General features: G+C 46.4%; 3 protein-coding genes across 3 annotated transcripts; 1 reads left to right on the forward strand and 2 right to left on the reverse strand.

Annotated features, from left to right (window-relative positions):
- Positions 1 to 11,135: 11,135 nt before the first annotated feature.
- THNSL2 (threonine synthase like 2) lies at positions 11,136 to 19,595 on the reverse strand. The gene is given in 10 exon segments (XM_088162985.1): positions 11,136 to 11,455; positions 11,458 to 11,660; positions 11,779 to 11,918; positions 12,823 to 12,948; positions 15,614 to 15,762; positions 16,598 to 16,828; positions 17,544 to 17,696; positions 17,946 to 18,140; positions 18,795 to 19,022; positions 19,565 to 19,595. Coding segments are annotated over 9 exon segments (1,482 nt in total). The 5' UTR covers positions 19,018 to 19,022; positions 19,565 to 19,595; the 3' UTR covers positions 11,136 to 11,393.
- Positions 19,596 to 29,733: 10,138 nt separating this feature from the next.
- Positions 29,734 to 32,863, forward strand: FABP1 (fatty acid binding protein 1). Its single transcript, XM_014876251.2, has 4 exons — positions 29,734 to 29,901; positions 30,930 to 31,102; positions 32,117 to 32,209; positions 32,743 to 32,863. Exons 1-4 carry the CDS (start codon positions 29,835 to 29,837, stop codon positions 32,791 to 32,793), a joined length of 384 nt encoding a protein of 127 aa, XP_014731737.1. The 5' UTR covers positions 29,734 to 29,834; the 3' UTR covers positions 32,794 to 32,863.
- A 1,751-nt stretch (positions 32,864 to 34,614) lies between these two features.
- Positions 34,615 to 60,123, reverse strand: SMYD1 (SET and MYND domain containing 1). The gene is made up of 10 exons (XM_014876241.2): positions 59,932 to 60,123; positions 51,224 to 51,400; positions 50,403 to 50,616; positions 48,167 to 48,297; positions 46,373 to 46,411; positions 43,617 to 43,809; positions 39,393 to 39,485; positions 38,210 to 38,373; positions 36,530 to 36,698; positions 34,615 to 35,106 (listed from the first exon to the last, which is right to left on the reverse strand). The coding sequence occupies exons 1-10, from the start codon at positions 60,066 to 60,068 to the stop codon at positions 34,948 to 34,950; spliced, it is 1,476 nt and encodes a 491-aa protein (XP_014731727.1). The 5' UTR covers positions 60,069 to 60,123; the 3' UTR covers positions 34,615 to 34,947.
- Between the last annotated feature and the right edge of the window lie 825 nt (positions 60,124 to 60,948).

A 60,948-nucleotide genomic window follows, 5' to 3' on the forward strand; every position in this document is an offset into this window, starting at 1 on the left:
TCTGGTTACTGGGAATGCAGAGCCCAGGCACTGCGGGGAGAAGAGCTGGTCACTGCCACCCAGCAGGCTTTAATTAACCTCTTATTCCCTTCCCTGTAATGAATGAACAGAGTGATACCCCTCCAACAGGCTGCTCTTCAAGGGACATCTCCCTTCCCATGCAATTCCTTAGCGCAGCTTTTTCCACCCTAACCTGTGATCCTATCACCTCTGATCCTGTGGAATGCTGGAGTTACTGGGACTCCCAGAGGAATTACTGGAAAACAGCCCTTGACTGGTATGGTGACCACTCAGATTTATTTTTTTTCCTAAATGAACCCTCCCAGAATCATAAAAGCCTCAGCTCCCATACAAGTCCCTGGGAGGTAACTGCATTTAGTGTGATAGCCACTGCTTGAATTCCAGACCAGATATAAGGAAGAGATTTTTTTTACAAGGAGAGTGGTGAGGCACTGGCACAGGCTGCCCAGAGAGGTGGTGGATATCCCATCCATGTATATATTCAGGTCAGGCTGGGCAGAGATCTGAGCACCCTGGTCTAATTGAAGATGCCGGAGAATTGGGGCCAGATGACCTTGAAAGATCCCTTCCAACCTGGACTATTCTCTGGAGCTATAATATATTTATATATATTATATGGATCGGATCTATGTTACACCAGGACTGTGGCAGGAGATGCCACTGGTCTCAGGCACTGGCAATGCAAAGGTCACTGCTCATGTCCAAAACTGCTGGGAGAAACTCTTCCCTGGGAGCATCTTTTCCCACTCAACAAGACCCCCAGGTGGGAAGAACCCTGTGACAGGGAGATGGTCCCACCCTGCCACCTCCCCAGGGACACTGAGCTGCAGGGGACCAGGTTGGAATCAGAACCTGCTGGAGCTCGGCCTGGGAATGGCCTGTGGAAAGCAAAGCTGCTGATTTGCTGATTTTCCAGGCTGACCTACCAATAGCAAAACCATCAAAGCAAGAGACACATTCCTGAGGTCTGACCCAGCATGGCAAAGTCAAGGAAAGATTCCCACTGAACTCAACAGCCACTGGACTGCAGCCACAAAACTTACATATAGCCAAGACTTATTTATTATTCCCCCATGGTTTTAATCAAGACTTCATCCCACTGGGGCTCTGTCTCATCCTGCAACAAGGAAGTCAAATTTATCCTACAGAGTAATTTTAAGACAATAGATAACCAAATATATATAGTTAGACATATTGCCGTGTATGTATAAATATAAAAAACACATATATATTTTATATACATACAAATAACCTCTTAAACTAGAGGCCAGCATAAAAAACAGAGTAAACACTGTAATAATTTTAATTATGCAACATATTCTGCCTAACATATTTATTTTTAATGGCAGTCATTTTAATAGCTCTAAGGCCCTGAATTAGTCCAATGTGTTCTTAACTAGGTTCACTTTAAATACAAATGTTAATGGCTTTTCCAGAGGGTCCAGTGCCCTGGATGAGCTTGCTTCACAGGAGCATATTCTCCTTAACATGTTTACTTTTAATAACAGGTTTAATGATGCACTTGGGGCCTAATAACCACGTTTAGTCACAAAGAGAAAAACCAGCTACAAAATACTTTCTCTAAAAACTAGGCTACAGGGGATTGCCGCGCTGTTTCAAAGCCACACCAGCCATCCTTTAATGTGCCTCTATGTGTTTTGGCTCTGTCTGCATCCCGGCTGGGGAGCTTGGCCATGGAGGAGCAGCCCTGATCGATTTTTGGAGCTGGTTTTCAGGTGATTTGAGGACCCTGCGCAGCAGCTGAGCTGTTCAGGGTAAAGGACCACAGCCAAAGGTGGCCTCACCTCCTCCCACCCGCAGTGCTCAGTGGTGGGTTTGGGGAGACACAAGTTTCAAAGGAAGGTGTTACAGGGCTCCAGCAGAGGTATCCTGGGGCTCTCACCAACGCTACTGGCACAGACGTGCCAAAGGGAACGCGTTTGAAAAAATCACACCCACCACCCATTAAAAAAAACACAACAAAACACCAAAAAGCACCACCAACAACTACAAAACCCCACCTCCTACATTTAGCTTTATGAGAGCTAGAAATACCACCAAATTAAGAGGCAGGCAGGCGACAGCTGCTCTCTCCTTTCATGCCCAGATCAAGCCATTGCTGCGGGCCTGCAGCCCCACTCGTGTCAGCCCTCCTGGCTGGGGGCAGGTGGGACCCCTGGGGCACATCCAACCCAGCAGAGAACCAACTGCAGCTCCCCAGAAAAGATTCACCCAGTGGTGTGGCTGGCAGGGCTTCTCTCCCTGGCTGTGTCCAGACCTGTCTGAGCCCAGAGCCGTGTCCAGACCTGTGAAATCTCACATGCCTGGGGGATGCTCGGAGCTGCCCCCATGACCTGCGGGCATAGGACCAGCCCAACCCATTCCTTTCCATTCAGACTGAAGGGTCACCCCCTACAGGGTGTCACAGCAGGTCCTCTACAGCGTGTGCTGGCAGGGCTGGGGATACCCCAGGGGCAGCACGCTTCTCACTACATGCAGAAGCATTTTGGGGTGTGCATCTTGCACCAAAAAAACCTTTTGGTTTGTCCTAAATATAACCATGCAGACTTTGCCAGGCTTCAGCTCCACTTGCATGAAAAACACTTGCAAGGTTTGAACCAGCTCTGGTTTGTCTACCTTCTGCCCCAGGGGCCTGAGCAAAAAGGGAGGGTGGAATCCAATAGCATGTTGTGCATAAAAAGATTATGCCAAAGATAACCTTATTGCTAATAATAACCCTGGAATCTATCCTGTGAATAGGCCCCATTGAATGCTTGAACACAGGCATTCCTCGGTTAGGTTTTTCTGCCTACAAATATTCCACTTGAGTCTTTAAATACTAATCACAGAATTCAGACGAAGGGGTTTTTATCTTCAAAGTGCTGCAGAAAAAAAAAATTAAAATTAATTCATTAATCAAGTATAATTAAAGGGTACAAAATATGCCTTTTTCCAGAGCAGGGAGCCAACCAACGCAGCGTGAAGCCATCGTGGGGACTCCAAGCATCTTTCCCACCGCGAACGTGATTTTCCCGGAGCGGCGCCCGGGCAGTAGCTGTGCTTGTTCCCAGCAGCTCTGCTCAAGCTGTCTTCCTGACATGTGTTAGGCTGTATGTCTGCCACGCAGGAAATAGGGTTTGAAGCTCACAGCCAGGAGCAAAAGCTGAGATTGAGGCTTTAATGAAGCTGGGATTGAGTGGCTAGGGTGGTTCAGTGAAGCAGTAAATGCAAACACATTATCACCTGAGAACTTGCTCCAATTTCACACCAATTAACTAGGAATGAGAGAGGAGGGCTGGGGCTGGCTGCAGAGATGGCTGATAATCCTGTGAATGGGCAGAAATGGCTCGAACGCAGACGCGCTTGTGCCAAAACGAGTTTGTTAGATAACGCCAGTCCCGGTAATTTTGTCTTGGGGAGGGAGCATGTCATTACTGGAGCTGCTTTTATTAGCAAATATTAAAAACATTTGCCGAAATACAGTTGCCCGTGAGGGAAGCAGGGGTGGAAAAAGTAATAAAGCAATAGCTGATTATTTTATTCCTCTGCCAATGCGTCATATCACAGGGGAAGGGAAGGGAAAAGGCGAGAGGGAGAAGAGGGATGGGATGTGAAGGATTGTTGGGGCAAAGTCGGCAGCTCATGGCGGGGAATATCCCATCCTCGAGGAGTCCCTCAGGATGCTTAGTTCTGGATTTCAGGTGGGTTTCACTTCTAATCCACTGCCAGCAGATGTAGGTCTGAACAGGTCCCCAAAACTCACCTTGGCAGCAGTGATGGGGCCCATCCCCGTCCCCTCCACCCAGGAGCCAGTTCACCTTCAATTTTAATATTTGAGTTGATCCAAATTTTTTCCCTGCCATGATTATTTCCATTTCAGGAATTTGGGTGGAAGAAGGGCAGCACTTTAGGGGAAGTGCTATTAAATGGATTTCTATGGATTGAATGCTAAAACAAATCCCACCCTCGGTGCGCCAGGCCCCACATCACCCCTCCAGCAACTGCGAGTTTCAATGTCTGGGAGCAACCAGCCAGATCCTCCGGATCCACACCAGCCATGAGACATCCTGCATCCAGGAGGCTGGACTGGAGCAAACTCTTGGATGTAGATGAAATCTTGTTTTCATTTTTAAAAGCATCAGCGATAAAAAGGTTACTGCAAATGCAAAGAACCCCCTGTTGGGTTTCGTGATGACACAATGGGCTGGAGGAGAAATCCTACGCTGTGTGGTGAGCCCTGGGGAAGGTCTGTGCCCCAAAAAGGGTCCTCAGTGCTACCCCAGTTCTTCTGTGGTGAGACAGCAACCAGGAAATTGTGTTATTCCTGAGAGTTGCCTGCCCTGCTCTCCAACAGGGAGCTCCAACAAAATAATTACAAGAAAGGTGCAAACAGAGGAAAAGCAGTGACTGCAATCCTCTCACTCAATATTGAATTACTCCAGGCTATGGAAGGGACAGAGATATCTCACTTTAAAATCAGGATAGCGTTTTCTCCAGTGATGAAGTCTGGATAGCCAGCAAGGAACCAGGACAAACCATAATACACTAAAAAAGCCAAGTATGGTCCACCTCACTAAGAGCCAAGGAGTGTGCTGGAGCTGGCTGCTGCAGCTCATCTCTATGCAAGGTGGGCCCTAAATTCTCCCTGCCCCACTGTGAGCCTGATTTTCAACATCCTGCTCATTTCAGGTCCTCATTCCCTTCTGAACAGATGTGGAAAGGAGGGAAAAGCTGCAGTTTAAATGAGCAAGGGTATGTAACTGCTGAGCCAGGTGCTGGGGGATTCTTTCCCCAGGGCAGGTGGAGTGGGGGGCAGGGGAACACCTTGTTCCAGTTGTTCCAGCCATGGGAAGTGGGGATCTGTGGCCTTCCCCGCTTGTGGCATGCAAACCACTCTCCCAGGCAGGAAAAACACTTCCAAGTGGCAGATATCCCATTCCATACACAACGGTGCTCCCGAGCCCCGGTGCAAATCCACAGGGCTCTTCCTGTCCGTGCTCTCTAGCCTGTAATTATCTTAAAGGCAACAATTAAAACTATTGAAACACATGTGATGGGTTTAGGGAGCATAGCTTGGCTAATCCCCACAAGCATCCCGGAGGAGCGGAAGAGAGGAGTTCCCAGGGTGCTGCTGCTTTGCTGGGCAGGTAGGGACCGAGTGGAGCTGCAGGGCATCAAGCTCAGGGTGAGGAGGTGGCAGCAGCCTCGTCCCCAGGCAGTGTGGGACCCCAGGAGTCACTCAGGTGGCAGTGACCAGGCTGGGGGAGCTGCAGGAGGGTCCCCCTGCTCCTCACCTCCCCTCAACCCTTCCCAGGATCACACAGAAAGTCAGTGACTGAAAGACCCTATCCTCAAAACCTGTTGTTTAAGTTCTGATTGCAAACTTCAAGACGAAAATATTTCATCTTCTTTTTCCCATGTCAGTCCAGGATTTATCACAGTGAATCCTGCTCCATTCCCTATGTCAGATACCAAAATAAAGCCATGTTCAGACACAGCCCCTTCTCCCCCCCTGCTTCTTTTACTGCAGCATCACACTGTTGTTTCATTTCGTGGGCAAAAAGTTCTGCAAATACCTGTGATGCTCTCCTTCAGGAGTCCCAAGGCAAGAGCAACAAGATGAATAATGAGGAATTGCACTAAATACCACTGACTTGTGCTTATCACTTTTTAATTTATTTGTTGTCCGGGAATCATTAGTTTTGTTATTTTTCTAAAAGCATCACCTTCCTGGAGCCACATTATATGCGATTTTCTGCTCTGCTTTCTTTAAGAATTGTTTTCTAACCTGCCCTAAAAGTGCTGAACCAGCTTTGGGAGCCTGAAATGCAGGGAACTACAGAGCAAAAAAGAGAACACAAACTCTTTGTTCTCAGTATCTCGTGATCTTAAAGTGCTCGGGGTGATCTCAGGGGTGTCAGGGCAAGGACAGAGCCACACAGGGCAATTGCTGGCTGCTCTCTTTTCCAGCCCTCTTGTTCTGCTTTTCATCTCCCCCATAACACCTTGTTTGTGACATGGTGTTTTAAATATTCCTAGAATTTGCAAAATTTCTACATTTTCTTCTTTTTCCCAAAACTGGAATATAATTTTAACCATTTGGACTAAAAGTGAGTAATTTTGCCTTTAAAATACCTTTTTAAGGCTCTTTTTTTCTTTTTCGTTTCTGCTCAAAAGAAGCTCATGTTTGCCAAAAAGAAAAAATCTTTTGATTCAATTCAAACAAATTCAAACTCCTTTTTAATTATTTAATTTCTGCATGCTTACTTTCTCTTTTTTCCCCTGCTTTTTCCATCCCATTTCTCCCCCTTTCTCATTTCTGAAATGCAAATAATTGAGAAAAAATTCCCTTCTGAGCCACTTCTGTTGCTGCTGACACCAACAGCCCCAAAGATGCTCCCAGCCCTGTGCCCCCCTCACCAGGGAAGGAGCCTGCAGAGTGTCCCAGTGTCCCCCTTCTTGTGCTCCCAACTCCCTGTGGATCCCCATCCAGCAGCATCAAACTCACAACACAGACACAGCCATGGGGCTGAGGGAGACAGAAAAACCCACAGCAAATCCAGCCTTGGATTGATAGGACCCCAAAAGGGCTCTGGCTGTTTTATGAACTGTGTGAGGAGTTATCAAGGCACAGGAGCATCACCCTGGGTGACCAAAGTGCTGCACTGCCCCAAATCGAGGATCTCCTCACAGGCAATATATTCTCTGTGTATTTATTACACAAATTTTACACATCTCAGGTTATAAATTACTCAAATGCATAATTAAATATTTCCATTCAGAAAAAAATATGTATATGCAGTCGTTGAACACATAAACTTTTCTCTCATGGGCCATCTCTGACCGAGGCATCCTCTGAGTGAACTGCATCTTCCCCCACCACTCTCATAAGCTGTGCAGCAGCCAGCCATTGTCTTTCCATGTATTTATTGACTAACAGCAGCATTTTAGACAAGTGAAGCCCAGTTGCCTTTAAGGGCAGAAAAAATTTGTGCTTAAGTGTCATTCAGTGTTGTGAGAAAATGGGAAATTTTATTGGTGGTTGTTTTCCATCACGTGAGCATCTGACATTTTATTTGCATTTCTAGAGGGCTTTAGTCTATTTTAAGCTGGGAAAGGCAGAGGGTAGCAGGACTGGTGGGAGCTCCAATTTCCCTGAGCAGCACACTCTGAATTGGGAGATTAATACTGGCCAGGGGAGCAGCACAGGGATGGGGATTTACAGCAGTGCCTGGTTTTTCACAGCAAGAGTGAAAAAAACTTGGGAAAGCAAGAAAAAAGTGAGAGGGATGGAATCCTATTTCAAAATGTTCATAAGACAACAAGTTTCTTCTGGGCACGATGAATGCATCAGAGAGATGTTCAGCAGCCTGTGTAGCCCAGAGATCAAACAAAATGATCTCCTCTGCCTTTAAAATGTATGAAGCTGAAAGATCTTAAGGGCAAATAAACTTACTTTGATTGCAGGGCTGGGATCTTGTAAGTCACATTCCTTTAATTTCCTTGAGCTGGTTGCCTTTCCTATGAAGGACATGCAGAGGGTGGCGAGTTTTCAATGGAAACTGGTTTTGCCTCATTTTCCACTTCTCTCCTGTTACAAGGAAAGAAGTGCCGAGCTCCAGAGGCCTACCTGCCTCTTCCTATGCAGACAGAAAGGGCTGGGTGTCTGTTTTTAATTACAGCCTGAAAGAACTGCATTTAAAAGACAACAGAAAGCTATTTAATTAATACTTATCATTAGCACACATAGGAATGCCTAGCAGCAAATTGCAACAACAAAGCAATTCCTTTTTACTTTTTTTCCTTGCACTTTGGATAAATTCAAAAAAATAAGAGTAAACAAATTATTTGCACCACATTGAGATGACATTTTAGAGTGAGAGTAGTGGGATAGTAGGTATCACCCTGGGAGAGCAGAGATGTCTGAGAGCAGCCTTCTCCATCTCCAGTTTTTCAGTCTCCAGCTCTCTTGGCCAAGAAGCTTATCTTCATCCATCCATCTATCTATCTTTCTATCTCAGCATTTACACCGGGCTCATCCCCATGTCTGAGCGCCTACTTGTCTTCATACCTGTCCATAAATTACATGGGGCCCCCAGGGCATTATAAATAATAATTCAGCTCCCAAACCTTCAGAATACTGTTTTAAAGCATTGGCTTATAATTCCCCACGTTGTGGGCTCCTCCCAGCTCATAAATGGAGTAGAAGGACGTGACAGCCCAGTCAGTGGAGTAACTGCCCAAAGATCAATTCCTTGGGTGGCCACAAACTGGAAGATGGGGATGGACATTGTGACAAAGTACAGGGGAAGGCTGGACTGCTCTGCTCATGGGAAAGAGCATCCTCACCCAGAGATGTCCTTCAGGATTTTATATTCCTCACAATTTTATCTCAGCCAGAGCAGCAGTCAGCCAGACATCCCACGTCTCTCTTTAGCAAATAGATCTCTTAGTGGCACTATTAATGATTGGAGTGTTGAACCACAGCATGGCTCTGCTGGTGGATAAAGTCCCAATGGGGCACAGAGGCAGATGGATTAGAGGGTAGACCCACATGTAGTCCAACAGATCCCAAACCACATCAGGACAGGCACCCCAATCCCTTGTTGGACACACCACCTACAAGTGAGTTTGGCTCAGGACAGCAAGTTGCTTTGGTACATGTGAGTTATTGAGTAGAAATTCCAGATGAGCCTTGACCCTGTTCCTCTATTGCAACACATTGCATCTCCATCCCAAGACATTACTTTCTTCTTGAGGTAGCAGTTGGGAACATGTCTCAGCCCTGTCCCTCAGTGGGGGAATATAGTGTTCCCATGGAGTATAGTCACCAGTTTGTGGTCATCACTATCTCCTGGATCAGGTGTCAGACATGCTTGGGGTCAGGGACCTGAAACTGGAATTTTTGCTGGAGAAAAACAAGAGCAGTTGATGTATGAGATTAATTATTTGACAAGCCTGTCCTGGATTTGTGATCAGCTCTGGAAGGTGCAGGGCTAAAATATCATTAACCCCAGGAACATGTGAAGCTGCCAGAGCCTGCAGCCACCCATCAGTGCTGGGTGAGGAGGTGTCACTTTTTGTGTGACTTCTGTCCCTCCATCTTCTATCTTTCCATCAAACCAGGCTGAGACCAAATCAGCCAGAGACCCAAGGATGAGCGAGGAGAGCCACAAGTACCAGTTCTGGCACAGAGTGGGAACTCCCAGTGTGAGAGTGGCCATGGATGCCATGGTCCCTGCACAGGTGGTGGGACACAGCATGCCCATGGGACCAGGTTCATTCCCACATCCCAGGCACTGGGCTAACATGCATGGATGTGCATTGCCCTCTGTGGGAGCTTGTCTGTGCTCCCTCTGCCTTGGCTCCAGGCATGGAACAAGCTTTTCCTGCTGTTCTTCTGCTCCAGAGATCACAAAGAAAATTTCATGTCCTGCTCCAAAAAATGTCTGATATGGGCTGGGGGAGACATAGCATCTTCACACCATAAGGATATCCTCAGGGATGGCTGAGAATTAAACTCCTTTCCACCCTGCAATGAGGCTGGACCCTTTACTCATCCTACTACTTGAGGGCACTGGGATGGGAGCATGGAATGCATTTGTCACGTTTTCTGTTTGCAAAACACACCAGGATTTTGGCGGGCTGCAAGTCCAGCCCCACTCACCCCATCCTTCACAGTGCTCCCCAGTGACGGGTTGGGGTCTTGCCAGTCAGGTTTGCAACCTCTCACTTGGGTGCAGAACTGGGTGCAATTTTGGGCCTCTCTCCTCTCACAGGGTGTCTTAAGCTATGATTAAGGGCTAAATTGCAACGGGGCACCCATCCCTGGCTGAGAACTGCAAGATTTGGGGAGGCAGCTGTTAAGGGCAGTGGGGTCCAATGAACAAAACATCTGCATCAGTGAAAGGGGAAGCTGATCATGGGGGTCAAATGGGATCGGGAAGTGTCTTATTACCACCCCCAGAGATGTCCTGCACCACTCCCAGTGCAAAGGCATCCTTTAGGGAAGGGTTATTTGTGAGGATGAAGCTATTGCTTAATTAAGAGGTATTTTGCTGGTTTGGCTCTTAAAGAAGGGTGAATGATGGCCTCTTGAAATATCATTGCTGGACCCCACCTCCCAGCTGCTCAATCCATGTAAGTAGTGCTGTTTGCATCAAAAACATCCAAGTGCTGTGGTTTTTACATCATTCTCAGTTAAGCTGTTTCCCTCATCCTCGTTAATTGGGATGGGGCAGCCTCAGCCTCCACCCTGGAGGAGGCACAGGTCCCTCCTCTCCTGCAGGGTTTCGGTGGGATGGAAGGAGGTGGCTCAGGGCCAGCTGTGCTGGAGGGAGTCAAGGAAAAGGCTGCCTGGGTGCCAGCAAGGCAGCTTGAAGCCCAGGCCAAGCTCCCCACTCTTCCCACACCTTCTGCAACATCCCAAGCTGAATCACTTCACAGAATTTACTTTTACCCTGCTAAATGCCACTAAACCTTCAAATTAATCTTCGCATTACAGGACTTCCTTTGATGTCAAAGGGGGAATTTTTTTGATGGCAAAGGGGGATTTTTCCCCCTTGGTATAATTATTCCTATTTTTCTTCCCCCTTTTTTAGGCACAAGAGATTCCTGCCAGATGCATGACTTGTGGAGGCAGCGCCCACACAAGGTATTTATATATTTATATGTATATGATGAGAATGTGGTATTGAAAGACCTGAAGTTTCAGGCAGAAGATAAAGGGAATTTCCCATTTCCTACTTGTTACAGTGGAAGTTGCCTGGGAAGAGTCTGAAGCAGGGCTAGGACCAAAGCTGTGAAATACAGCACTGGAAAGTAGCTCTTTAAGATAAGCTTGTCCAGGGAAACATCAGCTATTTAACACTATCACAGAGCAAGTTTCAATGCCTGGGAATGATCCCTGGAATTGCTTAAACGACAGGAACGGGTAAAGTGGATCCTCTCCACTCTTGCATGTGTTTCCTATTGAGCATCTTGGGTGCTCTTGGGATTGCTGGGCTGAACATCCCAGCAGAGTCAGAATCACTGGATAATGCTCAAGAAGCAGGCAACTGTGGGTAGTGCTGAAGCAGCTTTCTGGAACAGCCAGTAATGATGGAACAGCCAGGTTTACTCAGTTTCAATCAGTTTTTATGATTTATTAGGAAAAAGGGAATACAATTGAAGTGCTCTTTACTGAAAAATGTTATGAAATTGTCCATGTAATTCAACTCTTTACTGAAAATGTTATGAGATAGTCCACGTAATTCAACAAGGAAGTGCATTCTTGCTAATAAATCATTGCATGGAGACTCCCAGCATAAGACAGGACTTTTCTGGGAGTAGAGAATGAGCCCTGGGAGGAATTGTCCAGTTGTGCCCAGTAGTCAGGTCTGTGTGACTACCTGCCCAGTGATCCCCTCCTGCCCTGGGGTGCAGACTGACCCAACTGTGCCTCCCAGTGCTGTGTCACAGCTTCAATCTGGCCCCGGAGCACCTGTGCCCAGTCCTGCCCCCGCTCCAGGGAAGTGGACCTGGTCTCCATTGCTGTCAGGGCAGTGATTTCAGGCGGGATCTGGGGAACCAGGCCAGCTCGGAGAAGGGCATCCTGAAATTTGGCTGCAGAGGCTGGAGCCAAGCAACACCGGGGGATGCTGGAAAGACAAGCAAAGAAAACTTATGGTGCAAGCAAGCCGGGAGCTGGAGATGCTGCAGGAGCAAGGGGACAGTGATGCTCCAGTCCCTTATGCTGCTGACCATGGCTCTCCCTACCTGTGTGGCTGTGAGTAGTGGTAGTGAGCAGCCACAGCAGAGTGGGGGCACAGCAGGTACTGGTTCTCCTCCCAGCAGCGCCTCATGGCTCCCACAATGTCCTGGTCAGAGGCTGAGCACGATCCCAGGGTCCCAGAGAGCTGTGAGGAAACAGGGAGCTTTGCACAGGGCACCGTCACCCAACATGTTCCCAGCTGGATTTGTGCCACAGGCACTCAGCAAAGCAGGTGGAAATAGGGAGGCTGGAGGATGGGCTGCTGCTGCAGCTAGGAGATGAGGCATTGCTGGAAAAAACCACAGAGATCGAGTGTGGGCAAGGGGTTTCCACCCACAGGTGCTGCGAGTGTGGGTGGGCAGGAGCCAGGACTCAGCTCCTCACCTCTGCACTGCTAATTCCACACTCTGAGGGAGTTTCTGAGGACTTGTAAAATCCACTCAGTGTAACAGCTCTTCTTACTTTTAATAATAAAATTGTTGAGTATTTATCTTTCTGCAGTACAAGCAGGAGTGGGCATTGGGCAAAGGCTGCTTTGTGGAGAGCACATCAGAAATTGGACAGGAAGAGGCAGTATTTTGCACCTGGCCCTCTCACTCAAATCTGGCTTTCTTTCGTATCTCTCTCTGCTTTGTGTTTGTGCTCCTCTTCACTGTAACAGCAAGACTGAATTGCACCAAACTCAGTAGACCCACTCCCAAACACCCAATTTGTGCCAGCATCCACTGTACAATGCCTCAGTGCATGGCCAAGGATAGGCCAATTTAATATGCTACCTAAATAACTGCAGGAAATTTTTAAATTACTTTCGTGAAGAAAAACGAACATTCTTAAAAAAAAAAAGGGGAGGCGGTTTTAGTATGTCCATGCACACACATCGATATAAAACATCTGTTATGGCCTCACGCTTAAATTTTTGGTTGCATATTCTCAACTACGATTTTTTTTTAATTCTGAAAATGAATTGGAAATCTCTGGTAGCGATAATCTCCTTACACATACACATACACACACACACAGGCACAGTGTTGTGTGGGTGAGGAACTGACCTTTCTGTGCAAATCCTCTGGCAGCTTCAGCCTTTTTGAGATGTTGAATTGCTCCATCAGAGTTTTTATCAGGTGGCTGTCAGAGCCCGAGAGCAGCCAGAGGATCCTCTCCACATTGTAAGGCTCCTGGGATAACAAGGCAATAGGTGAGGAAATTCAAACAGGGGGGCAAGCATCCCTGTGGATCCTCTGATGTCTCATTAGGGCTGAGGTCCTATCACTGGGTTTTTATTGGTGGAAGCCAGGATGGACTTTTAGTCTTCCCTTTGCTCACCTACATCCCAAGACAAGTCTTTGGGAACACAATGTCTTTTGAACTCTGACCTGTCAGAGCAGTCTGACAGTGACCATCAGATTAAAACAGAAAATGAAGGGATGACTGATGAATCAACAGTGACCACATCTGTACCATCACTGTGAAGAGCCCAGGCTAATAACACACTGTGTATTGGAGAACCAGAAATATCCAGCTGTTTACTCAGTGTTGCAGATGCTGCTGTGAGTCATCCACCTCCTTCGTGACTTAATGAGACACCCAGCTTGCTGCAGGGCTGGCTGATAATCTCCATGAACTTACAGGGCACATATAGGGCCTGACTGGCCTATATGGCTGTGTAGCAATCAGCATTGCAACACTGCAGTAGAGCTCTGTGCAAGACTATACAGGAGGGTCCCAAACCAATTTCTCTGCCCTGCCTCATTCTTGCACATTTATAAGCACAAGAAATATCTTTCCAGGTAGTTTGGCCAAGATACCTTGTAGGGACAGACAGGATAAGGGGAACCAACTTACACAGTCCCCTTCTCACCTCCTGAGCTCAAGTGCTGGGTTTGGATAAACTCTTCATAACTTTTAGTAGCTGACAACACCTGTGACCTTTTGCCACTCCATCCTGTCCTACCTTGTCAAGTCATCAGGACTTACTCAGCCTTTCGTGTCCTTATCTGGATGTCTTATGGCCCTAGTTCTGTTCTTCATCTTCCCACCATCATCTCCCAGAGCCTCCCAGCCTCTAATCCAGTCTAGTCTGGGTGTAGCCTGCCTTTTGCTCTAGGGTGTCCTCTGTTTTAGGCTGTCCTAAAAAGATACAGGTCAGCATGCCTGGACATCCATGACCTGCTCCTGGAGGTGCCTCCAACATTGTGCTCCTGACACTCTTTCTCCTGTCCTTCTTTCTGCTGTTCCCACATCCTTCTCAAATTTCCCCTTCACCCTCCATTCCCAGCAGCCTTCTGGTTTCCATTACAGAACACTATGTTGACACCAGGAAGTAGAACTGGGCCACGGCACTGGTGCAAGTACCAGCCTTTCCATCCAGGTAAGGCTTTTGTTTCTGTCTCATACCACCAGAGTTCTCCAGGAGAATGCTGAGGCCCAGTTTGGAGGCCAGGTCATGCTGGGGACAAAGTTTTGGAGTGTGGATGTGAACTATGTGGTTCTTCCTGACCTCAGGGACAAGAGAACAGCCCCTGCTTGGCTGCAAAGACACAGTGTCTGCTGGGATTGTCCTGGGATTGCTCCTTACAAGGCTCATCCACACAAGACTTTCTGTTTCATCTTCAACTCTTCAGGAAGCATCTACCAGGAATGTTTTCTGTTTTACCTCAGTTTGCAGAAGCAGCAACCTAAGGAGGCTGTGCACTCTCCATCTTTGAAGGTCTCCAACACCCAAATAGACAAGGTCCTGAGCAATCTCACCTTCTGACCTTAAGGCTGAACCTGCTTTAAACAAGTCCCAGAGACCTTCTGAATTCCCTTCCAGAACAAATGTTCTCTTTAGCTACAGAAATATTTGCACGGATGCTTCAGATGTGAATTGAACAAAGATGTCCTGTGCAGCCATGGAGAGGGATGTGCAGAGGGATTCACTCATCCAGCTCCTCAGGAATCTCAAGAAATCTCCTCACCTGACTCTCTGCCTCCAAGATCCCGAAGTCTGGCACTTGCTGACCAGTGCTACTGAAGGGAGATGGGCTGAGAGAGGACCCCAGTTACCCTTGGAGCTCTGAGAAGCCCCACAAGTTCCTAGCTCAGGAGGAAAGCCAAGCTGAAGAGCACAGCCTGGTGATAGAGGCATAAGGATTTAGTGACTGCAAAGCATGGCAGTCCCTCCAGACTCCCAGATCCTCCCAGTGTGTTTGAACAACTTTTGGAAAATCCAGGTAGCTTAAGGCCACAGAGATACAACACCAAGGATTTCCCACTTTGATCACTTGTTTGGAAGCAGATCTAGTCCCTGGGGATCCCAGGGTGGGAATGAAAGGGAGGTATGTGCTTCCAGGTGTTTGGTTTCTGTGCCTCCATGACTTTTATTTCTGAGGCCTTTCCCTGCCTGCTGGGACTTGTTTTGCTCTGAGCAAGCTGCAGGCGGCCATGAATGAGGCATTTATTCTAGACTTCTGTACCTCTTTCCTAGTCTCTTCTTGCTCTTTGTGGAGCTTTTCAGAAGCATCAACAAAATCCTTAGGACATGATGGCATTTTTAGTTCTCTGTTTGTCACATGTTGTGGAAGTGTCCCTGTCTTGCTAAGCTTGCACAGAGCAAATCCCTGGAAACCCAGCACTCAAAAACAAAGATCAGAAAGTCAAGCCCTGAAAAGTGCAAGAGAAGGTGTTTGATCTATCTCAGATAAGCAGTCTGTAGCAGAAATGGTCAATATGACTCACACCTCCTAATGCATCATCGAGTGGCAGAATTTTACAGGTAGAACAGAGTACAAGATTAAAAAAAAGAAAAAAAACCAACAGCAATATTTTCTGGTTTTGCATTTTGGCCAGTTCACTACATACCTGGATATCCATGGCTGATGCTAATGTAGCCTTCACACTCTCTGCCAGTGAGAAATCTCCATTTTGAACAGTCCTATGAATAATGTCATTGCTGTTCACCACTGTAACAAGTCGAATTGGAAGACCCATTTTCTGGGCAATACAGCCAGCTAGGGAAAAAAAGTGAAAAAAAATGCATGAATGCTAGATAAAGATAAATTTGAAGGAGATTTAGCAAAGAAGTCATTGTACAAATTGTTTGAGCATCTAGTTCAGAAGCAGATACAAATGATATTCCCTAGCGGACTCCGAGATGTCTGACTTCAGTGGTTTGGTGGAGCAGATTATAAAAGCCAGGGATACAACACTCCACCTGCCATTGAAAACAGACCCTTGCTCATTTCCACTTTTTCTGGTGGATAGGCAGGGGACCCAGAGTTCAGGCAAGCAGGAGAGATGAAGATTTGGAGCTTTTGCCTCTCTGATGGGCAGCCTGGAAGAGCAGTGAATATGTAAAATCCTTTATTGCTTTCATAAGACAGTTCTACACCTATTTTGGGACTGAGGCAATCAAGGACTCCCATTTAGAAGGCCAGATTATGCAATTAAGAGTGGTTCTCCTGACCATGCATTACTATGCAAACCAGAGAGGACCAGGCAGGACTCCACACCTCTGTTAATGTCTTACTTAAGAAATCAGAGCCACAGCATTTTCCCTCTTTTCTGCATCAAACGCATTCTGTCCTCTCCTAATGTGCCCATCCTCAAGATAGTTACAGCCATCATCAAAGGGTGGTTTGGGTTTTTCTGCACCTTGCAAATCATCAGGGACACCTAAATTGAGTAATAACCATATATGAGTAATAAAATATAAGTGGTTCTGAAGAAATCCTACCAGAGAGTGGGTGTTTTAATAAATAGCAATACCCAGTATCTGTAAAGTGCTTTTGGTCCATAGATCACAGCATTCTCTCTCTTATCTAACCCATCTTTTTTTCCCTTTACCCGTGATATTTCCTCCTCCTCCTGTTGGCACAACAATTTCCACCATTGGCAGCAGGCTGGTATTCAGGGATGGGGCACACTGAAAGTAAGCATAGAAGTAGTGAGCAATCTGCACCATAATCCTGGACCAATTGACAGAATTCAAACTCATCAGGTTGTATTTTCCAGCAAAATCGACATCAGCAAACAGTTCCTTGATCGGCTCATCGATTTCATCGCTGTTCCCATGAGCTGTCAAAAGGAGAAAGGGAAGATTAGATCTGCCAGCAGCAGTGCATCAGGCACGAGGTATTTCTGCTCAGAAATAGGGTTGGTCTCAAGCCCTGGGGTTTGTTGTGGCCAGGAGTGTCCCAAGTTGCCCGTCTGCCCTGGAACCTGTGTGAACCATGGCCTGAGTGGCACCCTGGGGATGTCAGGCGGTTCCTGCAGATACAGAACTCTGAGCTCTTGCTTCTACCAAATATAAACTTGCCAGGAAGGCAACTGCTACATCCCCTTGTGAGACACCAAGGTGAGACCTGGCTGAGCAAAGGTCCATGGGAACTCAAGCAGCTCAAGCACCCAGTGGTGATGCCCGTCCACAGGGATGACATGGTGGCAGGGGGTAGATCACCCACAAAGGAAAGAGGGCAGAGGGAAGGGGTGACTCTGAATCCTTTTAGTGACAAAAAATGGTGCTGAATTTAGTTCAGCCAAACACCAACCACTTGCATGGAGGCAACTCTGGTCTATGGTCAGGAGAAAAAGAAGCATTAAACTGCTTGGTTTTCAAACTGTGGGATGTTGTCTCCTGTTAGCCAGGTGTCTGGCCATGGTGACAGCAATGGCCCAGCTGGCTGCAGCTGCTAAAGCTTTGAATCCCACTGAGCAGCCCCCTCAGACTTTTAGGGTCAAGGTTTTGACACAGCAGGGCCATAAAGTGGACAGTCCAAACAGCAGTGCCAACCAGCAAAGACGTGGACGTTGTCTTCAATGACAGTGGTCATCTGAAGTTCCTGTGTCTGGGTGCAGAGCCCCTTGGGCAGCAGAACAAAGATGTCCATGTTCTTCTGCCCTCTCACACTCTCGATGGCCGAGCTCCCTGTGTCCCCTGAAGTCCCTGTCTCAGAGTGAGGAAGCACCAAGAAAAGCAAAAAGTTACTTTGTCAATCAAACCTACATCACCACACTTTAAGAAAAAGATGCAGAGATGCTCCATGAGATGTTTTTGGCCAGAGCAGCCACCTCGGCATTGCCTGGAGATTATGAGGCAATACCATCCTGGGGCATCTTTGGGGAGGGCTGTAGGATGATGGCTCTCAAGGTGGAGGCCTGCCCAAGAACCTTACCTCCAAGGAGTCATACTCACCCACCAGAATATTGACATGCTTCTGCTTTTTCTCCAAGAAATACTGTAAAAACTGTCCTGTGCAGGACAAGGACAGGTCCTTAAATGCATATGTAACACCATGCCAGAGCTCCAAAACGTTCAGCCCATCTTTCAGCCTGGACAGATGCACGACATTCTTGTGTCTGAATCTGCTGAAGGCCCTGTCGACCAGCTCTAGAGGGAAAATGGTTAAACGGCCTGTTAAATTAGAGGAGTGTTCTTCTGACCAATGATTTCCTGCATCTTTATGCTACTGGGTACCTTTCTACATAACCAAAGGCTATCAGTTGCTGAGACAGATCTCCAACAAGTTATTTGTGGTTATTAGGAATGAACCAGCCCAGCTTCATGGTGTTTGATAACTCTGTGCTAAGTAATCCCAGGGGACATGCCACACAATCAGAAAACTGTATTCAAACATAAAATACAGGAAACCTCAGGTTTGTATCAATGTACTCTTGAGACAGAGGTTGCAGCTGCCCTCTGGTGGAAAAGACAGCTCAGCTCATAAGTGTTAAAAACATTTTAAGAAAGATGTAAGGCAAGCGTGAAGCAGCAGAAAGCCCTGGAGGGAGCCCCAGCAGTGTGCACGACCACAGCATCAGCTTGTTGCTGTCACAGAACCACTATTTATACACAGGGGACACCTTTTCCACTAGTACCAGCAAGGTGACACAGGAGAACAGGCTACAGAAAGGAGCAGTCAATGGTGCAGCAGGCTCCTTCCTCTTGGGGGCTGTGAAGAGGATGAAGGAAAGGAAGGCAGGTGCATCGGAACCCCCCAAATCCTCGTGCACATCCCTGAGAGCAGCTCCCCGCTCAGCTCACCATTGAGCACGTTCCGTGGGACCAGCGTGGCTGGGACAAAGAGGGAGCACAGCTCCTTCACCAGCTCAGGGTAGGAGAGGCTGCTCCATCTTTGTAGGGTGTCCCTGTCCAGCGAGGGGATGCGCTGGGGCATGAAGAGGCCTCCGTCAGGTGCATAGCCAGAGAAAAGGGCTCCCTCGAAGTCCACGGCCCTGGTGCCTCCCCGTGTGCTGACGTACTCCATGGCTGCTGGGGAGGCACCAAAATCACTGCCAGCAACCCAAAGCACCCCCACACCAGAAACAGGCCCTCATCCCAAAACAGCTCCCTCCAAAACCTCCCCTGCGGGCAGACAGAACTCCCCAGGGAACAAACCACCTCCTCCCACAGGGAGCTGGAGCAGCCAGGGTCAGTGCAGGGCACACGGAAATGCTGCCTGGGATTTGTGCCAAGGTTGGACCATCCTTGTCCTGCTTTCCCTCCACCCTGCCCAGGGAGACACTTTCTGCCTGAGGGAAAGCCCTGACGGCACACAAGTCGCTGCAGAAGCACGTCATGTCCCTTTGTGAGCTGTCTGCAAAAGTTGGAGCTTTAAACTAAAAAAAAAAGAACAGAAATTGCTATGTTTTTAGAACAGGCTGATTTTGTTCAAAGGGGTTAAACTAAGGACAGGATTTGACACAGTGTGGGAAGGGCTGAGCTAAAGCCTCTGGATTGGCACAAATCCCACCGAGCACTGCTGGGAGAGGCCTTGTGTCCCCCTGAGCCTGAGCCCCCTCAGCCATGCCCACCTCAGGCCTTGGGCCAGCACTGCAGCCCCTCACCCCCCTGAGCCTGTGATACCCCTCAGCCCTCGGGCCAACACTGCAGCCCCTCATCCCCCTGAGCCCCCTCAGCCATGTCCACCTCTGGCCTTGGGTCAGCACTGCAGCCCCTCATTCCCCTGAGCCTGTGAGCCCCCTCAGCCATGCTCACCTCAACCCTCAGACCAGCACTGCAGCCCCTCATCCCCCTGAGCCCCCTCAGCCATGTCCACCTCTGGCCTCGGGTCAGCACTGCAGCCCTTCATCCCCCTGAGCCTATGAGCCCCCTCAGCCCTCGGGCCAACACTGCAGCCCCTCATCCCCCTGAGCCTGAGCCCCCTCAGCCATGTCCACATCAACCCTCAGGCCAGCACTGCAGCCCCTCATCCCCCTGAGCCTGAGCCCCCTCAGCCATGTCCACATCAACCCTCAGGCCAGCACTGCAGCCCCTCATCCCCCTGAGCCTGTGAGCCCCCTGGACTGTGCCCACCTCAGGCCTTGGGCCAGCACTGCAGCCCCTCAGCACGGCTCAACACGGCAGGGAAGTGGTCAAACAAGTGACTGTAAATAAACAGCTGCAGCCTCCGCTTCCAGCCCGGCCACCCTTTGCCCTTGTGCTCACGGAAAACTCGTCCCCGGTGCCAGTCGCTGATGTTCCGGTGCACGGCGGCACAGACGGCCTGCAGCAGGCCAAGGAACGGGAATATGGGGGAAAGACGGAGTTCAGCTGCTTCTGCTGGTGCCAGGAGTCAAGACAAGGAGCAGCAAGCGTCAGCTGCAGCTAGGGGGAAATCTGGTTAAATATTAGGAGAGAGCTTTTAACTCAGTGATCAAGCACAGGGCATGGAGAACTTGTGATCTCTTGTTTAACTCTGGACACATACCAATTTCGACTGGGGAAACATGAAGACACCTGATTAAACTGTGAGATTGGATTTAAATTTTAGATTGAAGCTTTTTGAAGAAGGGTTTGGGTCAGGAAACCCCAGAAGTCTCTCTCAAGCACAATCAGTCTGGAACTCAGCTCTGCTGAGCCTGTCAACAGCCCTGTCACATCAACGGGGAAACTGAGGCATGGGAGAGAGAGGAGACATGGGAGGGGTTGTGCAAAAAATCCAGTTCTTCATAGGGAAGGGCTGTGCATCCCTTTGCTGCATTTTATTTTAATATAAGCAGTGTTTTTTTAAAGGGCAAGGTCAGCACGGGAGTGGTGGCTGCACAAACCCAGCAGCTCAGTGCTGGAGAAAGCAAAAGGACTTCAGCCCAGGCAGGCAGGATCAGAGGTACAAAGAGTGGCTGATAACAGCCTGCTATGAGCCATGGAGCCCACATCTGCTGCAAGAGACATACCACCTGCCAAAGCACTGGAGTCTGACCCTAAATACATTGCTTCTCTCTCTTTATTCTTATGGTTCTAACTGGAGCAATGAGAAAAATCTCTGGTAGAGAGTGGTCTAGTCACTGCCCTGGGCACTGGTGTGGAAAACAACTTTTCTACACCCAGCATCCTAAAGGACTCTTTCTGCAGGGTCTTCAGGTAGAGGCAGTAGATAAATTTCAGGCTCTAGACAGAGCTGCCTGTGATGGTGCTGCTCAAGGTTGAACAGGGCAGCTGTAGCAGAGCAGGAAGCAAACAGAAGCATTTTAATAATTTATCAGTGGGCCAGAGCAGAGCATACCTCTAGGAAAAGAGCTAGGAAGGGAGCTATTTATCTATAATTATGCAAATTATATCACCAACCAGCCTGCATCCCCCCATTATATCTGTGCTCAGTATTCCTCGTGATGTTGCAAAGATGAAGCCTGAGCCACCCAAACCTGCTGTGGCCTCACAGTCCTCCCTGTACCTGTAGTCACCAGATCCTCTTGGCACACTGGCATGCGGTGGGGTGCTCACCCTGTAATAGATGTCTGTCCCCACTCCAGATCTGGATCCAGGTCTTTTCAGAAGGTTCTGGATAAAACAGCAAGGCTGGACCTTGTTTTTCAGGGATTGGTCAGGCTTAAATCGATGGTGAAACCTCCCCATCACCATCCCTGGAGTCACTGGAAGCTCCCAGGTTTACTTGGATGCTGAGGGGAGTGGCTGATATCTCCAAAAGGGAGTCTCAGCTCCTCAACATGCTCCAGTGGTAGCTGACACAAAAAACTGCAAGTAGTATCTCTGGACAAAACTGAAATATTAGAAATAAAGGAAATAGCAAAAGATGCAGGATATGTGATTTGCCTCCTCTATTCTCCCCTTTCCTCTGATGGTGTGCCAAGGTGAATTCAGGATTTTCCTTCCTTGCCCATGCAGGGGCAAAGCACACTTAGAGCTCAGCTCAAATTCAGGCTAGAACAAGGACAATATCAAATCCATAGGAAGAACTGCACAAGCTGATATTTTTTATTACAAATGCAAGTATTTAATATCACTAATATACATCTTTGCAAGAATCGTCCATCACACTTCAATGAGACCTCACCTATTGCCACCAGCATGGGATCTTATGCCTCTGGGCATTCACTTACCATATGTCTAATTCTTTTAATGGGTGTTTAACTGGGTGAAATGTCTTCATTAATGCATCCAATTTTTTTTCCAAGTGAAGAGCTTACAATGAGATTGATGGTTCCTTCATCATTACATCCCTCTGGGATGCAAGAGCCCTCCAAAAAAAAATTATTACACCAGGATACCTGCTGCTCTGCATCTGCAAAGAGGCTGTTGCCACAGCTCTGCTCTGGGTCTATCAGCAGTGATAACCCTCATTAACAAGGTCGGTGGTTAATGCTGGGGTGCAGGAACTGCTGATGTGGCAGTCACAGGTGAGCACAGAACACAACCTCGGACACACACCAGGATGGCACTATCATTTACTTGGAGAGATTTTCCCATACTCAGCTCTACAATTTCCATGCACTCAAGTTTAGAGTGGCATTTCATTTTGGGTGGAGCTCTGAGCAACCTGGTCTAGTGAAAGGTGTCCCTGCCCATGGCAGGGGATTTGGAACCAGATGATCTTTAAGGCCCCTTCCAACCCAAACCGTTCTATGATTCCTTGATTCATTCTATGATTCTTTAATATTATTTTGAATTCTTAAGAAAAGGAGGGGAGGAGTGTGCCCATGCTGCCTGTCAGGACTCATCCACTGCAGCAACAGATGAAAAGCTGGAAAATGTAATAGCCTCTAATTAACCTGGTGTTACTCACTGCCTCCATATTCCTGCAGGGATTTACAATTCTACTTTGGACCTTGCCCGTTCCTGAGCAGTTCATGTAGTTTGTGATCTCTGAACTCAAATCACCTCTTGTATTTGCAAACACTTTTTTTTTTTTTTTTTTTGGAATGCATCATTTTTCATCCCTCCAGGGGAATTTCCTCAGCCTCTCCATCTTCCCGCCTTCCAAAGGCATAAAGGCATCTCAAAGCGTGATGAGGACTGAGTAAGCAGAAAGACATGTAGAGCAGCAAAAATTCGATTTTTTTCCTGCACAAATCCTCCTAAAATATCATGTCTTAGCTCCAAGTACTGCAGCACTCAAAGACAAGCACAGCAAAACTCTCAGCTTCGTGTTTGCTGAGCAGTTTTTCCATCCTCTCCAGCAAAGTGGGCCCCTCTACATGTCCCAAGCACAAGCAGCACGTTAGGTCGGGGTCCCTGGCCCATTAAAAACTGGATGTGGCACTCGGTGCCATGATTCAGTTGAGGTGTCAGGAAACAGGTGGGACTCGATGACCTTGAAGGTCTCTTCCAACCTTGTGATTCTTGTGATTTGCCCGGCACAGCATCCCCACGAGCGCCGTGGACCAGCGGCTCTGCCGGAGCCACCGGCGAGCCCCAAGTCACTAGATGGCGGCAGTGCCTTGTGTCCGGGCATCCTGGAGGAGATGCACATCCCTTTCCCTGATCCCACCCAGCCTTTCACACCCTCCCAAACGTCCCTCCACCCTTCGGGTTACGGACGCTATCCCAACAAAAGAGGGAAACACCCCTCCAAAGTTTTGGAGCTGAGGAAAAGGAAGCAGGGTTGGTGTCCTGCGGCAGGAGGGTTGGACACAAAGCTGATGCAAGAGCTCATCGCGGTGGGAAGGAGGCTCTTCATGTTCACCCATCTTCTCCCGAAAGAATCCCTTCCTGGGATTTTATTACCTTCTTTTCAGCAAGAGATCTCCGCCCTCTGTGAGAGACTTAGAAAAGGGCACACAAAAAGGACCAGGTCCAGGTCCAAAAAGCACCAAATTTAATACAAAAGCATCACATAAACCTGAGCAGCACAAAAATGTCCCCATATCTCCCAGTCTTGTCTCTGCCCACAAGCTGTCTGGGGTCTGAAAACTGCATACAAACAAAAGTTTTCAGACACGTTAATGACCCAGGCAACACCAGCCAGGTAGGTCCACAAAGGCAGTGATCGGGATATTTGGGATTTTGCAATGCCATTTACTACCCTGTACAGAGTACCTTACGGTGGGAAGTTACATTGGCTGAGAAAAATTATAGGAGCTTATCACTGTGTGCTGTTGAAGTAATGTGTCCCTTGCCCTCTCTTGTACACAAGTGTCAACATTCACAGAGAAAACAGGCAGATTCTAGTAAAGACTGCAAGGTTGTGGCCAGAAATCAAAGTATTTCAGTTCTACCTTCTTAGAGGCAGACCCACACCTTAGTCAGGCTCAGAATCTACACCAGGAAGGAGGCTAAGGAAGTTTGAAGAATATCTGCAGCTGCGCAGGCAAATATGCACACAGAATTCTTTATTTGAGCCTCGTATCAAGGAGATATAAGACAGAAATGTATGACTGTAAATAAATTAAACTGTACACAGCTGCATCTTTGGTACAGCAAAGGTGGCTCTTTCCCCCTCTTTCTAAATCTGATCTAAATTGCCAGTATCTCAGCTGATGTGAGGTAGAACTTCCATATGGATCACCTCCTCTCATCTTCAAATGTGCACATACAGACTTTTCCACCTCTGGTGATTTCGCAGTGCAAGGAGCTGCCAGCACATCAGCCCTTTCCCCACATCTGGGTGCAAAGCTCCTTCCTCAGAGCAAGGTGTTTCACAACCAGGTCAAGGACATCTGTGTTGTGGTTTGGTTCTTGTAAGCCAGAGTGCAGGACCCACTCATAAAGGCAGAGCAGAAAGGAAGCTCAAGGAATTGTGCAATCCTGTGCCCCTGGTGGGATATTGGAGAAGCTGTTACCTGGAGAAGGTTGTGCAGTCTGGTTCTTCTGTGCTGAAATTTACATTATACCCCATAGCCACATTTTTTATCAAAATCTTCAATCCCATAGCATATGGGCTCTATGACCCCCAATTAGGGACTGGACAAGGAAGATGCTTGATCAGTTTCTCCAGGTGACTTTGGGAAAGTCGGGATCCATAATGTGCAAAATGGGGATACCTGTGCTCAGGGAGTCACTTTAACTATAAAAACGCAACAGGACCAAGTGGGACGTGGACAGTGGCAATCCTGGGCTTTGGCCACAGCTCTGGTCCTGCTGGCACCACGGTTGTTCCCCATGGAGCACCTCTGTGGCCCTGAACCTCGTGAAAACTCAGTTGTTGTCAGACTCCATGCAATTCTCTGCCCTCCTTGCTGGTGTGTCCTGCTTCAGCATGCACCCTCTGGCTGGTGCATCACTCTTGGCTCATTGTTTTCCCCAGCCAAGGAGCACTGCCTGCTAGGGAAGGTCTTGGGAGTTATTGCTTGGACTTTCCTGCATTTTATATATAGACTGTGGTTATATATTTGCCTCAGGGAGAGACAGGAACAGGCTCCCTCCCCATGCTTGTCTGGCCCTGAGATGCTCTCCTTGACTAATCACCTGCAACCCTCTGTGAGGAGCACTGAGTGAGCCACTATGCTTGATGAATCAGGATGAAGGGGAGCACAGCTGGACAGGTGAGTACTGGCCCACAGTGACAGCCAGGTATCCCTCCAGGGCTGGAGTTCATCTGACCACCTGTGGGCACTTGAGGCTGCTACTCTGCCAACACACCAGTCTCCTACACTTGCTCAGATGGTTTCCTTACTCCACTGTGCCTCAGGGGCTCTTCATGTGCCTGCATCAGAGGGAGTCGTTTGCACTGGAGATGAGTGGTGGGGTCAGATGCACCATTGGTTAAATCTTCACTGGCTCTGCTTTGGGGGCCTCTACTAGACCTTCCTCACTCAAGAACATTGACTGCTAATGGCTCCATTTCTTTCCCAACATTTTTTTTCCTTGCCCTGGCACAAACTAATTCCATAAGCAATGAGCACCATTTTCAGTCCTTTACCCTGACTCCACGAGCTGGGCTATGGGATGGAGGGCAGCCTCATCCCACTGAAGGCCAAGCTGCAAGGACAATATGCATCCTCTGAGGGCATAAACAGAGGGTCCTCATGCCTGGAGAGAGGCCACAGCACTACACCACAGATGTTGGAGGCAAGAGAATGGGAAGTGGGTGGCTGAGCCAGCAGTTTTATTACTACTCTAAAGCAAGATCCCAGCAGCAAAGTCCAACTCTTCTGTAAGTTCTGGTCCTCAGGTGATCATTGATAAGCAGAGTTAAGGCTCTTGTACTATTGGTGATAGAGCTGCTTCAACCTTGAAGAAGCAATACCAACCCTTTGGTACTTTTGGTACCTTTGGTACCTTTGCAATAAGATGGCAAGGGCTGAAGGCTGCCCTTCTTGAATATCAGCATCAATGGAAAGCTTTATCAAGCAGCAGCTCTCTGCACAAGCTACTGATTTTGGCATTCTTATCAGGACTCTGATAATGACATATCTAATCTAAACCTATAGGAAATGGCGCTTGCATGTCTGCAGCTTGGAAGTTACAGCTTGGAGGCAGGAATCTCAGAGTGACAAGGCCATTTTAGAAAGAGAAAAATCTGCGAGAGTTGCTGTATTTAATCTCAGTGCTGTCTTAGTAACACAGCACAAAGAAAAGCAAGAGGGATGGAGAGCTCAAAGCAGCAACAGCATCTTCTCCATCCTGTCCAACCTTTTGAAGCAATGCAGCCATGTGGCCTGATGAGGAAACCTTTGTTCCTCAAGGTTCAAAATAATCATACCAGAGATGTGAAAACCTGGCAGTAGACCAAGTTCCCAGGTTCAAGGGCAGCAGAAATAGAATTACCCAACACTCCTATAGGTTAAGACAGAGCCCACCTGGGGATCTGTGACTGGCAAGCTTGAGTCCAAGCTTTTTAAAAAAGTGGCTAGGGGTTTTGAGACATTCAACTGGAATTGCACTAGAAAAATCCAGGACTGAATCATCAAAGGTCCTGGCTTTTAGCCTTCCACATTTGGGCCAAGAAAATCCTAGTGTAGAGCCCAGCCCTGGCTTCCCAAAGCACCAAGGTGCTGGGCTCACTGAAGTCTGGGGAGTCACTGGTGGGATAGATAAGAGAGCAAGGTGGTAGAGGAGAGATGCATGAAGACATTCCCAGACCTCCACAAGGCTGCCAGGGACCCTCCCCTGGGCTACAGGAAAGTGCCTCTCCCTATACACTGCTTTGGCTGTAAAGTTATTTTTGAAGTTCAGAACTTAATTGAGAGTTTCAGCTTGAAATGGAGGAGGCAGATATATATATTTTTTCTGTAAGAATCTTAAACCTTAAAATCTGGACATAATGTCCAACACAGTAAGAAGGAGTGCAGGTAGGAGGGTGGCTTCCCAGACACTGAGTGAAAGTGAGAGCTGAGCTCAGGAATCCCAGGGAAGAGTTGAGGGGATGTCATAAAAAGATGCAACTGCTCCACAGGCAGCTACAGAGGTGACAGAGCCAAACTTCTTGATTATGGAAGATGTTATAACGTGAGGCACCAGCCACAAATTGCAATTTGGGAGGTTTGGGTTGAACACTTCTCCTGCAAGACGTGAGTCTTGGAGACCCAGGATGAGTGCCCAGGTAGACAGAGGAGGTATGGTTTAAAATTTTGCCAAAACCATGGCTGATCCACTGGTGATATTCTTGCCTGAGAAGTTCTGCATGTCCCTATCTTCAGATGAAAAAAGCAGAAATAAGACACTTCAGTCTTTTTTTCTGACAAACTTCTAAGATCATCTGCTTTATTTTCAAAGAACTTAAAGACAGAAGTACCTGCTGGCTTCCCTCGAGATGTAGCTTCCTCAATAATTTTTGAAAATGATCCATGCCTTTTCTCTTTATACAAACCAGATTCAGGTTTTAGGGTATGGATTTACTTTAATCAAATTATCAATTGTCGTGGCAAATCAGGTGCATTTTCTTGGCCCTGAAAAGTTAAAATGATATCATATTTTAAAAGATGCTGTATTCTGTTGGGGAGATGTACAACTAGTCTGAACTTTGCTATTGAGATTAAGTTTATCTCACCTGCCATTTGCTCAGCAGGCCTGGCTCGATAATAATTACCTTGGCCAAATTTCATTCAATAAGTGTTTCTCCTTTCTTTAATATGAACTGCATTTCTTTGCTAAAGAAAATAAAAGAGTGGTAAGCCCACCAGAACACAAAGATGTTTTATTTTTGTTCATTGATCAATAATCAGTTGGTCACATTTCCATATTTTTGAACAGTGATCCATAGTCCCCACTTCAACAATAGCAAATCAGGAGCACAGAGATGTTATAGCTATTCACAGTAAGCAGAGGAGGAGAGGATACCTACAGAAAACACCTTGGGTTCCAAATAGGATGAATTTTCTCATGAGCTGTCCATTTCTGTGAACGGAAAAATTTCTGCCCAGTTACCAAGAGAGTCCTGGCCAATTACGTTCCCCTTTTAACATTTGATGAGTGACATCCAGCCCTTAGGATCTTCATCTCCATGGACTCTGTGGGCCTGGGAACTCTGCAGTTTTTTCAAGCCTAATCTCTCTTCCCGTCACACAAAGAGAGGGAACCTGAATTGCCTGAAGGAGCACCAGAGGTCCAGGACACGAAAATGTGGGAGGCACACATGGGCTTCCAGGTGGCCCATGGCCAGAGAACTTGGCTGACAGGAGGCAAGGATCTACCAGCTCAGGCTGCTGCCAGGACACAGCAAAAGAGGTCAGTCACCGCTGTCCCCTTGAAGAGGACACTGAAAAGGGACGTGTCAGCACAGCCCCATGAGACACTGGGCTATTCATTTGAGGCAGGCATAAAAATGAAATGCAGTTCCTAGTGTGACATTATTCCTGAGAAGATAAAATGGAAAAAAACCCAAAAATCTGTTTGGAGAAATTGCTGAGTCAATCCACCCCTCCATGAATGCTCTCTGAACCTACCTGGCTCTCTCTATGTTGCCTCCATAGATGATGTCCCTACAGTTTTTACCCCCTCCCAGCCAAGGACAAAGATGTGAGCTGACTTTGTGAGGGAGGAGGAATTCATTGAGACAAGAAGCCAAGCCTGGGAGTGCAAACCCAGAGAATGGATGCTCAGATGCCACAAAGCAATCTGGGACAGGGCTGGAAGAGGAGCCCAGCTCCAAGTCCTGCTTTGGAGGGAGGAATCAGCCTGGAGGCTGCTGCTGGCCCTTCTTCTGATGTGGCACTTGGGAGAATTTTAGCTCCAAGAGCTGGAATGCTTCTTCAGTACACGAGTGACTGTGGCTCCTGCAGGAAAAGGAGATGAAAGCATTTTGGGAGATCACTAATGGCACCAGATCTCTGTCCACACAGGACCATAGAGCCTGATTCAAACTGCAGTCTTCAGGTGGGCCAGTGCAAGGCCAGGAATTGGAGTATTTTCCTTAGAGGACAGCGATGGGTTTGTGCTGCTGCTACATCTGGGTTACACCAAAGCCCACCAGCACAGGTCTGTGAGTGAGGCAGTCCCTGGCAGTGTGCAGCACTATTCTGCCAGTGCTAAAAACCCACCAGTGAGCAGAAAACCCTCCAGTGTCAGCTCCAGGGGACACACAGTCACCACATTCTCCTCCTCCAGATACGTGCTTCCAGACAGTGAACTCATTAAACGATTTGGCTCGTTCCTCTGATAATGAGCCTCTTTGCACAATGATATTTTTTTTAATCATTTGTTTATGGATGCCACATTGCCACCTCCATAAAATGTATTTTATGGGGTTTTCCCTGCCCCCAAGTTGTAAACCATGGTCTGTAAAATGTAGAGCAATTTATCACTGACCATTGCCCAGTTATATGTTAATGTTTGAACATGCCCATAAACCAATTACATCATCTTACCTCTGGCCAACTTTTAAGGCAGAAGGATGATATAAAACCAAGCTCTGCTTACCAGCAAGGCACCTTCTCTTGTGTTAGGAGCACAGAGAGCTCTTCCATCATGAGCTTCGCAGGAAAATACCAGCTCCAGTCCCAGGAAAACTTTGAGCCCTTTATGAGAGCCCTTGGTAAGTGCCTGCATTTGCTATGTGCTGCTTTGTCTCCTCAGATCCCTCTGATTTTTGGGAGTCAACTGTGCTGATGAGCTTATGATGTAGATTGAGACATCTCTGAGATTTCCTATTTCTATCTGTCACCTTGTAATTATTGGCATTTTAAATGTATTTGTGTGGAGGTGTGATCTCAAAATAGAAGAGGAAGCATCTCTGTCTGGGGCTGGGGGTCAAGAGATGATGGGTGAAGTTTTATGGCTGGCAGGAAGTCAGTCCTGGCAGGTCCTGCAGCCACTGGCCAGTGTGGCTGAGTGCTGCACACATGTGATAAGCCAGCAGGACCTTGGTGGCTTAAGGCCACTGCAGATCTGCTCCATCAGGCTGTGAAGTTTGAGGGCAAGCAGGACATTGCTCAGCCACTATGCTGTGATGCTGCAAAGCCTCACATCAAATCCTTCATCAGAAAAATAGTTAGTGTTGTTTAAATGCTAAATGCTGAATGTGTCTGGTAGATTTCCACTTGTGTCTGTGACAGGGAATGTGGTCCTGCAGGGATCCAAGGGCTTTGCACTATTTCTGCATAATTATGTGCCAGAAGGGCTCTACCTGTCAGATCACCTTCAGGCTTTGAGAGAAGACTTTATAAGCTGGTTCTGAGGAACCCTGAACCTCATTAAAAAACCACTTTGTTCCTTTATTCTGTCTTGATTTAATCCATTTTTCCTTGCCTGTCAGTGAAGGAAGGAAAGCAGGATTTATTCTTAGACAAGGAGGTGATGTCTGTGCTCGCAGTCAGGTCAGCAAGACACAGGACATGTCTAGTTCCCACACAAAATTCAGGATGACAGTATTAATCTTCCTCCCCAGCAGACTCAGGGACATATGGCTCTTGGGGAAGAATCATCATTGTAGGTTTTTCCACACTGGAACAGAAATTTTCCCAACTGTAGATCCCCAAATCCTGCTACACTGATTTGTTCAGCGGCAGCAATCTGCCCACAGATGGCTCCACTGTTCACTCCATGTCTCTTGTTCCTGGGCAGGGCTCCCTGAGGACGAGATCCAGAAGGGCAAGGACCTCAAGAGCATCTCAGAAATTGTGCAGGATGGGAAAAAGTTCAAGATTACTGTGACTACTGGCTCCAAAGTGGTGAAAAACGAGTTCACCATTGGGGAGGAGAGTGAGATAGAGCTGCTGAATGGAGAGAAAGCAAAGGTGAGTGAACAGCCCCTCCTCTGCCAGGGCCATGGGGCATCAGGGACATTAAATTTCCTTTCCAGCGATTCCTTCTGCATATGAGCAAAGGGACTGACCATACTACAAGTATTAATTAATGTACTGCACTTCCTGCAGAAGAAGCTTTGCATTTCTGAATCTATTTTAATAGTCACTTTGGAAAACACTAGAAGCCAGTGTTTTAATATCCCATTTGGATAAGGGGGATAAAGATGCTTTGGTAAAATTTTTTGACAGGAAGAGTTCTGAAAGATTTGAGGTGGAAAAGGATTGACTTTGTGTCATGTTGCAACACAAAACATGCCTCTGCCTTAATTTTGTTTGTACTCAAAGGTAGTGCAGGAAAATCAGATAATGAATCATAAACCAATAAATCTTTCAAGTCCCAGTAGCTGTGAGCTTCTCTGGTAGCCTTTCCCACTGCTTCAGGTTACCCTCAGTGAGATGATTTGGCAAGGAGAGGAGTTACCACCCTTGAACTTGGGTCAGCTCCTGTTCCTAGACATTAGTTTCCAATGGTTCATAGAATGTCACGGCAACACCACTGGTGAATACTGCCTCTCATCTCTGCCTCAGACGAAGATGGAATTGCAGGGACTTCTGAAAGCAGGAGGGATGATCACTAAAGAAATACCCTGTGAATGGGGCTCTGAGAGCTGTACCAGCTATGTCACGATTTCCAGCATCACTGCACTCCCTTTGGCATAAACCAGGAGGAAACAGTTATTAGAAAAGTTTTTAAAAGCCTCTGTACATCAGCAACTCAAGGGAAAATGAACACATCTTATATCTGGGCAAGACAGATAAACAGAAATGGGCTTTGCTGTCTTATTTATTTAATTAATTTCATTGATCAGTGACAGCTGCCCTGGGGGTGCTGGTGCTGCCTGTAGCCTTTTCAGATGTGCAGCTCAGGAGCCTCTGCAGGGGAAGGACACAGCAGGGGTCGAGGTGGTCTCCAGCAATAACATGAACACTTCTGTCTTCCACCAGGTTGTTGTGCAGATGGAGGGTGACAACAAACTGGTGACACAGGTGAAAGGGATGAAATCTGTCACGGAGGTCAACGGAGACATCATCACCTACGTAAGTGTAGAAGGGCAATGGGTGGAATAACAGAGCTGTCTTAGGGGCCTGGCCCTCGGGAGCTACAGAGGCACTGGGAGGAGCTGGAGCAGAGCACATGTTTGCACACAGGCTCTGCAGCCAGGAATTGAAGGCAGTTTCAGTTCGTTGGACTATGATCCAGAAAGTGCTTTTTCAGACCCCAGTTCAGGCACAGCTGATCAAAGTTTTGGGTAATGAGGGCATGTTCTCACCCAGAGGAGCAGGTGTGTGCCAGGGCTTGGCTCTCTTAGGGAAGAAAGGTGAGGCAAACTGATCCCAGCTGATGGATGTCAGCTTATCCCTACCTGCTTTGGGGTATTCATGAAGGAAGTTTTAAAATTCAGTTTATAAGAGACAGACTGGGGATCAGTCCTGTTTTGATTTGCAAGAACAGATCCTAAGTACAGTTTGGAGCTAAATACCATGATGATCCTTATGTGTGCCTTTCAATTTGAGATAGTCAACAATTCCACAAATTCATAAAAAGCTAACACTTTCCATTTCTTTTTCAGACAATGACCATGGGTGACCTCACCTTGAAGAGAGTCAGCAAGAGAATCTAGAAATCTTGCACATGCCAACAGTTTACCATGTAAAATGTGTCCATTAAAATAAAATTTTTACTGAAGCCTCTTCATTGTCATCAGCCTCTTCACTGCTACTATAAATAGATACAAGCCTCAAAAGCCCATGGAAGCAATAGTAGAAATTGGGCAACAAACTGAGCTAATTGTGTGCTGACGTTGGGGGATGGAGCTGAGGCAGGGCACAGGCTCAGAGCCACTGAGTGACACAGGCTGATGAGTGTCCTTCCATTCCTTTCCTGGGGACAGGTGCCAGCACCCTGCTGGGGATGCCCCAGTGGGTCCTGCACCCATGGCTGATCTGGGCTGGGGAGCACTGGGCAGGAAAAGGGCTCTGTTCCCTTTCCTTACAGACATGGCCAAAGGGATCAGAGTGACAAAGAATTTGGGATGGTTTAGGTGGAGTCAAGGAAGTGCCAATGATCCTGTTTGGAAAGCTGCCTTAGGAAATAATCCAGCACAGGCTACCAGCTGCTGTTTTCATCCTCACACCTCTGCAGTAGGATCCAGCCCTACAGGCTCTGGCCACCCCATTCCCATCTCCCCCCCACCAGCAGGAGAGTCACAACTGCCTTCAGGTATCCAGTGTGTGTTTCACCTCAAGCTGCCCCTGATAAATTGGGCTGAACTGGAATTCATCACTTCTTCCAGGGTGAAATACAAGTTTTCTTTCCTGGCAGGAGAAGGGCTGGTTGTTCACAGTGTAGACAGAGGGAGCACCAAAGTCATCTCCTGTATTCTTGCTTGGCATTTCAGGCCAAATGGAGATGGAGTTTTCTGCTCCATACAGGAAAGGAGAATCTTCCCTCTTATCTGCCTTTTCCAGGGCTGGTGACAGGACTCCTCCCTGCCCAGGAAAGGTTTCATATTACAGATCAACATTGATCCTCGTGCCAAGAACTAAACCAATATGGATTGTCACACAGGGCAGCAGAGGCACCTCACATACAAATGGAAGGGCTTAGCTAAACAGTGCCTAAAAAGCAGATCTTGGGCTTTAGTGAAGTCAGATCTTGTGAAACATCAGCAAAATCACTGAGAAATGTCAGAGGACCTGGTTTTGTTTTCTTGCTATTGTGCTGAGGAGCAGGTAAGGGATTCTCGAAAAAACCTTTTCCTCTCCTGGCTGCCACTGAAAGTCTGCAGGAAATCAGTTGGATTTTGAGACATATGGGCAGACAACAAATACTTTTTTTTTAATCTAAAAATCCAACTTTAGCCATTAGACTTCTCCGTAGTTCTGTTGCCAGTCCACTGGCAGCCAATCTATGGACTATCCCTTTTTTCCTCAGTGCAAAATTGATTAAACACCTAAGTTAAAAGGCAGGTGTTTTAAGGCATTAGAGCCCCCAAGTCACTCTAAAGATCAGCAAGGGTGTATTCCCCTCCCTGGAAACTGCTTGTCCAGTTAGAACAATCCACACAGCCAGTGCACCAAACTATAGCAACTGGCTTCTGGCATGGCCCCATGTCTATCACTGCAGACATTTTCTGATTTGTAACTAAGGAGAATAATTTATCTCAACTAACTTATCCTGACATAGGGATTCCAGTTCATCTCACTTGCAAATGGCCCACAGTTTGATGTTGCACCTATGCCAGCTACAAAATTATTTTTCCAGCAGTTTTTCACCAGAAAAATATCATATAACATAAAACACCATCTGTGGGTCTTGTTCAGTTTGCATTCATTGCCCACAGGTGTACACGACACTTCTTGGAACTGGCTTCCCACTTCTTTTATCCCATGGACACCACTGTAAAGAAATTGTTATCCCAAGGAAGTGGCAGAAGCCCTTAGGAAAAATCAATCAAAATTTAACAAAGGAATTCAGAATCAAGACATGTTGAGAGAAACAGGCTTCCAATAAAAATGTAAATAATTTTATAACAGGGTTTTTTGCTTTGATTATTTAATGCCTTAGTGATAGAAAAAGGGGTGTTGTTTCTGCCAGGACCTCTTCTGCTTTAAGCCCTCAGAAGAGTTTTCAGGATGCTCCCCCATGCTGTCGGACCTGTACCACTGGAAACAATCCTCGTGGATTTATCACATTGCTGTATCACATTCCCAGTGTTTGGAAGTGCCACGGGTGGTGCTACCCTGCAGGCATCAATTGGTGTCAAGCTCCAGGTTTATTCCTTTTTGTGGAAGAGGCTTGGTGCGTTCTCATTGCTGGGTTCAGGCATGACTTGGATCTTCTGGTTCTTGAGGGCAGCTTCCCTCATCTTGTAATACATGAACTCGTTCTGCTGGAACATGCGCAGCTCCATCTCCGTCTGGACACGCATGACCTGGGGGACACAGCAGGTTACAAACCCTGTGACACAGGGGACCTGGAAGCTAGGGAATCACACTGACAATATCAGGCACTGTCCCCAAGGGATGTCCTAGGCCATGCAGTGACTGAGGCACCTTGCTCTCAGTGTCCCACCAAAGCTGACTGGACACAGATATTCTGCTCCTTTCTCACTCTCATTCGCCTGTGTACTGAAGAAGGCATCAGCCCTTCCCACATCCAGCTTTTCCATAGGCTACTGGGAAGCCTCATGCTCCCAAAACTGATGCAGGACCTAGGGGTGATGCTGTGCAGAGCTAGGAAATGAGTGCACTCCCCATCCACAGCCTGGCCCTGGCCCTTGGACTGGCCCCTCACCAGGGTGGGGGTCACCTCAGGTGGGAGAGGAGGGTTGCTCAGCCCCACAGTTGCACCCTTTACACCCCAGGATTCAGCAGCAGCAGTCATTCCTAGTGCTGCATTCTAGCAGAGGATCAGAAGGGATTCTAGGATACACAGCTCTATTTTTACACCTATCTGTGCATTTATTCAACCCTTTGTTTAGGAGCACAGAAATGTGCCATATATCCACCATTTTCTTCCTAAAATGTGAAGGGAAACAGAAATAGAGGCACTGTGTCTCATCCTTTGCTACACATACAGAAATAGTCAACAAGTTGGCTTTAGGTAGTAGATATCAATTTTTCTGAAGATATAAAGTTGCATCAGTAAAGGTTATAGCTCTGCTATATGGGGACTAAGACATCAATAAAGGACTTCATCTGATATCCTGTAATTTTTGGGGGGTAATAAAGGAGAAAGCAAACAAATTCACATTAAGTGAATTAGGGGCTAAAGAAATGATAGATCCCCAGCTGCAATTGGAAATAATTCCTCACATCTGAGCAGATGTAATTCCCTGGGATCTCCACTCTTGACTCTAACCTAGGAAATCCATCTATAGGTCATCTGAGGAAAAAACACACTGCTGCTGAGAAGGAGTGGGGAGTGGTAAATAAAGAAGAATGGACACCAATAAAGAAAATCAGTGGTAAAACTGGGCACATCCACCACATGTAATTTGATATACTCAAATTGCAATGACATCCATCTCAGAGCACTGAAATCAGCCTGTAGGAAGAATGGGGGGCTCTGTCTTTTGGCACAGCAATTTCAAAGAAGATTCAGGGGCTCAGCTGCCATTTCTCATGTATATTCTGGTGTAGAATAAAAGCTGTTTTTCAGGGATAAAAATTTCCAGTAAGAAAGGACATGCATTTCCCAGCAGAATGTAACATAATCTAGATAAAGCCACAGCACTAGTAAGAAGCAGACAGCCCTTAATACATCTCTCAGCTCTTACGGGCAATATTTTTCTATGACTTGCCTGTGATCTTGCCCAGTTAGGGAGCAGAGACAAGACAAGAGATGACACCTACCTCCAGGTCTTTGGTAATTGGGTGGGAAGGTCCATGGGTTATCAGGAGAATGGCATAGGCTTTACAGATCAAGCCATGGCCAGCTTCAATGAGGCCAGCGTGCCAGTGAGTCACTCCCGCCCGCATCACGGCCATCCCCAGCTGAGCATTGTTGGGATGGTAAATTTTCCTGGAAAAACATTGGGTAATTTTAGTTCAGGAGAAATCTGGGTTCCCAAAAGTGTCACTGACATGTTACGTTTTTCAAAGAGCAGATTGTTTACTCAGGTGAAGAGCCTGTTGCAGTCAGTGCCCCTGAAATGTGCCCTTCTTAGAAAGGGGCAGGACATGTTACTCAAGGGCAGAGCTGTACAGGGACATGAGTTGTGAAAGGTGGGGTGTGAAAAGTTCAACACCTGGCTTGGAGAAAACCAAGCTCTGTCATCTCATGCCAAGACAACACCACGCTCTGTCAGTATTTTGGCACAAACAGAACACTGGTCTGACCCTACAGCTCAGCTGGCACCAGCTTAACTTGACACACTCAGTGGGGTAACAATGCAACAATCACCAGTTTCTTATTCAAAGCAGGAAGAAAAACAAGTGGTTCCAGAAACCCCAGAAATGTTCATCTCACCCTCTGCAGATGCATTCCTTCATGTGGGAATTTTCAGTGCCTAAGTTGGGAAAAAATGAAACCTCTCTTCTACATGCAACTTTAAAAGCTGAAGCAGAGTTAGAAGTGGCTTGGACTTAGCTAAAAACCTGCCCTAAATAGCTTCTTTAACATTTTGAATTGGCACTTAAAGCAAGAAAGGAAATTACCGAGGTCCTCATCGTGGTCTGAAAAACTGAGGAACATAGAGGGGAAGGAATTTTCTCTCAGTCAATTAGCTCAGCCCCAGGGCTGGGACATGAAGCTGCTTGTCGGGCCTGCAAACCAGGGAGGTGACTCTGTCACCCCTCTGCAAAAGAACAAAATATAACAGGCCTTTTGGGGTAGAACTGACCAAAAAGACAAGTAATGAGTGTGAGATGCCCTCAGCAGGAGAGTGAACAAGATGATGAATTAGGTTTTTTTCTCTTCTCTACAGTTTCCATTATTTTTCTTTCTTTCCCTTTTTTTCTTCTGTTAAATACTCACCAGTCCTGTCATAAAACCTCAGTGATAATAAAGCACATAATTTTTTATGTGAGGTTTACTCTGGATCTATGTGGATTTCTTTATTCTCATTCAGCTTTTATCACAGGACTCTATGATTAGCCAAGACAAAATCCATGTACTATTCAGGAGTGAGGGGATATCTTGAGTGACAGCCATTTGACATCCTTTCTCTTTGACCTCTCTTTCATGCAGGGTGCAGGAAACAGGCCATGTGCTGCAGTCACAGCCTCTTTGTCCTGCACCCAGGCTCTTTGTCTTGCTATCAGGGTAGCCCTGAGATGCTTCTGAGACAAAATGAAAAGGCCAGTGGAAGATGTTCCTAAACCATTTGCCAGTTCCAGTTTAGTGAATCGAGGTGTTTGGGAGCCCTTGTGCATTTAAGAAGGGATCCCTCTCTGTCTGGTGGTACAAAAGGTCCCCATATGAATTTCACTGCCACTGCCCTGATGGGAGCAGACTAGGAAAATTATTCCTATAACACACTGCTTAACATGGCATGAGCACAGACAGCTGCCAGAAGTAGGGCACAGACTCACAGGTAGCCATCCACCATCCTCTTGGCATAGTCAGCTGCTTCCTCAAACATCTGGAGGTAGGAGAGCACCTCGGAGGCAATGCTGAGGATCCTCAGCAGGTAAATGTTGGTGTCCCCCAGGACGGGCTCCTGCTTCTTCAGGCAGTCACGGCACAGCTTCACCACCTGTGTGGAGGAAGCAGGGAGAGGAAGGGTGAGCCCAAGCACTTTTGGGCTGCCACACTATGGCTTGCACAGTCCATACCAGTCCCAGAGGCCAAGTCAGCCTCTGTGAAGGCTGGGGAAGAGAGGATGTGCTTTAATTTGTTGAAAAATATCAGCCTAGGAAAATGATTGGCACACACAGCTTTCTCTCTCAGGGTTAAACTGATAACACTGGTGAGGAAAAAGTGATGTCTACTGCTCAGGAGAAGAAAGACTCTGGGAGGCTGGGTATTGTCAGATACCAAGTGCCTCTAGGACTCTTAAACCCCAATGCCATCCACTCAGCCTCCTGAAAAGATTCAGTGCAAGAAATACTCTTAATGACTCCTTGGGGCTGGAGGCACAGAGGTGCACTGTTCCATGCTTGACCTAGCCATGAGTCAGTGTCCAGATTTCTGTTCTAGGGGGCTTCAGCCTTTTCCCAAAGACAGAGGTCATTACTCAACCTGGTGTGCTCTCTGAGGAGAACAACTAAATATTTTCTGAGTGAGTAAAAGAGGGAGAAAAAAAGAAGTTACTTGAGCTCTCTCATCTTTTGCCCTTGTAGCTTGGGCTTCAAGGTGGGACATGGTTCAGCCAAACCACAAGTCTATCCTCAACAATGAGCAACAAACCCCCAACAAATGAGCAACACAAGGCACTGAAGAGCTCAGCACAAAGACCCCCGACTGTCTTGTTCCACTCCCAAACACACTCTCTTTTTTGTGAGGCTGCCTGGCAGAGCTGACTTGTTACACAAGTCCTGTGACTCATGAGTTTCACCCAGGAGCCCTCGGTTCAACACCTGTGTCAGTCAGAGGTGTTGGAAGTCACCTGAATCTCCTTGTGTCATCACTACAAAAGAAGTTAGTCTGGGATGGCTCAGACAGTGTTGTGGTTTGCAGTTGTTTCATCCATATATCATGAATGTAGAGGGGGCACAAGGCTTCCTTTCCTGGGCAGTGTGTGTGCAGCAGGAGAGCAGAAGTACCAGGACTCACCTCGTGGTAATGTCCCTCCATGCGAGCCTTGTTGATCTTCTCCAGCGTGTCCTTGGAGAGCTGGATCACCTCCTTCACTGTGTCTGCAGAGGGCTGGGGACAGCAGCAGGAAAGCCAATGAGGAAAATGCACTGCCTCACACGTGCCAAAATACATGGGTTGATATAATGCTTGGTCCAAATCAGCTTAATGGGATGCTTCCCACACAACCACTTCCTACTGCTGTTTGCAAATGCCAGTGTGCCTCTCAGACCTGCCCAAGGCTGAAATGGGCTGCAATGGTCCCAGCTCCAGGTCAAAAGGTCCTGCTGACTTCAGTGAGTGTTGCCCATCAGGGTAGTGGCCATGTGCCTCTGACATGCATCACTAGGTTCCTCAACTCTCCCCACCACTCTTCCTTTCTGGAAAAGGGACAGAATTCACCCTGCAACTAAGAAGCCTCATGAGATACCAAAGAGGCTGTGAAAGCCCCCAGCTGATGAGTATCAGGTGCTTTCAGTGCAACTACTAGAGAGAAATGAGGCTCTTGAATGAGAGATCAGTGGAATAGGAAAGATCCCTGAATTTCACCTACCCTGGAAAATGCTGTCATAAGTTCCAAACACCCTAAGATGGCTGAGCTCAGATTTCAGCTGCACCCAGATTGGGAAATGTGTTTTCCTGCACACCTCAAAGAAGTTTGTGTTTCACCACACATTTAGAGACATGAAGCACATCTAGGAACACATGACAAAACAGTAATGAGCTTGTAATTTGCTGCCTCCTGTTTCTTCCTTTCATACTGAAATATAACATGATATTCAACACAACCATTCATCTTCTGCTTCTCCGAGCCCTTCAAATTTGCATTTCCCAACTATTCTAGCTATTATGACCTTCCTTTTCATAAATGAGGAAATCTGAAATCAGCCCACAGTCACACGACTCTCAGAATTTTTGGGAAGAGCCTGGTCTGGTGACACACAGCAGAGCCAGCAGCCAGGAAAGACCTCTGGGTGTAGATCAAAAACAGAGTCCCAACATTGCAATGAAGGATGCAAAGACTGGGAGTCAGGACTGTAGGACTGTCCTGTTGCCTTTTTTCCACACCTGGTCAATTAGACTTTTGAGGAATCTGAAATTCATCTAGTTGGGAAACTCTCTTCAAAGTGTAGTATTGAAGGAAAACACATGGTTTTCAGATCCATTTACCCATATCTGTTTACAGATGCATTTGTGTTACGGTTTATTATTCTATAATCTTATATTGAAGCTATTGTAGCTGGTCAGATTTGAGCAGCTGTCTGAGCAGCACACAGGGTGTCCAGGGGCACAGAGCACATCCAAAGGCAATGATAATGTCAGTGCAAATCACATTGCTGTGCTGTCTGAGTCAAGGCTCCCAGAATAGGGACCTTAAACAGCATTTCCACAGTGGCTTTGTCTAATAAAAATCCTCCTTGCCTTTCCTAGACTTCTAAGTCAGTTGTCACATAAACAATGGGAACTTTGCTGCTCTGTGGAAGGGGTGAAGGGCTGGAGGTTAGAGCAGCTGTTGAGGATGGAAGCTGTCCATCTCCCATGTATTCCTAGCACTTTTTCCAGCAGCTGTGAGTGCTGCTGCTCCCAGGCAAGTGTGCCTGAACTCAGGAAATGTGACACAGCCAACGTGCTCTGAGGATGAGGTCAGGCTGGACACTTATTGTCTGTGGATGGGGTGTATTTTTAATAGCTGAAAACATGCACCTTGCTTACTCACAGGCTTTTTCTGCACAAGCATTTTAGACTGTGGAGGACATTCCCCTAGAAGTGCATGTTTTCCTGCTGTGTGCTGCACAGCACCTCTAATGCTCACAAGAAGGGGATGGTGCATTTCTAGTGGAAGGGTGTCCCTGCTCATGGCAGGGCAGATGGAATGAAATTATCTCTAAGGTCGCTTCCAAGCCAAATCATCCTGTGATTCATGGTCTCACTGTTCAGTCAAGGCTTGATAGCAGGTGTTGAATGAGAGATGAGATTTTTTTAATGCTCTCTACTGGAGAATGTGTTCAAAAATTCTCCTGCAGAAAGCCAGATAAAAATCCTTCTGCATCAGAGAACTGGGCTCTGGGACAGCTTTATATTATAAGTGGAGAAGTACAGTAGTCAGGATTAGCTGTGAGATGAAGCTTGATAATTTAAAATGGACTTATATAGAAGGATCTTTTGCACCAGAGGGAACCTGACCCAACAAGGAAAGGGTCTCCTCTAGTCCCAGCTCCTGTGTCCCATACAGGAGTTCCCCTATATCAGCTCGATGCTATTTCTCTAAACCTTTCCCAAGGAGAGATTTACACTGTGCAGTATCCAGCCTTTCCTGGCTGCCATCTCTCTGAAAGAAGAGTTACAGGACTGAGCTTGGCTTCCTGGCACCTCCTGAGAGGGAGGCTGAGAGTTCTGTGCTCCTTCCCAGGTATCTCACTGGGCCTCTCTTGGTGGCACTGCTTCTGTGAGGTGACATTTCCTCATCCCAAATTTCCTGTTTCATTTCCTACCTGCTGCACATCATCCCCTGAGCTGTACTGTCTGATTCATGGTGTGACTGCTCAGCTGTGCAGATCAATGACTTGATGACACACTTATTGCTCTGCCTTGCTTTGCCTTCCCTTATACACTTTACAAGGCTTGAAGGAGTAGAACTCTCCAAGCTAATAGTGCCAGAGAGCACAAAACCTACAATTATATCCTTGGGCAGAGGAACTAAAAAGAAACTCTTAGAGCTGCCAGCACACTCATAAACTGGAGCTGCTGACCAAGCAGCACATCCCACTCCCAACAGCAAGACACATCCTTATACCCTCCTACTTGTGACTGGTGAGACCTCCAAGGAAAAGAAATATTACTGAAAAATGAGCAGTTAAACATGTTAATTCCTCACAGTCTGCCTGCAGCAAGCATGCAAAAATGTCAAGGGATGGTGCAAACTCCTTGTTGACAGGCCTTTGCAAAGAGGGACTGGAAGTTCAGGCTTCCCACATGACTGGAGCTGGTGTGATGGTACAAACCATAGAATTTCAGCAGCACTCGTTAGTGCTGTCACCATGGATCACCTGCAACACATTTCTTTTTCTGCACTCAAAATATATATTCCCTTGCAGTTTCTCAAGGAAAACAAAACAAAACAAAACAAAGCAAACAAACAAACAAACCAACCCACACACACACACCAAAAAAAAAAAAAAAAAAAAAAAAAGACCCCACAATGTAAATGCCAGCATTTTTCTCTGCTCTAGACCTTATTTTCCAATATTTTTGCATTCTGTCTATTGATGGACTTCTAGGTTAAAGGCAACTTCTGGGGGCTTTTCTAAATTAAAAGCTGTGCTTATCTTGCATAATAAGGATTAAGCTGGCCTTGCATGATGGGCTTGAATTGGTGTTGTGCCCAATCAAGGTTCAAGGTTCAGTTCAGTTCTCATTTTTTTACATTGGCATTAGTCATGCTTTGGCCAAAACATGACTCTGCTCCTATTGAGAGTGTCCTCATGCTGACAAACCACAGCTCTATAGAGACCCACAGATGCCTTGGTAGAGGAGATGCAGCCACCACTGGGTTTGGACATTGCAGGACTGTTGGAGCCCAGAAGCCTGGGAGTTTTGGGCTTTCTGTGCTTTCTGATGCTGACCCCCAGGAGAACACTGCTTGTGACTTAGGGCCTTGGAGAAGGCTTCCAAATTTGAGTGGTAGGGTTGGAATCACGGGTGTGTGATTGGAATAGAAATGTGTGATTTCATATGGTAAAGGGTTTTGAATTTGAAGGTTTTGGAGTGTGGTAGTGGGGATGGAACAGAATGGAGGGTTTTAGGTGTTGTCTTCTTCTGTCTTCTTCTTCCTTCTTCTTCGTAGTTTCAGGTAGTAGTTTCTGGTTGGATGGTTGGTGCTGCACTGTGGGTCACAGGAGTTTGGTTATTAGGTGAAAGGTATGGGTGATGTAGGTGTTGGTTCTTTATTGGACTATTTGGCTTTGAAGAACCTTGCAACCAGCTAAACTGAGGCCTCCATTTTGCTCACTTTTAGCTGGTAGCTAGAAGTGTTGCAGAACTCTCTGTACTTAAAATAAAATTTAATAAACAACCAAGTCCGAACACGAGAAAATTCATCTCCTTCACGTTTTTAATCCTAACTCTGAGTAAAAAAAGAAGAAAATGAAGACAAGCCACTAATGAAGCGGTGCAGTTACCACATTTACACAGGACCAACCATACCTTGCTTTCCCCTGCTTTCACTGCCAGCATCAGGTCATCCTTGAGCTGTTTCTTGCAGTGCTCACACGTGCAATCAAAGTAATATTGCTTCTTGAGCTGCTTGCGCCGCTCCTCGCTCAGGCTGAGGAAATCCACGTAGGAAACAGTCAGCTCATCCCCTGGAGAAATCTTGCTCAGGGCCCGCAGCTCGATCCTGGGGGCAGAGGAGATGGGGTGTGCATTTGGAGAAGCAGCAGAAGTGCAGCCACAGAGCCATCAGGGACAAATCCTGCCCTGCCTTGCAGAGGTGAGCCCTCGCCCTAAGGCACTGCTTTAAGTCTTCAGGGAGACAGTGCAGAGGTGAACAGCAGTCTGGTTAACTGAATACAGAGCAAGAACACAGCCACACCAGTTTTTCCTGCCCTTCTTCAAGTCCCTGGCAGGGATATGTGAAGGTCTGAGGTATAAAGAGGTTATGGCTCCATTACTTTATCCATATGGGGGCTGAACCGAGACATCAACTTTGAGTTTGTTGCAGATCTCACCAGAAGAAAAAATACTGAGATCAGAAATACACACCAAAATACTGGGTTTGGATTTTGGGTCTTTTTTTAAGTGCTGCTTTGCATGCTACCCACACATCCCTGGCTACCCTCCCAATCCCGAGCTCTGCTGCCTTTGGTATCTTTTTGCTCTGGAAAGTTTAGACAAATTCCCTCTGGGTGCTGCATAAGAGATGCCCTCACCCTGTTCATGCATTCTCACATAAAAGCTTAGAAATAATTATCTGGAGAGAGTCTATTTTTAAATATCTCATTTGACTTATTACCACAATTCAATTGCCAGTCTCTGTTACTGAAATCCATGGCAAGCCCCTGACAATGGGATTTGGAAAGCCAGACCTTTGTACCAGCCTTTCCCTCGTGTCATTCCCTGCAAAAGGACTTAAACAATGTGGAGATTCAGAACTATTCCCTTGCTGTTTCACTCTACTGAATCTCCCAGTTACCCTGGGCCATCTCTCAGCTGTAGGGGCTAAACAGGCACAACTGGCTAGACAATTTGGCCAGAATGGGGAAAAAAATCCATCAAATACCAACTGTGAGATGGTTCTTTTGCATCCACCTCCTCCCCCAACTGCTAGTGAGCTCAACAGTGTGTTTAATGTCTAATGTTTAATGTTTATCTGCCCTGATATGGGGAGACCTGCTGGCTCCCACCTGAACATGAGGTGCTCTAGGTGGAACCCAACAAAATCCTCATTAAAGGCAGAGCTGGCAGAGGAGTTACAGGTGCTTTAATTCTCCTGTAATTCCCTTCTATTTCCCTTGGAACTTCTGTTACAGCTCTCAGTACCAAGGGCGTAGCTCTGAGTCTTCCAGCTCTGCTAAAGCTGCTGTCAAAATTCTTCTCCGAGGCTGGTCTTGATCTTCGCTGGGTGTTGCCATATCAGCAGCATATTTCATACAAAATTTATCACCAAACATGCCATTGTCATGAAGAGCAGCTATTAGTTATGTCACAACCACAGGAAAATGCCAGGCAGAGAAAGGTGCAACCAGCTACTCCAGGAGGAAGTGCACAAAAAAGAGCAATTCCCATCTGAAAAGTTTACACATATAAACATTCTTGTTCACACTTCACAGGATCCTCGTTACAGTGAGTCATGCAACCAGAGAAGCAAAATCAAGCCTCTGACTTTCATGATGCCCCTGATAGCCCAGGCACTGTAGGAGTATTTTAAGCAGCATCCCTTGTGTGGAGGGGATTGATAACCTTTGGGGTAAGCCAGGAAACACATGGCATATTTTAAATACTGCAGTTAAAGAGACACTGTCAGCCAGGAGCACACCACTGAGCTTGTCAAGGGCTCTTTCCCCAGTGTCTGCCACGAGCAGCAGGGACCTTGATAGCTGCATGCACAGGCACAGAGTGCCTGAGAGCTCAAAACTCAAATTGCCCCAAATAGCAACTCGAATCAGAAGTGAAACTCTTTCCTCCCCTTTTTATGACCCTATCTATAATGTACTGAGTAAGATTCAGTGGTGAAGAAGAGCACTTCAAATGTATTGCATGCCTGGTTGAAATCAAATTTTAAAGACAACAGTGTCCCCTTAAGAACATTGAGTATAGTATACCAAATGCCATGAGTAAGACTTTATTTTGCAAATATTTTTGTGATTTATTTAGTTTGGATCAGGTAACAGTGGCATCATTAAAAGGTGGAACATTAATCATAGATTATGATAAAGAGGAATTGAAATCTACATCTCATGGTACTGCTACTATAGGCATACATTCCTCGGGCACAGTTTGTTGCAGGAGAAACGTGGAGTATTTAGTATGTCAGTAACACAGTCATTTCTCATCTCCTAATATGCAAGGTTTTATTTTGGGCTGTACAAGATTAGCGAGACCTTGTTCTGACTTTCATGCTCTTGCCATGGTCAGGGGAGGAGAAATGAGAAGTGGAGAGGGGAAATACTGACAGGGAGGAAGCCAAGGGAGAGGGTGTGGGAAGGCAGAGTGGGAATTCATCCTGGGAAAGACAGTCACAGTATTACCACTATCATTTTAATTTACTACAAAATGCAGAGTTAAGTGAGATTTGGGTTTAGTGGGGCTTTACACAGGGGAAGAGAAGTTTAGAAAACAGGAAAAGTGGAATTTGGTGTAAACAGAGGGAGCCCCTTGGGGTCTTTGCATCTTTTCCATTAAACACAGGGCATGAGGGGTATGGGTAATGGGCAAGAATGATGCTTTCAAGACCGACCCACCTCATCTGTGTGTGGAACATTGATCTTACAGCCTCATGACTGAAAGACAAAACAAACACCTGCAGTTTACACATGTACAATTACAACATAAAAAAAAAGAAGGGTATATGGCATAGCACTGGACAGTACTGACAGGAGACAAGGGGGTTCCCTGGCTCACGTGGCACTGCATGAGAGCTTCCCTTTGGATGTGCAGCTGCCAGGACCAAACTGTCCATCACTGGGCTGTAGAGGGTTTGGTGGAGAACTGCCCTGGCACTGTAATTTTAGGAGTGGTCTAGGTCAGGGAATGTGCAAAACCTGCTCCTGACATTTGACAGGAACAAGGGGAATGGATCTCCTGCACAGAAAGGTCTCCACTGACATCAGCAGTAGTGCTCTCTAGAGCACAGCTTGAAATGGAAATCAGACTGGGATATCAGCCACAATTTACCTGGCCAATAACCCAATGGTCAAGTTTAAAGTCAGTAACCAGATACATGTGGGAGCTTTGACAAGCTGCCAGGCAAATAAATGCCATTCCTGTACTTACCCAGAAAGTCAGGGCTGTTATCACTGCTGGTTACCTCCTCCACTGCTGGGAGCTGTTTGGAGGGGCTCTCCCATCAGCCCACTATGGATCCAATCCAGGGCAACTGGGTATCATAGTACAGACTCCAACCTGAGTTGGGATCAGACCCTATTTCCCACCAAGGTAATCGTCCTAATGCAGTTTTGTTTTCTCTTGGCTAGTTTACCAGCTGCTTGGTAAATGCTGGTGCAGTTTTATCAGGGAAAACCAGCAATGATAACTGGAGTGCAGAACCAATGTGTTAGTTAAAAAAAAAGAGAGGCTGGGGGGAAGAGGGGTGGTTAAGTTATAGCACTAAATTTTAGTGAAGACAGGTAGATGTAAAATAGTAGCAGAAAGATCAGAGGAAATCCTGTGGCTGTGCAGTTTTTGGCAAGCAATTTCCCACAGTTAATGTTTTGCACACACTGCAACTTTCTGAGTCAGCAGCAGTTTATACCTGTCATGGCTTGGAAACTGGGAAGGGCAGAGCATCCCTCCTGTGGGCTACCTCCACTCCCAGCTCTGGTGAAACATCCCCACATTTCCCACTGAATCTTTTTCCATCTCACTCATCCTGCAGAGGTTTTCTTACAGGACTTGAGTGGGAATAGGGAATGCCCAGAGTCTGAGAGCATCCTGCACTCTCAGGTGACTCTGCTTGCAGATAACAATCACAACTGTCTCGTTGCTAAAGAATGAATCAGAGATTCATTGGGATGGTACACCCTCACCAGATGGGGGTTGTGTTAGGAATTGTTATAAACACACCAGTAGATAATGATACACAGCTGATTGCAAGCTTTGGTTAGGAGAAACTCTTGGACTGTGGACTCAGCATAATCCTTCATAATTTGTTAAGTGGAATTACTCCTTAACTATCTAAAAATGAGGTTTCAGTATAAGGGGTGAGTTAAACAGCTACTTACTACTTTAGCTACCTATTTTGAGTCTAGTTAAAAAACTCATAAGAAACGAGGGAAAAATTCTTCACTGGTTGCTGGATTTGGGGTCAAATCTCATGTATTTGTTAGTGCCTCAGATGACAATTTTTTAAATAGCAAGGAGAGAAACCAGTTTGTCTTTAGCAAGAAAATACTGATTGGGGTTTTTTTCTGAGCTAGAGAAGGAAATAAGAATGAATGGATTTTCTGGGGCAGGGACCTGACACTGGGGGTGGCAGAGCCTGCTGAGTTGGCTGTTAGGATGCATCCCTGCTCACCAAAGGAAAGAAATCCACTCACTTGCCATTGTTGAAGACCACAGTGCAGTTGGGCCAGCAGTCATGGTTGGCCTGGCAGAGGTTGGGGAAGATTCCCACACCAACAGCCTGCAGTCCTCTTTGGTCACTGAGGGTAAAGCCATTGCAGCTGATCTAGTCCCAAAACACAGGCAGGAAGAAGCATTAAAGGAGAAAAAGCTGGAACACTCCAGTCAGGATAAAACATCAGAAGAGAAGCAATGCAGGACTCATGCAGAGGGACCAGGGCAGAGCCGAGTCAATGTTACAGAATATTTGCTGTCAGTGTTCACTTGGGATGCCTGAGACAAACTTGGTTTGGCCAGGCATTGATTTCCTTGTATTTAGTTCCTGAAAATAATTCAGGAAAAGGTCACAGGAAAATGATTTTGAGGCAATTCGAGCAGAAAGCAAAGTTCACACTCATGAAAACAGGTATTAGTTAGAAATTAACCTTGACTCCTGCATTCAGCCCGGTCATGTTTGCTGGGTTGCCCTCAAAGCTCATAAAAACCAGCTACTACTCTTTGCATTTGAATTTTCAGAATGACTACTTTTGCATGACATATATTCCAAGAATTAATTATTTCACTTTTCTATATGATACACTCCTATCACATATGAACAGAACAGTTTTTAGTCACAAACACAAATAATGGAAATATCTGCGAAGAAAAAATATGTTAAGATAAACCAAAGGAAATAATTACCCCAGCTGCTGATTATTTTACCCTGTTAACAGTTTTATTTCCTTTGTGACCTGATTCTGTAGTTTTTCTTGCTTCTCCACAGACAAGCTGTGCTGATCACTAGCACATAGGGTCTCCCTGCATTCAGTGGACTGGATTTTCTTTCTGGTGTGGGTACCAAAGCATGCTGTGTCCTCTCCCTGTACTGGGAGTGGCAAAGACCAGCTTGTCTTGCACAGCAGCCAGTGGCAGAGGGGTGAGCAGAGCCTGTGTCTCCTCTTGGCAGTGTTGGGAGCTGAGGGGGTAGTGCAGGGATACCCAGGGCTGGGAGCAGAGCAGCTCAGCCTGAACTGGAATTTCCCTCTCTGCTACACTGAGAACAAAAATTTGTAGTTCACAACTTAGTAATGGACATTATTAAATAAATTTCCATTTTTTGCTGATTTTATTAGATATATTATGTCAATGTAAAAAAATTTAATCCACACAATATTAATAGACATTAATGTATCTACTAAAATAGATCTGCTATATTCAAATATATTCCATGTGTATTTACTAAAAATATATTTTCTCAGCTCTCCCAGGTGCAGAGAGATACCCAGTGGGACTTGTGATGAAAATGCAGCAAAACCACTGAAAAAAACAATGAAAATTGAGCAAACCACTTGTCTGAACATTTAGACAGACAAAATATTACAGCCTTTGCCCTTGCCGTGCCACAATTTCCCAGTGTCAGTGCAGAGGAGAAGCTGAAACACTAATCTTAGAGAAATTAGGATTCTAGTTAAAAGTAAGTTATTTAGTAGAGTTAATTAAAAAGCAGATGGATAGATAGGCCTTGCTGAAGATAATTAGAAGTTAGTTAGAAGAAACCAGGCTTGAGATAGTTATCTGAAACTTAAATAATTAATTGCCTGTCATTTTATGTTTGCTCAGCTATGCTTGCAGTGGAAAAAGATGAAACTAGTAAGTAGATCCAAAGAAACACGAACAATTACAATCAGAAACTATTTCAAAGTCGTGAAGGGAGGGAAACTGGAGTTCTCCCAGAAGTCATTTGTATTGTCATCGATAGAAAAGGTCGAGAGTTCAGGGCGAGGAAGACTCGCCTTCCTTCCTCTTTTTAAGACCCCTCTCCACAAAACGTCCCCAGACTAAATTCAAGAAGCCAACCACGCATGCTTAATAGCCATTCAAGCTAATTACCATAGGAAGTAGAGGATGGGAGGTGCTGGTATTATGAATATATAATTGATGGAAGCTTTTGTCAATAAAAAGATTCTGTGATCACCTCTAATTTTGCAGTGTGTATTAGGGGGTTACCCAGTGCTGAATAAACATACACCTTCTAACTTTAAGCTGTTAGAGAGCCTTTTGTCCATCACAGTTGAGTATCAGTATTAGACTAATACTCATATTTTAGTAAATCAAAGCAGGTGGGGAATGGGATGAAGTCAGCCATCCTGTCATCAGGCCAGCTGGAGAGTTTCTCCCCAAAGCTGGCACTACAAACCCTCACCCCTCTGCACTCCCACCCCTCTGACATACCACTCCGAATATGTGGGAGATGAACTGCATCCCGAACTGCTGGCAGTGGGGCGGCCAGAACTCCAGGAAACTCTCCACATCAGCACGCAGCTCCTGCTTCTCCTCCTCGCCAAAGCTCTCCACGTGGTTCTGCAGGTCATCGATGGCCACCAGGCAGCCCTCGGACAGCCCGCTGCCCTCCCTCTCCATCTTCCACAGGATGCGGGCAGCCAGCCTGGCCAGGGCACAGGCACAGCCCAGCGCCACGGGGAGAGAACAAAGCACCATCACAATTCATCTCCTGGGGGGAAATGGGGAGCAGGCAGGCACACTGACACAGGCTCAGAGCCCGATGGGTGATGGGTGGTCACCATCCCCGGCCTTCTGAAGGAAAGGGAGATGCAGGGTTTTGTCCTGTGTTCTCACCTGCAGAAGTGCTACACACCCCCAGGTCCCCAGCCCTCCACAGCTATTCCCGTTTCCTTGAGGATTCCTCTCTTTTTTTTTTTTTTATGGTGGAGCCAGAATGTGAAGACAAATTAATGCATCCTTTAGGCAAACTGGGGAAGAATCCATCTCCTCTTTCACTTTTCCACCTACTTCCCATTTTCATCCAGGGTGAGTTTGCCTAACCACATTCAGAGTTTTTGGGACCCAGCACCAAAAAAACCAAACAGGAACACATCTCTTGCACCACGGATGCTCCTCCACGTACCTCCCCTATCTCAGGGATGCTCCTGGCCTATCCTAAACCTTCTCCCACCTCCACCTTGCCCAAATCAGGCCACCCAGCTCTTCCTTGCCATGGGATGCTCTGTCCTCTCCCAGGTCACAGCTCTCACCTGATGTTTTCGGTGGGTGCCTTGCCGTGCCTCTTGATGGCAGAGCACTCATTTTTGTGGTTGAGCCAGGCTGCTCTCTGGCAGGTCCTGTCGCAGTAATAGGCAAACTTGCACTGCCCGCAGCGGTGCAGTCGCTCCTGCCGCTTGAAGCAGGTGTGACAGATGACATGTGTCAGGCTGGAGGGACAGAAGGACACCTTGGGTCAGTGAGGGCCAGCTCTGCCCAGTGAAGATCCTGCCAGTTTTGTACCCCTGGGCTCCCCGCAATCACAAAAATGAACCCCTCAAAATTTTTGGGGAGGATAGAGAAACATCTCACACAGTTTAACCCTTGTGTTCTTGCCTCATATTGTTGCTGTAAGTTAAATGGTGATGGAATAACTGGGACCCCTTCAAAAGGGGGATTTCATCTTTGGGGGATTTAAAACAGGATTCCCAGGAAGCATCCTACAATTGTATGCCTGTAACTATAACCAAGGCTGGAGGAGGATACTGATGAGGAAGTCTGGCCTCACATCCTCCTTCTGAGAGTGTCCAGGGTCCTGGACTGAGGGGAAACGTTCCCCATTTGCCCCTTCACGTGTCCAGCTTTTGCTCCCAGAACTTAATTCACTGAGAAGCAGGGGGAGATACTTTGGTTTTCTGTCTAGAAAATTTTGGGACTTTCCCCTTGCTGCTAGAGAGAACGCTTTTCACTGCCTGATTTGGTGTCTCCAGCTGTCTGCTTCTCCAGGCAGCCGCCCACTTTATCTGGGCCCCCAGCCAGGCATGACAGTACAGGAGAATTTAAATTCCCATCACTCAGACACTGCTGGTGCCAGAAGGGAGGCTCTCCTCACTGCAAAAAGCTCAGGGACCACAGAGGCTTCATGATCAAAGGAACATTTATAATTGTGCACAGCATAGAGTGGGGAAACTGAGTCACGGGGGGAAAATTATTGATGATCCCTTAAGGAGGATGTGCCACAAGCAAGAATCAGACTAAGCCCCAGAGAATCCAGCCCAAAGATTGTCCTTCCTCTCTATTATACCTGTACCTATATATAGGTACACATATACATATGCATATTTATATTTATGTCACAGTACATTTAATATGCATTTTCTTTTCTCTGAAAATATTATGTGAGCTGCTGACATAATCTACCCTATGCCTTGGCTCTTGAAGGATAAAAAGGGCCACGGATTTAAAAGCAGGATGACCCACATCAGACAAAACCATGTGCAAAAATGAGGTTTGGAAAATGAGTTTTAGGAAAGTGAGCAGTGCTGGAAGGAGCCCAGTGCAAGGCAAGCACCTGGGATGGGGCAGGGGGAAATGTGTCAGGGCAGGGGGATGCAGCCAGCTCCACTGTGTCAAATGGAAGAGCTGAGAGCTGGTGGGAAATGTGAGGCTGTGCTCTGTCAGCTGTCAGGTCAGAGAGGTGCAAGAGAGATTGCACTCCTTGTAAGGCAAAGCAGAGCTGGAGAGCTGATAAAACCCACATGTTACTTCATGCCAGGAAGCACAAGAAGGTCTCTCACATGGAGAATGGGGGTCCCTCCTGCCACCTGGGTGTTTTAAGGGCAGTCAGAAAGAAAGAATGAAAAGAAAAGGAAAAAAAAATTCTTGTAGAGAGGAATGACAGGTCAGAAGGGAACATGGTACAGAAAAATCCAAGTCCTCCAACAGGTGTTTCTCTCCCCTCAGTTTGCTCCTTGAGAATAAAAAAAAATACTGAAATGCTGACTTTGCATTTTGTTGTTTATTGTATGGGGAGTCCAGATTTTCCAAAGCAAACCTGGCTGGCAGAACTTACCACCAGCTCTGGAAATCCCTCGTTTCTGAGGAAATGCAGAAATGCACCAAAAATGTTATACGAAACTTTCTGAGAAAGGGAAGGAACAACCCGTGTGATATTGAAACTGCAGAGGCAATTATTCACAGGTAATCTGACTGGCAAGTGTAAGAAATACTACAGCTCTTACAAAACCGTTATGGGATCCTCTGTGCCACAAAATGGTTTCAAAGAAGACTGGATTTATTGATACTGTGTGTTATCAGGACTCCAGAGGCCTGGGCTCAACTCTTGGCACAGTAAAAATAAATCAGGAGACACGAGTATTTGAGATCCACTCCATAAAACTTCAACTAACATTGCTTAAGTATCTGCAAGCACCTAAATCCCCCAGGTGCCTCTTGGCAGTTGTGCAAACTCCAGCTGTGTCAGAGGAGCTCAGAGCTGGATGCCCCAAAAGGGAATGACAAAGTGGGGCTCTCCCTTGGGTTCTGACAGCACCTGTCCTGTAGACACACAGCACCAGGACACCAAAGGCTTGCACTGGTTCACAGCTGCTCTCTCATCCCCTCTGCAATGGGAAGGTTCTCCAAGTGGAGCAGCCTGAGATCAGATTTAAGTCTCTCAGCCTGTGGAAATCATAAAAGTGTCTCTGTCTGGTCTAGAAAGTGTTTAACACAATCCAAAAAGGTTACAGGTATCCCAGATGTCCCCCCCAGTACAGAGAGCAGCCCACACCCATGCATGGCCAGGCAGCACTAAAGTTCCTGGAGAGAACCCTGGGGAGGTGATTTCTGCTGTGGCACCCACCAAGGAGCCCTGGAGGTTTGAACCCTCTGGGTTTTGCTGCTCAGCTTCCCTTGCTTCATCACAGAGACAACACAACTGATTTCTGCTCTGTCTGTGCACACCACAGCCTCGGAGGTGATCACTGCCCTCTTCCACACATAGTGAGAACTGGTTCTCACCCTGCCCAAGAGCAGGATCCTCTTTAGTACAGTGATGCCTCCAGCCCATCACAAGCTTGCCAGGTCAGGGATTTAGGACTGACTTAGAGGACAGATGCCACTGCCTGACTCACTGAATGACTTTCTGGGGAGTTTCAGGTTTCCTTGGCCTCCCACCCCAGCATCAACCAAGCTGAGCTCTGAAGGGCTCAGGTGCTCTGGTGTTACTTAGGTGAGACACACAACTACAACTAATCCTGAATGTAGCTACAGTGACAAAAACAGTGATCCAACGTGCCAGCCAACAAATGCAAGAGACAACTAAACCATGGCTCCTGCAAGCACAGCTTGAAGTGGAAGCACAAGAAACAAATAACTCTTGTGACTGCTTGGATTAGGTTCAGACAGATTAAGGTCTGTTGGACCTGCCAGAGTTGTCACAGGAAATGTATTAACCTCATCTCTGAGACATGCACAGCCCAAACATCTGCCTTCCAGCACACAAAACATCTCATTCACTGGCCTGGAAAAGCCAGGTGAGATGGCTTTGTGCAAAGAACAGAGGAGGATTTTATTGAGTAGCTGACAGACACAGTGAGTAGCCCACAAACTGTTTAACATGGGTTCAGGCTATTCTGTACATCACAGATGATGCACATAGATGGCCTAACTTGCACCTAAATCCTATTTATTATTGCTTAGCAGGGCAGCTCTCTCCTCAGTCTGCTCCAGAGAACAGCATAAGAACAGCTTAAGATGTAGGCAAAGTCTCCTTGGTTTTCAAAGCAGAGGCTGTAACACTTCATTGAAGACAACAGCCGAAGAAAATGCACCTGCTACCAAAAGATGAATTATTAGCATAAGAATGGGTTTGCTCCTTTAAAAAGGGGGTAGAGCTTAGTACTTTCATCTTTAAAATGTCAGGGATGATATATCCTAGTTTTTCTGATTTGAGAGGAGGATTTATTTTAGACTAATTTTTGACTATTTTATTTTTAGTCTTTCATTACAAGATTTCCCAGCCTCTTCTTAGAGGTGTGGGTGAGGCTTTCTTTAAAAAGCTAGGTTTTCTCCCAGGTTTTAATTAAGCTTTTGAACAAATGAGATAGTAATAAAAAATCAAACCCCAGAACATTTAAAAGAATGTGAATACAATCACATTAGCTCTCAGTTTTTATTGGTATCAACTCAAATAATTTGTTCCCATAATCTTTTCAGTCATGCTATCATGGAAAATTTTGGATTTCTTATATCTCTAGGTCATCCTAACTACAATGACAGAGTTCCCCACATTTCCTTGGAAAATGTTTTCTGCCTCTTTTATACATCAAAAGGACATTCAAAAATTGCATGATCAACTTTTTATCAATTTGCAGATCACTCATCAAGTAAATCTTCAGGTGATCCTGGCTTTCCACCTCATGACACTGTTTTCCTTGACTACTATCCCTCAAATGCTGCTGGTTAAAGAGCAAACCTTCTCTTGGCAAAGGCTGACAGAGACATATGAGGCATCCCCTTGCTTATAGGAAATGCAAACTCTTACAGGCTTGAGAGCCAGCTGATGTGTCAGAGGAGAAGGTCACATACAGTACATTGAGCCCAGGCACTGGGAATGCCATCCTCAAGAAGGTGATGGAGGAAAGAAGACCTGGGATCTCCGAGGAGAAAGCAAAGAGGGAGGAAGGATTAGAGAAAACTTCAGTGAGAGGCTCAGGACCTTTGCAAATTGAAAAATTACCCCAACAAAAGCAAAGAATCCCTTGAGAAGATTAATTTCCAACTTTCTGCTTCTACATCAGGGAAAAGCAGGCCTGACAGTGGTGATTTCTGAATGCTATTTCAGCTGATAACAGCAAGGCTGATTCAGAGATCAGGCTGTGTGTAAACTTTATCCTAGGAATCACACAGAATTCTGCACCCCTTTTCCATCAGTATTCATCATTTCTTTAAGCAGCCTGCTCTCATTCAGGTAGAAGTAACAGGCTTGATACAGGAGTCAATGCTAAGTATACACTGTGTTAAGCAACTAAGTTATAGAATCATAAAATCAGAATGGTTTGGGTTGGAAAGGACCTTTAAAGGTCATCTAGTCCTAGTCCAACCCCCCTGCAATGAACAGGGTTAGCCTAGTGAGTCATACTCTGGCCTTAAAATGTGACTATGAGCTGGCTGGTGTTTATAGGAACCTCATTTTTCTTTGAGTTTTACGTACTTCTAGATTAAAAGTCTCTGGCACTGTATAAAAAATTGCTGCTCAGATGACCATCATTGGGCTGAAGAGTACAAGCCCTCACCAACCTTAATTACTTTAGGGGCTTTCAGGGTCCCTGTGACCTTCCTGGGCTTCCAGGGTAGGATGCAGTCTGTCAATTTAGATACCTAGATGTGCTCATCTGTACCCTCTGTGTCTGAGTTGAGATTCCACCACCACACTCAGTGGGGTCTGGAAATCCATTCAGCTCAAAGGTAGATGTCTGTTCACTGCATATATAGAGTTCCATTGATTATATCAGCATTTAATGTTGGATTCACTTGTCTGGGCACAGAAGTCCAGTGTTAGGCTCTACAGGGACACCTGACAATAGAGTTTTGTCAAACTTTTCTCCTTTTTCCTAGCAAAATAAAATCTCCACACTCCCTCAAACTCAGCCTCCTACTGAAAGACAGATATCAATAAAGTGCAGTTGGGTGACAGCCTCAGGTCCAAATTACTTTGACAGCTCCTCACATGTATCTGTCTCTATCTACATATATAAGTCAGGTTGGAGTCTGTACTGTGATACCCAGTTGCCCTGGATTGGATCCATAGTGGGCTGATGGGAGAGCCCCTCCAAACAGCTCCCAGCAGTGGAGGAGGTAAGCAGCAGTGATAACAGCCCTGACTTTCTGGGTAAGTACAGGAATTTACTTGCTTGGCAGCTTGTCAAAGTTCCCATGTGTAACTTGTTACTGATTTTAAACTTGACCATTGGGTTATTGGTCAGGTAAATTGTGGCTGATATCCCAGTCTGATTTCCATTTCAAGCTGTGCTCTAGAGAGCACCACGGTGTTTTATCTCTGCACAGCTGTCTCTACTAATCTCAAAAAGACCTTTGCTTCACCTGCACATCCTTTGCAGCCATAGAGAAGATCACTGTGTGGCCTTTGCACCACAGCTGCCTTCCATCTACCTTTCAACAGCAAAATCAGGGGAAGGATTTGAGGGTCTCAATATATCTCAATAATATCCCACCGACTGGGATATTATATTCAGGAATAGACTTCCCAAAGGACTGAGTTCTTCAAAGGGCTGCAAAGTAGAGACCAGCTCTGCAGTCTAGTGCAGCTGTGTGGTCTTTATGCACAAAGAAAGCTGAGATCTCTGGAAAATCTGGTCACATATTTGGTAGGGCCTGAGCCAAAAACTTAAACCCAGCAATCATTCATATTTGAGTCCCTTTTCCATAGTACACATACACAGTGCTTTCAGCAAGGCATGGAAGTCACTGAGTTGAATTAGGATGAGGGACTCTGGATTTTGGGTTTCCCTGTGCAGGCTGAGACCCTTTTCTAATAGTGTAGACTCAACAGCAATTTTAGAACCTATACACCTGTGTTTGTGGGCAAGGTAAAGCACATGCCTCTTCACTGGGCTCTTCATCCATGCAGAGGCAGCTCTTGCAGGGTAAAACCAGCTACCATGGCCAGGTGTGGAATTATTCTCACAGGAATAAAGAATACGAGGATGCAGGCAACCCTCCTTTGACAGCAATCAGTTCAATGGAGTTTGATGCAACTGAATACCCTGGGACAGCAATAGAAGATACCTATAAAACCAAAGCCCTGGGTGTGTAAGAAAAGCATCAGGGTAATTTCCACAAGAAAAACATATGCTTCCATTGTATCTCACAGCCAGGCTATATCCTGCCAAGCTCTAATCAACAAGCATTTAGTCTGTTTCAGAGATTTTGGAACTGCGTTTCACCAGTGATCCATATTCAGTGCTTTGAGATGAAATGTGTCACAGGAGGGTAAGAATCCATTATTATTGCACAACAGTTGCACAGAAGGGCTGTGTTTACCTTGACTTCTTGCTGCTCAACCTCTGGACCTGCCTCTGGGAACTGAACAAACCCAGCTTGGGGAGGAAGGGAGGGAAGCAGGGAAATGCATCTCTCCCCATCTATTGTTTTCTGTTGGAATCCTCAGCCTAAGACACAGTCTGCAGGCTAAGGGCTGATGCAGTGATAGCTCCTGCCCTTATCTCACTGTACACAAGTGACATTTGAAAATGCAGCAAAGTTGCAGCTCTTCATCATGGGCAGCTCTTCTCTATGCATGGTGCAACATTTCACATAGAAGAAAAAATATTTTTAACCCACCCTCAAAAGTCAAAACGTTTCCAGTGATTTAAAACAAAAAAGTTTTTTTAATAAGGCATAGAGAGAAATAATTGTCCATAGGCACTTCTGAAGCAAATCACCACAAAATTCCAGCTAGTGACACGAGTGAAACTGAAGTACTAACTGAAGAGCTAAAAGGACACATCAAGGAGAAATTATTTTGTCACCAACTCCTGTAATTGAGCTCAGGGTTAAGACTTCAAGAATTCAACAGTTTAAAGTGAAAAATTACATTTTTAATGTGAGCTCTTGCAATGACATATTAAAATAAAAACTAAAGGTGTCATTCCTGCTATGGCAAAGATTCATAATCATGTTCATCCACTGACAGTTAAAGGACAAAGAAATAGCGAATGAAAGACACAGAAAAAAACTTATTTCTTCCTCTGCCCATTTAATATCCAATTCTCTGCTGCTGCCAGATCACACAGTGGCACTGATCAGCTATGAGATGACCAGGGTTAATACAGCAGCACGACCTCTGCTTGTGCCCCAGACTTCGTTAGCAGAGCCAATTTAATCAGACAAAACTCAGCTAAGCAGAATTGCTCACAGTCCTGTTTAGTGTGCAGGGTATTTACTGAAGTCACTGGCTGTTCAGGGCTAAAAATTCAGCCTCAGGACTCCCCACCATGCCCTTGAAGAACACTCACAACTTTCTTAAACTCAGAAATAAGCCTTCAGCTGCTATCTAAGTCCTCAGTTTAAAAATTTGAGCCACATTCTGTTCTCAGGTAGCATGTTATAAGCTGAAGAAATTTCATTTGTCTCAGATGCTTTACTTTAGATTTAGCCCAATGGAGATCAACATAGAAATCCGTTCTTTGCATCTTTTCCAGGTTATTTAAGTGAATCTTCCACTGATTCAAAGGGCAGAAGTGAGCACCTACCAGCCACACCAGCAGCACAGGTTGAGTGAATGTTGTGATTAAAACAAGCAGCAGAAAAGAAAAATATCCTTGCACAGAAGTCTGGCGCTACATCGGTGTGAACATAGATTTAAAACCAGTCTCATGAAAGAGCAAAAGCAGACGTTTGTCTCCAGTTAGCTCAGCCAGCTGTAAATATTAAATCTCTTTAACAGAAACAGTGTCACTCACTGATCCCCACCAGCTCCGAGCTCGAGGGCAGAGGGTGATGAGGCTGCAAGTGCAGCTGGGGATGGTTCATGTGAGCAGAGCACAATAGAACTCACTTTTATCATGTATTACCCGTCAGAGACTTCAGCAGAGTCAGTCTGAGATTCCTATACCTGACTTACCCTGACTCCTGCAGTTCTCTGCAGGGTAGCATGGGGCTGGCTTTGTGAGGCACATGCAACTTTCACTGCTTTTCTAAAACATTACAACACCAAGAACCTTGCAAGGTCACATCCTGGAAAGAAACTGCACCATACTAAAAGTGAAAAAGCTGATCTGAGTCCTGGGAAGGACATTCACTATAAGCTGTGAATGTGTCTTTCCAGAAGTGCTCCTGATTTCCCTCCAATCCCTTCTCTCTTGTCATCCAGACCCTCCAAACTTTCATACAGCCAGCCGGATGAAATTTTGCAGCAACGTTACTTTTGGTCTGAGTTTTACAAGCGCTTTTCTCTTACCTGTCAAAAACCACAGCTGCGTAGGCTGGCTCTGCAAAGATGACATCCCCAGGCAAGAATTCCTTCTGGGCTTTCAAACCCCTGCCCTTGCCTTCAGCTGTGAACACTTCCACTGACTCCATTTCTCCTTTGGTCATCCCAGGGACCCCAAGGATAGGGACGTGGGTGTCTCAGAGTAAGGCAAGCCTCCGGTCACTCCTGTCAGCTTGGACTTGCTGTGAGGCCACACTTATAAAAGGAGGGCTGGTCTGCCCCCAGCCCTGGCCACATGGATTGCCATAGGAGGGAGAGGGGGTGGGAGCAGGAGAGGCAGGAGCTGGAGATCCTCTGCACAATGTCGCCCAAACTACCCGGGGACGGGACAGGGCTGGGGTTTCTGCTTCATTAGGAAAACCCTCTCCAAAAGTGACGTTGGGAAATGTTTCTCCCAACCACAAGAAGTTGTATATATTACAACTCAGTTTAATTTATACTCTCCCATGGGAGAGAGAATGTATTCTCTTTGCAGGGTATTTTTAGCCACCACATGCTTCTGTCTCTCAGGAAGCAACAGCTGAGACAGTGGGATGGGGAGGGCTGGGATGCCTATTTCTGACCCCTGCACTGTCGTCTGGCTTTTTCTAGAAATCAAACAAAGCTGCTTTATTTTTACCCTCCACAAGATGGACAGCGTGTTTAAAGGCAGGGATAACAGAGAAACATGTGCCTTGACATTCTCAGCATCCTGTCACCACCAGGAGAAGAGGAATTCACTTCCCAGATGCCAGTGGCAGAGTGTGTGCAGAGCAGTGTGGAAGGAGCTGGAAGGACACCAACAGTCCAGCACGGACTGCAGGAGCAAGCAGGACATCCCAGACACTCTCACCATCCTGGATGCACTAAACCTCTTTGAACCAGCACCTGAGAGCTGTCCCCACCTCCAGTGCTCAGGTGTGGAAGAGAATCTGAGCCACCTGAGTGGCAAAGGAGGGTCCAACAGAGAGACTAAACTCAGGATCAGCGAGGCCCTGGCTTTAC

Source organism: Sturnus vulgaris, chromosome 4, assembly GCF_052056855.1.
Source record: "Sturnus vulgaris isolate bStuVul1 chromosome 4, bStuVul1.hap1, whole genome shotgun sequence".
In the NCBI taxonomy this organism is placed as follows: domain Eukaryota; kingdom Metazoa; phylum Chordata; class Aves; order Passeriformes; family Sturnidae; genus Sturnus; species Sturnus vulgaris.

Coding starts and splice junctions, on each gene's coding strand:
- FABP1 (XM_014876251.2), top strand. CDS start 29,835: ATGAGCTTCGCAGGAAAATACCAGCTCCAGTCCCAGGAAAACTTTGAG. Junction 29,902..30,929: donor GCCCTTTATGAGAGCCCTTG/GTAAGTGCCTGC, acceptor GTTCCTGGGCAG/GGCTCCCTGAGGACGAGATC. Junction 32,210..32,742: donor ACGGAGACATCATCACCTAC/GTAAGTGTAGAA, acceptor TTTCTTTTTCAG/ACAATGACCATGGGTGACCT.
- SMYD1 (XM_014876241.2), bottom strand. CDS start 60,068: ATGACCAAAGGAGAAATGGAGTCAGTGGAAGTGTTCACAGCTGAAGGC. Junction 51,401..59,931: donor GCAGCTGTGGTTTTTGACAG/GTAAGAGAAAAG, acceptor CTGTCCCTCCAG/CCTGACACATGTCATCTGTC. Junction 48,298..50,402: donor TCTCCCACATATTCGGAGTG/GTATGTCAGAGG, acceptor TTTTGGGACTAG/ATCAGCTGCAATGGCTTTAC.